At 42.9% G+C, this 72,089-nt stretch overlaps 1 protein-coding gene across 1 annotated transcript; it reads right to left on the reverse strand.

The window, feature by feature from the left end:
• Nucleotides 1–11,406: 11,406 nt before the first annotated feature.
• On the reverse strand, nt 11,407–51,294 carry DUSP10 (dual specificity phosphatase 10). Its single transcript, XM_068986309.1, has 4 exons — nt 51,216–51,294; nt 48,166–49,019; nt 16,049–16,420; nt 11,407–12,416 (listed from the first exon to the last, which is right to left on the reverse strand). Exons 2-4 carry the CDS (start codon nt 48,974–48,976, stop codon nt 12,151–12,153), a joined length of 1,449 nt encoding a protein of 482 aa, XP_068842410.1. The 5' UTR covers nt 48,977–49,019; nt 51,216–51,294; the 3' UTR covers nt 11,407–12,150.
• Nucleotides 51,295–72,089: the final 20,795 nt, after the last annotated feature.

The raw sequence follows: 72,089 nt of genomic DNA on the forward strand, positions 1-72,089 counted from the left end.
TGAAGAATACCTAATCAGATTTCTTTGTGAATATTAAATACAATTTTACTTTATATGTATGTTTATAAATACATATAAACATCAAGCAGGGCCTGAAGCCAATAGCTGCTCAATAAATTTTTCTTATAATTCTCATCTCTTCTGTTTACCTCTTTTGCCTTTGCCTCTACACTGCAGAGGCAGTTGGTTATATATATATATAAAAAAAAAATAGTGGATTGGATTTCATGGTCTGGAACTTGAGGGCAACTTGACTTCCAAATTACTGTGTCTCCCAGAGATCCTAGCACATACAGAGGGCTCCATGGATGGTTGGCAATGGAAAGGAGAGAGAAGGAGCAGAGGAAGGACAGAGATGAAGAAAGCAAGAATGGTCCACATACTACTTTATGAACCCTGTGGTTCATAAAGCTTTGGTTTTTCCAGTAGTCATGTATGGATGTGAGAGTTGGGCCATAAAGAAAGCTGAGCACTGAAGAATTGATGCTTTTGAACTGTGGTATTGGAGAAGACTCTTGAGAGTCCCTTGGAGTGCAAGGAGATCAAACCAGTCCATCCTAAAGGAAATCAGTCCTGAATATTCATTGGAAGGACTGGTGCTGAAGCTGAAGCTCCACTACCTTGACCTCCTGAGGTGAAGAACTAACTCCTTGGAAAAGACTGCGATGCTGGGAAAAATTGAAGGCAGGAGGAGAAAGGGACAACTGAGGATGAGACGGCTGGATGGCATCACCGACTCGATGGACATGAGTTTGAGTAAGCGTAAGTTGATGATGGACAGGGAGGCCTGGCATGCTACAGTTCATGGGGTCACAAAGAGTCGGACATGGCTGAGCAACTGAACTGAACTGTGCCCTGAAGAGTTATCTCTTTCTCCCCAAAGGAAAGGGCAAAATAACTTAGTTTTGTGGAATTAAGGTTTTGGTTTGTTTTTGTTTTTTTGTTTTCCCGTGAGACTTGTGCTTTTCTGACTAGGGTGTTTTTGCGTGTGTGTGCGTTATTTTATTTAATCCTCACAACATGCCCAAAGTCCCAGAGGCTGAAATCCCAGTCTGATTCCAGAGTCTTCTCTTTCCATGGCGTCATCCTGACCATAAGATATTGCTATTTCTCTAGCAAGAAAACAGAACTGTCAGAGAAAAGATCTGATTTCTTGTCCAAGATCAGTTACTAACTGTGTGATCTCAGATTGTTTACAGACTGTTGCCTGCTGGTCCTCAGTTTCCTCTTTTGTGTAATAGCAATAATGCTTGCCATTTCTCACTTCTGCAAGATTGCTGTAAGGGTCTCATAATATGAGCGTGTAAAGGAAAATAACCTTTGATAATTGTAAAGCCATAAACATGTGAAAACCTGTTAGTGACATTCATACAAAGTGTCTATAACTGATACCAGACCCTTCACTGAGTAAGGAAGAAAGGGTGGAACAAGGAGAACAGAACAGAGTCAGATATTCAGGCACAGAGTTAAAAGGGCATAAGAACCTGCCGGGGACACTTGAAGGTCTTTCTTTGCTACTTCATAGCTTTTGTGTCTGAACCAAGGCTGTCCCAACCTGATGTGATAATCTTTACTTTTCTGCATCCTGTCTTTGTGTATACCCAAGACTCCGGAATTCATAGACTATTTCTCACCCCCAAACACATGCATCCATCCCTGGGGAGAAGATCCTTCCCTCTCCAAATATGTACAAAACCACCATCCCCAGTGCTGGCTGTGGGCTGACTGAGCTCAGGGCTATTCTGGGGCAGCCAGTTTGCACGCTGATAGGAGAGGATTAATGAGACAGTCTGCTCATCCATTGCAATTAGAAACAACACTGGAACTATTCTGGGGCTATTTCTATGCAGGGAACTTGAACTGCTCATCAGCCCTCCTCACTCTGAGACCTGTGGGTAATTAGGGCTGTGTTAAATATAGGAGAATCAGCCCAGAGCAGCCCCATCTGTGCTGGCGCCTTGGGTGCTGAGGATGCACGGTGCCCTCAACGAGCACTCCAAGAGCACTAAAAGAAGGATTTAGCAGCAACCTGGAGGATTCTGGAGTTGCTTAACTAAAAATGCCCTGGCCTTTTAGCCACGCATGGGCTGTCAGAGACATTCAGGAGTGAAAAACCATGTCAGCCCCAGTAAAGCATCCTGACATTTATGGACCCTGAAGAGCCAAGCCCACAGGTTTCCCACCAGACCATTAAAAGGAGCAGTTCATCTTAGAACTGAGGGCGTGGAAGGAGTATTGCATAAGTCTATCAAACTTATATCTCACCACGAACAACCTGAGGGACAGGGGTGAGCAAAGATGCATCCTTGTTGTAACCACCTGACGCCAAACAGTTGTGTGGACACTGGGTCATTATGAAGTGATTTTCTGTCCTTGTGAAAAGGTACTCTTAAGTCAGGAACTAACAGCACTCTGGATTTGAAAACTCTTAGCAGCCATTAAGTAATTTTCCCATGAGATTGCCAAGGGGCTGAAAAAGAACAGGTATTATTACCTCCATTTCTAAGATTTTATGATCATCTTTATTTTCTAAAAGTTGAAGTATGGACAGTAAAATCAGGCCCAGCAGCAGGGCCCACAGTAGGTCCAGAGAGAGCCACCTTGACCTCCTGTGGCCAGTCATCAACGCGGGATGGTCCTCACCTCCTTTTTCATGCTCTTTTCTTTGTTCTGCTTAGCATCACTGATTCACATTACTCTGTCTCCTAGCTTGCTGATCCATTTTTCTGTATCATTTAGTCTACTTTTGATTCCTTCCAGTGTATTTTTATTTCAGATATTACATTCTTCATCTCCATTCTTTTTATTTTCTAATTCTCTGTTTAAAATGTTGAATTTCTTACTCTGTGCATCCATTTCACTCCCGAGACCTTTGATCATCTTTTCAGTCACTGCCCTGAACTCTTCCTCATATATAGATTGTCTGTTTCTACTTCACTTAGCTCTTCTTCTGGTATTTTAATTTGTTCCTTTGTCTGAAACATGTCCCTTCTAAAGACTGTGCTTTTCCATGGGTGGGTGGTGCTGGGTCTTGAGTCTTCTGGGTGGCTAGGCCATTAGACCTAAATTTCTTTTAACTATATAAAAGGAATTCTTAAGCATAGAATGTACCGTTTGATGTTCCAGGACATTCCAGTTGATATTTATGCTGAGGAGAAAACATATTTATCCCCTTCTATGAAAATAGTGGTAATGAAAAAAAAAAAAAAGTTGACTTAAGTGCTCACTTCCTCTTTTGAGCTTCAAGTTTGTTCAATCATGAAATGATTCAGAAGGAAATAATTATAATTTAAACACAACTTACAAAGATTATGTAATCATATATGTTTTTAGAGGGCTCAGTAATCTCATGATAAAGACTTCAACTTTATCCTGGCACCAAAGACAAGTGGCTTTTAGGGAATTTTCTTCAAGATAAAGGATAAGTTGTTACATCTAATCCTTCCTACTACTAAGGAAAGAGACACAGTGTCTAATAGGTTTTCTTGAATTTTACAGAACACATATATCCTCACTGGGCATGCTAATCCAATCTACCAAGTAACATGAAAGGTTATGAATTTAATTAGAAAGAAAGAAAAGAAAGGAAGTGAAGTCACTCAGTGGTGGCCAACTTTTAGTGGCCCCATGGACTGTAGCCTGCCAGGCTCCTCCATCCATGAGATTTTCCAGACAAGAATACTTGAGTGGGTTGCTATTTCCTTCTCCAGAGGATCTTCCTACCCATGGTTCGAACCTGGGTCTCCCACACTGCAGGCAGACTCTTTACCATCTGAGTCACCAGGCAGTAAGGTTCTTGATGTATTATGATTTACAGTAACAAATAAATATTTGGTCTTTGTTCCTGCTTTTGATATATAAAGCTCCTAAAACCCTTGGAATTTCCCATGGATGAGAGTGATACCAGTGAATTTTGTCATGCCAATGAGATAACTTTTGGAAAGCACCTAGGGATAGGGGCTAGGCGTTAGAGAAACCAACCATGTAATTAAATATTTGGAACTTTCAGCCCCACCCTACACCTCTGGAGACGGGAAAGAGGCCAGAGATTTAGTTCAATCACTAATGATTTAATCAATTGTGCCAACATAACAAAACTTCTAGAAAAACCCAGGATAGGATTTGATGAGTTTCTGGGTTAGTGAACACATGGAGATTTGGGAAGAATGGTGTGCTCTGAGAAGGCATGGAAGCTCTGTGCCCTTTTCCTATATTTTGCCCTATGTATTTCTTCTACTTGGCCATTCCTAATAAACTGGTAATCTAATAAGTCAAATGTTTCTCAGAGTCTTCTATGCCACGCTAGCAAATTAAATCCAGGGAGGGTGTCATTGGAACCCACAATCTTCAGGTGGTCATTCAGAAACACTGGTGATAACCTGGACTTGTGATAGATGTCTGGACTGGAAGGGTATATTCTTGTAGGAATAAATCCTTAACCTGTGGCACCTGGTGCTATCTCCAAAGAGACAGTGTCAGAATCTAGTTGAATTGTAGGACACCCAACTGGTTTCCAATAATAACTTGGTATGGTGGGGAAAAAACCCACACATTAGAACTGGGTGTAGAAACTGAGCTCCAGGATAAGAGAAGTATCAGCAATATTTCAAGGCTGTCCTGAAAGCTGCTCTTATATCTATACCCAGTACATCCCATGGTGCTAGAAGGGACTTTATTAGACAGGGATCGTTTATGAAGCCATTCACCTGATAGGTGAATCATAGAGCAGCCATTTAGGATTTTGGAACCAAACTCTGACAGCTTCTTCAGGAAAATGCTATTCTTTTTTCTGAGTAACAGTTTGAAATTGAAAGCTTAATCATATTATTTTATAACACAACCTGGATTGTTCATGAATAAACCTGTTATTGTCCCACTAAGTCTCTAAACTGGGTGGGAGTAACATTATTTGATTGTCAAGTAGAGCTGCACTATGTGAAATCAGATTCAAGCAAGTTAAATAAACAAGTGGTCTATTCCTGCTGCACCACTTCCTTGAACTCACAGTTACGGCTTCATGGAATGTTCTCTGTGACCAGTGGACTGAAAGAAAAATATCTGACCTTGATTGCAGCTTTGTATATCTCGATACCATCCTAAAATGAATGGCTACGTCACGACAGCCCTGCTCGGTGGGTAGCCAGGGCTGAGCGGTGAAGGAAAAATTTCCCAGTGGGCAGAACTTCTAGAAGTACACCTGGTTGTTCATTTTGCCTGGGAGATAGTCAGAGATATGGATCTATGTTGCTTCCCAAGAAGTAGCTAATGGTTTAGATGGCTTCTCGGGGACTTTAGGAAGACATATAATTGACAAACTGGAGATAGAAAAGTCTGGGGAATAAGTCAATGGACAGAACTCTCTGAATGGGCATAAGATGTACCATGTGAATGTTCAGAAAGCTCACGCTCAGCATAGAAAGATCTTAATAAGGGACAAGAAAATGTATTCTGTGAAATCTGTCAAGTCTGGTTCTCTGGTCACACCTGTCTTTAACCACTGGCTCATGCACAAAATAGCCACGATGGAAGAGATGGAGGTTATGCATGGGCTCAGTAACATGAATTTCCATTCACCATGGCGACTCTGGCTACAGCCAACACTGAGCACCCAACTCACCCAAAGCAGAGACAAATACCAAGCCCCTGAAACAGAACCATTTCTAGGGTAATCAGCCAGCTGTATGATATAGGTTAATTACATTGGAACTCTCCTATTACGGAAGGGGCAGTGTTTTGTTCTCACTCTACAGAAACACACTCCTCATATGGATTAGACTTCACTTGCAATACTTTTGCCAAAATTAGTATCTGTGGGCTTATAGAATTCTTATATCTTATTCACCAACATAGCATTCCACAATGCCTTGTTTCTGATGAAGGAACTTATTTTGCAGCACAGGAAGTGGGGTGACAGGCTCACACTCGTGGAATTTACTACTCTTACTATGTTATCCATCATTCTGAAGCAGTAAAATAGTACTTTTGACATTTCAGTTATGGAGCTAGATGGATGGAAAACTTTCCAGGGCTAGGGTAATGTCCTGCAAGATGCAGTCAATTTTCAAACATATATGTCAACAAATATATGTTGCTGTTTCTCCCTTATCCAAGATTCACAGGCCCGAAAAGAGCTGTAAATGAAAACATTTCCTCTCACTGTTACTCTTGGTGATCTGCTTGCAAAATGTCTGCTACCCACTCTTCACCTTTGTGCTCTACTGGCCTAGAAGTCTTAGTTTCCAAAGCACAGATGCACCTGCTAGGAGATCCAACAATGGCTCCGTTATACTGCAAGCTGATACTATCTGCTGACTAATTTGGGCTCCTCATGCTAAAGGAAAAAAACAGGCGAAGGATGGGGTTGCTGTATTTCTGGAATGGCTTGTGACGACCAAGGGGACGTTGGATTACCCTAGGACTATGGGAGTAGGGAGAACTAAGTCTAGGTGAAGGGCGCCTCTTACGCTCTCATGTCTTACCGCAAAAGGGCCCAACGCAGGCAGGACCACCAAAGGCTCAGATCCATCAAAAATGAAGATTTAGGTTATCCCACAGCCAAGGAACTGTGAGCAGGTGAGATGCTTGCTGAGGACAAAGGGTAAATGGAATGAGTAGTAAAAGAAGGAAGTTATAATCATCACCTGTGACTACATGATCACTTGTAGAAATTAGGACAGTAAGAGTTATAAACATTTCTTCAGCTCAGTTCAGTTCAGTCGCTCAGTCGTGTCCGACTCTTTGCAACCCCATGAATCGCAGCACGTCAGGCCTCCCTGTCCATCACCAACTCCCGCAGTTCACTCAGACTCACGTCCATCGAGTCAGTGATGCCATCCAGCCATCTCATCCTCGGTCGTCCCCTTCTCCTCCTGCCCCCAATCCCTCCCAGCATCAGAGTCTTTTCCAATGAGTCAACTCATCGCATGAGGTGGCTAAAGTACTGGAGTTTCTTACTTTGATATAAATATATTTGGTTTATATTAACCAATTCTTTTTTCTCCTGTAGCTATTGTACCATCTGATATTAAATGTGGTTAGTCTTTGTGTTAGTCTCCTTGGGCTGTCATAACAAAGTCCCCAAAACTGAGTAACTAAAAGCAATAGAAATGTATTACCTTATAGTCTGGAGGCTTGAAGTCCAAAATCAAGATGTTAGCAGGGTTGGTTCTTTTGGAGACTCTGAGAGTATGTTCCATGTCTCTCTCCTAGCTTCTGGTGATATCCAGTAATCTTCGGTGCTCCTTAACTCTTAGATGGATCACTCCAGTCTCCACCTCCCTAGTTATATGGCATTGGTTCCTCTGTGTGTGTCCAAATCACCCTTTTATAAGAGGGATTGGTCCAATTATACCAGTAATTGTATTAGCTCCCATCCTAATCCAATATGACCTTTTAAAACCTTGATTACATCTGCAATTATGCTATTTTCAAATAAGATCACATTTACAAGGTCTGAAATTAAAACTTCAAAAACATCTTTTTCACAAACACAATTCAATTTACAATATCCTTATATCTCAGTATTTAAATTACAGGATTTCAAAGAGAGCGTAGATGTCAAGTACAAGAGAAATGATTGCCCCCAAATGAATAAAGTAACACATGAGACTGTGCTCTCTCATTTGGAGAGAGGATTAGTATCTCTTCAACTGTGGGAGTGATAGCTGCATCTTCTTAGGTGGAAACATCACTTTCTAATGTCTTTCTTTGGAAGTTATATATATATATGGTTAAGAGAAGTGTAAATGGATAGCAAGTTGGCAAAGGATAGACTCTGGCGGTTTTGTGCAAGATCAACTTAGCTGAATATGAAATTGCATTTCCCAGAATTCCATTATCTAGTTCATGCTGGGATAAGGTTCACCTTAAAAGAAATCTGCATGAGATTGGAACACAGAAGTGAAGCAGCAGCCATTATACTATGAAGAGGGCACCAGTGACTATTGCAACCAGCGCACATTTTCACCGACCTGGAAACTCACCTTGGGTTAGGGCCATAACTGTGGCTGCAGCTCTTAAAGCTATTTCCAGATCTCCTCCTTTGCTTCATAAGTCCTGCGCCAGGTACATGGGCAGCAACATGGGAAAGGATACTTCTGGGTACTGGATACTAAGTCACCTACATCATGGAAGTTGGTAAAAGGCAAAGGTGGGCACTATTTTTTCCCACATAATTACAGTTCTTCCTTGTTCTCCTTTATTTTATGGCCATCTTTTCTCCCTGTTAGCTCTGTTGAGCCACAGAGACATGGATCATCATCATCAAACATACACTGCCATTGACTTCTTCACTATAGCACACAGTTGTCTAACCCTGTGTATCTTCCACCAAACACTGAAAGAGTCTGTCACAAAGGAGGAAATCAGGAACAATGGAAAGCACTGGCATTCCTAGTCTAGAGTCTCCATAAAGTCAGGAAATCTTCTACAGAAGATTGCTTGGGGAATAAAATCTAATGTGTTGTGGTTTATTTATAAGAGCCTACTCACAATCAGGGTGACACCCATATTTCTCGATTTCTATTCAGTTTTACCTGCCAAACCTCTCATCTTCCAGAAGATCTAGTTAGAGCAATTTACAAGCATTCTATCTTATTCAACTTCTGAAGTGGGATTTAGTTTTCCTAGTTCTATGTAGTCTTTTTGTTTGTTTTGCTATAAACTCCCATTTTCTCCTGTTCCTCCTATTTTATCACCTTTCAAAGGGTTGTCTTTTCTCATTTGCCATCAACATGTGGTTTGGCAGACATGTGCATTTCCTCTTTTATATCTTCCCTTGTACACGTCCTCCTTTTGTCAGCTTCCCCGCCACATGTCCTGCCTTATATGTCCTTTTCCAAAAGTTGCTAGCACAAGCTCTTCCATGAAATGTGAACTCTACATCTGGGTTAACATTCATTGATTGGAAACATATTAACTGGGGCAGGGAGTGCTTATAGAGGAGCTGAAGCTGCTATTCTATTTAATGTAAAGTAACGATGCCTGTTTTTTTTTTTTATTAGATATGTTACAGATTCATTCTATTGTTAAATTAATCCAGCATGAAACAATTCTTGCTAGACTCAGAGAATAATATGTGCATCAGTAATTAAGAGACCCTGCTTCTCAGGAAGACAACAGTGAATTCCCAGCTCAGTCCAAAGCTCTGAGACAACAAATGAGGCTCAGAACTTGTAACAGAGCAGAATCCTATGGGACCTTCCCAGGGCAAACTCCTCCCTCATATCCTTGGCTTAGATCCTTTTTGAAGTGCTTAGATGATAGTATTCATGCACATTTCCTGAGTTGTTTCACAGATGCTAAAACCACCATCAAAGAGAAGAAATTAACTGCTTGATGGTCATAAGCACACAGCCCCAGACCTACTGGCACCTAAGCAATGATAATGTTAAGCTCTATGACGCTGCACTATTACCTCACCATCAATCAATCAGAGAATTGCACAAGGTGATCACATACCTCGGGACTCCAGTTCCTTACCTTGTCCTTAAAAATGCTTTGCTGAAACCCACCTAGGAGTTTGGGTGTTTTAAGTACCAGCTGCCCTGACTCCTTCCCTGACACCTTGCAATAAACATTGCACTTTCCTTCACCACATCCTGGTGTCAACAGATTGCCTTTACTACTTGAGGGTGAGCAAACCAAAGTTTGACTCAGTAACAAAACCTGGGAAGTCTGGTTTCTAGTGCAATGGCTTGGTTAATCCATGTAAATTTCACGAAGTGGTTAACATTCCTCATGAAGAAACAGAGGCTAAGTGATTCAAAACAGATTAGTAAAATAAAGAAGAGTTTCTCAGAATTCTTGGTATGCTCACTGGCAGAATTCCTATCTGCCCTAGGACAATCTTGCTCTCAAAAGCATAAAGTTATAAAGTTCAAAAATCATAAATTATTTCCATATTTTGCTCAAGAAACTATAGCAATTCTCATTTTGTTAAAAAGAAAAAAAAGGGGGGGAATAAAACTCACACTACCAGAACTTTAATATTTGGACTTAGAATAAAGAAAAATAAATATATAGTAAATCATTATATATTTTAAATCCCTAATTACACATCAATCCCACTCCTTAAATACGTTCTAGCACCAAGAAAATTGTTAAGACTGAAGAGTAGAAAGCAGCATAAGAGAAATTTGCTTGTCACATTATTAATGCTTTGTAATAAACCAAACTAAGTCAAAACAACCTTCAGTTAAGTCTTGTTAAATTCAGTCTCTAATTTCTACTCAAACAAAAAGTTAAATCACTTCTAATAGAAAAGCTATTTTTAAAATGTCAAAAATATTTCGTTATAACACTGGTCGGCAAATGTTCACAAGGATATTATGTCCAAATGTACTCATATAGAATTGGAAATTTCAAAATCATTCTTTTTCACTCACTTTGGGCAAATTTTAATTTGCTGTGAATCCTCCCTATGGCCAACTCCCTGGAGGCTTCTATTTTTAAGAAAACAGAGAAAAGATTTGATTTGTGTTCTTCCCCTACCCACTCCCTACTCCTCTGTGGACTGGGAACCCATGGAATACCAACTATGTATTAACCAAGTGTGATGGGGAAGCTGTACTTATGAAGCTGACTTCAGTTTGCTGGCAGAAAGGTAGGAAACAGCAGTGTGTTGCAGTGCATACCAGGTCTTCCCTGGTGGCTCAGATGGTAAAGAATCTGCCTGCAGTGCTTCCTGATTAACGTTACCAAAGATGCCAAGTGGGTAAACGACAATGGAAGGGGGATATCAAGACCCCTACAATATCAACATTGTAGATATTGATCAAAGAGCCACTGGGGAGATCAGAGAATTCTAACCAATCAATCCGACAGTGACCTGGTCACCAAGGCTCAAAGGCTGGTGTAAAACCTCACACCTTTTTCAAGGAGATTACCTGAGGTTTCCCCTTTGTAAGAGGAATTACACTGGCAGGAGTGGATGGCAGGACTGTGACAATAGAGGGAACCATGACCTGGCCGACTAGAGCTTTTTCACTTCCTTGCTAATTCTCTCTGCTTCCCACTGAGGCCAGAGAATATTTCCTTTCCCTCATCTCTCTATCCCTGTATCAAAAACTTGTGTTTATTTTCAGTTACGTTACATGGACAGCTTACAAGAGGTAAAAGATGCTTGAACTTGAATTGAGGAAAAGAAGAGGAAAAAGACACATTTCCAAATGATTTTCATTTATATAATGAAAATAAAATTTTTACACAATCAACAGAAACACACCAAGTTTTTTTGTGAAAAATATTTTTAAATAAATTTTTGTCTTTTTTTTTTACATTCTGATATACATATGTAACAAGGTTTATGGCACTGTAACCAGAATCAAATCAAAGAGAAAAAAAAAAAAAAGGAAAAAGGTGGGAAAGAAAGTAACTGGTTTTGTTTAATTCCTTTCTATCTCCAAGCTGGCAACTTTGCACTATTTGTCTATTTTTCAGCTGCCAGCTCTAACTCATTTGCACACTCAAAACACCATATTATTGCACAAGAAGCCACTGAAGGCATATGGTCAGTTCCTTGCTATTTGAAAAAAAAATCTCTTAAACACAGAGAGGGAAGAAAAGTAATCCAGAGTATGAAACACACAAAATCAACAGTATCCTTTGTCTCTTTAAAGAATGTGAAGGGTTCTTAGACCACTTAAGCTGCCCTGGTCTTCTCTTTGCACCAGTAAGCACAGCAGGGCTTGGTTTGGTTGGGTTTTTGTTTTCTATAAGGACAGGTCAGGCAGATCCTAGGTCTTCATGATTCAATGTCTTTTCTACTTACTTTGGGTTCTTTTTAATTGGTTTAAAGTGTAGTATCTTCGGTCTATGAACCTGCACAGACTAGTTAATCGTAAACTCTACAAACAGCTTAAAAGGAAAAGGGGGAGAAACAGGTTTTATGATATTTTTATTGTTGGCTTAAAAAAATTACTTCTTTAGACTCCCTGCTTTGTCAGTTGGTAGGAAGTAAATCTCAACAGCATCAAAAGTTAAATTCTTCTCACACTGGTTAAAAATAAAGTTTTTAAGCAAGTTTGTTTCCATTCACAAACTTTACCCCCATCTAAAAAAAAAAAAAAGAAAAAAAGAAAAGAAAGAATCCATACTCCTTCCTCTTCATCTCCTAAAGGAGAACAGTCATCCTTTCCAGCCAGACTATGGTCACACAACTGTCTCCACACCCATCAGCTTTGGTGTAAGGATTCGCGGTGTCACACCATTGTTCAGGTCTTCCTCAAACTCCAGCAACTGCCCCATGAAGTTAAGGTTTGGGGAAATAATTGGTCGTTTGCCTTTGACAAATTTATAAGCATCAGTCATGGTCATCCGCGTGTGCTTCATCAAGTAAGCGATGACGATGGTGGCAGAGCGGGACACCCCCGCCTGGCAGTGGATGAGCAGCCCCTTCCCACACTGGTGAGCTTCCTCTGGAATGAGGGAGAAAAGCAGGAGGTGCAGGGAAGGGGAAAGAGAGGTGGAAGGAGAGAGGTTAACGTTTACCTAGACTTGATGCTGTCATATTTTGCAGAGAAAGATGACATTAAAATGGTTTGGAAACTAAGTATAATTTCCTATTTAATTGTGTCTGTTTATGTCACAACCTCCAGAAATGGCTAAAAGCAACATTAGCTTGAATAAAAAGCTTTATTTCTACATTTAGAGAGAAGACTAGGTGAAAGAGTCATTCACCATAATAGCGGACTTCCCAGGTGATGGTGGTCAACTGAGGAATGAGCCAAGACATAATCAGCCTAAATGGTAAACAAGTCACTGGTTAAGTAGACACTTCTGATTAAGGATGTTAATTCCCATTGTCACACTGTGTCATTCATCAAAACTATCGACTTAGCAGCAGCAGCAGCAGTGTTATTAACAACGTCTCTCCCACCTGTGATAGAGAAAAAGCACTCCTTTTTTTATATTGTAGAACTGCTCTGTACAGCAACTAGTATTAAATAGATAAGAGTTTCACTCTTAGGAAACGCTGAAGGAGTTTAAAGGAACAAAACTAGAAAGTTACTGTGTTCAGCATCTTACCCAAAAGCCCTATTGTTGCAAAACTAAAGACTCGCAGTATTCAGGCACAGGGTGTCACCTCTGTCCAAACTGCCCAATCCCCTCACATCCATACATGCTGTTCTAACATGGTAATGACACGGATGATGGAGGAATTCGAGTGCTGGCTCAGAATCCAGGGCAATCGAAAAAGATAACACTTTAAAGGTTTTCAGATATATTAAAAAACCAGGAGAACAGCTTGGGCACTGTCGGAATGGATTCTTAGTGACACGGCTAAACTATTGTATTGGCCAAAAAGTTCGTTCGGGTTCTTAGCGTATACAAGTACCCAAACGAACTTTTTGGCCAACCCAAAAAAAGTCATCCCAAAGAGAGTATCCCTGGAAAATATACCAATTAGAAGACTGGGAAAGGAGTATGTAAAGGAGAGCCACATTTTAACATAAACTACTTCTACTGGTTACCTACTCATAGATCAACAAAACAAACATTGTGCAAATTTTCAACTTAAAAACTCAGAGATTTGACTTACTTCTCATAGATAACAGTATTTTACAAAAGCACCTCCTGTTTTCAATTTCTTCTTAGTGCACACTATTTAACAGCCTCCACCCCCAGAGTGGGAAGCATGGGGGTAAAGAAGATGAGCCACAAAGGAACTTGCATGAATTCTGTAACTCCTCAGAGGCTCAATCCTGCTATCTGAATAATGGGAGTGATACTAACCAGGTACAGGGGAATAGAGGAATAAGATCAGCCGACGCAGGAATAACCGACTGTCATAATCAAATCCTAAACCTAGACTCTGCTTAGTTTACATCAGACTCTCCGTGAATGCTCTTATGTTTCCAAAATGGAGTGTGTTTTTCTTAAAGCGAGGCTGTAAGATTTCAGTTTACCCAATGATATAACAATGACAATTTTAAAATTGTGCCTGTGCAGAGTGTGATGTGGAACTGTTTCCAGGCTTTAATGCTATTTTTTGTTTGTTTGTTTGTTTTCTTTCTAAAAAACCAGGTGAGCCTGAATAATTTATAAGGAATGTGGGTGCTTTGAAATCCTCTTAGACCCTAAGCACATCTTATGCTACTCATTAAATAGAAAACAATTTCTAAACTTCCCCCAACTGGAACTAAGACAAAAAATTGTACTCATGATATCATATGTCAACCAGGAAGTTCCTCATCTACTTGGATGAAACTTTTCTCCCTTGGGGCTCAAGGTTTGATTCAGATATCATTAATAAAGAATGTAAGGTATCTTTCCATCCACAAGCATTATGCATTAGAACTACTGTAACATTTGACTTACAGAAAAATCCAAACAAATGTTCTGGCCAACTCAATAATAGAGCCTTGTAAACACCGCCCACGCTTCTGGCCCCAGTGTCTGGCCTTGGAGTCAAGAGCATTAGGCTCTGGTCCCTTCTCTAACACTAAAGTTCCTACAATCTAGGAGAGGTCACTTTACTTTTCTGAGTTTAGTGACCACTCAGAATTTCCTTCCAGATTGAACATTTTATAGCCCTGCAAAACCAGGCAAGATTAGCAAGAAAATGCCTGGGCCAGGTGACCAGAGCTGCCAACTCTACCGCACATCTTCAATGACTGATAAATCCAAATTTGAGGGTTTTTTTCCCTGACAAAGGAGCACTAACATGAGTGCATTCTTCCTGAGACAGAGGCCAGTAACAACCTGCTACAATATTTAGGAAAAGGACTGAGTCACTCTTTTGTAGTAAGAAAGACTGGAGTCACTTGAAAAAACCAATTGTTGAGTACCAGGTCCTCTCCAAGTGATCATTTAAGCCTTGCAACAGTCTGAGGCTTAGAAGCAGCAAAAGTTAAAGTTGAAGATTAGGGTTAGGCTGGTCGCTGCTTCCCTGTGGAGATTAAAGCCTGCTGCTGCTAGAATTTTCTCTCCTTGGGAACTACACGGGCTATACCATTTGATCTTTCCTACTTCAATGAGCCTGGATGAACTAAGAAAATCTAGTATCTCATAAGCACTCAACTTCACACCCTTTGGCTACACAACTATTAAGTATGGAGAGACAAAGCAAACGGAAGGGGAATACTACTCCCTACTCCTCCCACCACCTTGGCACTGATGTGATACATAAAGATGTTCACTATAGCACTGTGTTTATGAAAAATATCCTTCAGAAAAGATCCTTCAGCAAATGCTACCTTGACCACAAGCAGTGGCAATTAACTCAAGGTAAGGGAGACACGGGTGAGTTTAGAAGCCCGTGTCGTACTTACAATACACCCAGCACTCAGTACCTGCAGGGCATTGGTTCCTGCACCCCTCTACTCCTGGGGATAAAATCCATGGATGTTCAAGTCCCTTTATATAAAATGGCACAGTACAATCAGCCCTCCATATCCTGCAGAGGTGGAACCTGTGGATACGGTGCTGTGCTGTGCTGTGCTTAGTCGCTCAGTCATGTACAACTCTTTGCGACTCCATGGATTGTAGCCCGCCAGGCTCCTCTGCCCATGGGGATTCCCCAAGCAAGAATACTGGAGTAGGTTGCCATGCCCTCCTCCAGAGGATCTTCCCAACCCAGGTCTCCCTCACTGCAGGTGGACCCTTTGCTGTCTGAGACACCAGGGAAGCCCACCAGAGGGCAGGCTATATTTAACTTCCTACAAGATGCCAAGAAATCTCAGTAGACCATATACCCACACACCTGTTTTGGCCACCAACTTCTTCCTTTCTACCAATTCTTTTGAGATGTCATAGAACATCTCGATGCTGACCCCTGCCACTTTTTCATTGGGAACTGGAGACATGAGATGGTCTCACTGAATGGATTCCCAACCCAGCTGAATGGCTGTACTTTGATCACCATGGCTCCAGAACACTTGCTGGATTATGGCTTAGAAGAATACTCTGCACCAGGTAGGGGAGCCCAAAAACACTTCCGCGGAGCTTTTCTGCAACTCAGGCAGAAATCGTGGACCTGATATCAAAGCAAAAAAGCTGGAGGGAAAAGGAAGGCAGAAGATGAGACTTCCCCGCGGGAGATAGTTACCGATGAACTCAAAGGCCTCTTCAAAGTACTGCCGCAGGTTCTGCTTGTTGCTGTCGGTGGCCGGCAGCCGCTTGTAGTTGAACAAGCCTTTCTCATAGTGGTAGAGGGGCAGGTGGGTGGTGACGTTGATGACATAGCCGATGTTCAGCCGCTGCATCGTGTCCAGGTCCTGAGCGTCCTGCTCGTTGCCAAGGAACAGGAAGGGCAAGATGGGTGTCAGCTCCGCGTTCTCGATGTCGGGGGTGCTGGGGATGGACTGAGGTAGCATGCTCGAGGCCGCAGACGCGCCGCCCCCCACCTCCCGGCACTCTTGGAGCTGGAGGGAGTTATCACAGAGGTTTTCATGGTTCTGCTTAAAACTGCTAAGTCCACCTGGAACACAAACATAGGAAGTGAGAATGACTCCCTCCTCGAACTTCAGAGCCTGCGGAAGAATGAATGTGTGTAGGTGCTTATTGCATTTTTTAGAAAGAAAATCAAAATACAAACGAAAGTCCATTGGGAGACCCAGGACAAATTTCGGAGGCTGCATACAGTACTTTGAAATTGTGCCTTTTATACAAACTGGGGCATGTTCCCCTGGAAAGAGTTCCACGAAGCATCAGGTAATTTCATTAGCCGCACATTTGATCTGCCCCTAAGAGTCATATGCTCAGTGGCCTATATACAGCCTTGCACTTTAGGAGCCCAGGAAGGCACAGATGACTTCCTCGGGTGTAGAGTTTCTGCCAGTAACTAACTAGGTAGTGGAGGTGTGTGACTTGCGCCCTTTGTAAGCTCACCTCATCCAGAAGGCCAAGTTTGCTCCCAAACAAGAGAGTGGTTATAAGCAAGGACCTTAGAAGAACCCAGATTATCTTGGTTATAATCCCAGTTCCACCACTTCCTGGGTCTGTGATCTGGATAAGTTAATTTCTCTCTCAGCCTCAAATTCCCCATCTGTAAAATGAGGGTAATGGCATATACCTCTTAGTGTGATTAGGAATCTGGTATACAGGGATCTGGAGGAGGCAATGGCACCCCACTCCAGTACTCTTGCCTGGAAACTCCCATGGACGGAGAAGCCTGGCAGGCTGCAGTCCATGAGGGCGCTAAGAGTCGGACTCGACTGAGCAACTTTACTTTCACTTTCATGCATTGGAGAAGGAAATGGCAACCCACTCCAGTGTTCTTGCCTGGAGAATCCCAGGGAGGGCGGAGCCTGGCGTGCGCTGTCTATGGGGTCGCACAGAGTCGGACATGACTGAAGAGACTTAGCAGCAGCAGCAGCATATAGGGATCCATACAAAGTATGCAAACCTCCCCTTCATCAAATGCAGTATCATTTATGGGAATATATATCTTAAAGAAAACATCTGCCAAAGATATCCAGCTAGATGCATAAAGATGTTCACTACAGCAGTATCTGTTTTCTAGAAAGGCCAAGTAAAAAACAAAAACATTTTTGAAAAGAGAAAAGTTGTCAGTCAGTCACCCAAGTGCAATATTATGTAGCCATTCAAAGTTGTGAAAGGAATACGAAAATAAAGACTATGTTTCTATTTAATATTAAACGAAAAAGGCTGATTCAAAAATGTTCACCATCCGCAAGATCAAAAGCTAAAGAACCATGCGAAAAAGAACACTAGTTTAAATTAGGAAAAGAATGGCTTAAAATTTTTTCTTTAATATTTGTTAGATGTGTTTGTGGGTAAGCCCAAAGGATTTTTATGAAGGTCAAATTACACAATGTACATGTAAGGGCTATGAAATCAGAGTTGACAGTATTACCTACTTAGCGAGCCCTAATTCTTATCAATCAGATACACTCTGGCCTTGCCTTTGAACACAGGCAGAAGCTGGAGATCTCCTAGAAGCTGAAAGTCATCAGAACACAACATTTACCACTCGCCCTCTCCTCCAGACAGATGTCTTACTTCTCTCTTGATAGTTTGAGGAGATAAGAGAGGAAACATAAGTGTGAACAGGATATGGTTGTGTTAAAATAAATAAAGGAAGTCGAACTATTCGCCAGTTTCTAAATCTATGTCCTTCTCCATTTCGGGTCTCATCTCTGCCAACCACATCAGGAAGCTCCAGGCTGTGCCCCAGACCAAGTCTCAGCACTGTTCACAGCCAGTGCACACAAGTTGTAAAAACCTGGGAAATCATTATTTTCATTAAGATGCAGCCATGACTCAAAGATGATTTGAAAGGAGTAGTATCATGACCATCTGTGTCTAAACCTATTTGAAGAGAAAAAACAAGAGCTACAAATTCATTTTAATTAATTTCTAGAATTAAACTCTGCCTTTACATCTTCTTAGTTTGTTCTGCTATGAAATAATGATTAAAATAAAAAGTCTGTCTGGATCCAAAGGGATCATTTTTCAAGCAGATGGAAGAAATGGAGATTACCAGAAAAAACTTCATTAGTGAATAGACCTAAACAAGAATTTGAAATTACCGTCACCAACACAAGCTCCACGAGAGAGACCGTAGAGTTATTTAGAAGTCTGCTCAGCTTTGGCTCCATAAAATCCTAGTAAACAGTTCCACACCAGTTCTGTGATGGGAACCTAATTCACTTTTTTTTTTTTTTTTCCTTAAGCAAAAGACAGTTGTTACACTTTTCCATATAAGATGAGAGGACAGAACAACAAAACAAACTCAAAAGAAGCCTTTAGGGGGTAAGTGGTGGGGGAGACTTTTCTGTGTTCTTATTTAGGGTACTCAAGCTGTAATTTGTCTTAAAAGCAGCTAGTTTGGAAAAAAAAAAAAAAAAACTGCACGCCAGAAAACCACACACACAGAAAGAAAGCAGCATAGAGCTTTTTAAAATTCTGTCTCTACACCTCCTTCCCCAATGACATCAGCTGGAGACTCCCCACCTGCCCAGTTGCCATAGCAGTTACACAAAGACATACAATGACATCAGTTGGCATGATATCAGCTCTTTGAGTGCAAACAATACAAGAAGAACTACTTTGTTTAAGGCCTTTGGTGCAACTGTGTTCTGGGGAGCCAATGACGTAATGCTAACAGGTGGCATGAGCCTTCCATTTGCCTAATGGGGGGAAAAAGCCCATGGGGGAGGGGAAGAGAGGGAATTGGAGACAGACAGACACAAAATGCTCAGGATCCCAGGGGGTGTTCACATGCGAAATTATGTGTATGTTTAAGCCATGTGGGAACTCTGTTCATCGAATCTTTGGAGGCAGAGTAGATAGAAAAGGAAATATTCTAATTCACACATATTAACTAGACAAGGAAATGCTCATTGAGGGATATGAACAAACAGTCTGTTCAACTGCCAGTCTGCTGACCAGCGTCAGCATCGGTTCTCCCTAAGGGTCATGCACAGCCAGATACTGCAGTTAAAGAACTCTGAGGATGGTGCTTACAGCAAAATGAACCAGTAGAATCTTATAGTAGTGGCTTTGAGAGAGATGTCTGTAGGGAGGACTGTTTTCGTCCTTAGGGGTTTAGAAGTGAAGGGAAGGAGGAGGGCTCATGTGGTTCTCTCTTCCAACGACTTTCCCTCCACCCTACCTCACTACATCTCATAGAAGCTGAACAGACTGGTCACTTCATGAGGAGTTTTGATTATTTTGTATTTGTTAGGACAACATAGGAACATTACAAAATGACAACTAACAACTGAAGAGGAGGCAGTGTAGCATGGTAGTTAAGAGAAGGGTGAGAGACAGTCAAATACAGACCGCAACTGTGATTCTGTCTCATGAGAGTTTTAAGACCTGGTACAAATCTCTTTTCCTCATTAAGCCTCAGTTTACTGATCTGTGAAGTGGGCATAATATCACCTACCCAAAGAATTGTGGTATAGGATACCTATGTAAACATATGATCTGGCATTTGATAAATAATATCTCATTACTACAATGTCATCATTGCTGCTGCCCTCACCTTCAGCAGATCTGCTGACTCTGAAGTTTGTGAAAACCCTCAACGCAGTGCAGTGATTCTGAGGCCAGACTGCTCAGCCTGAATCCCAGCACTGCCAAACACTGGCAGTGAGACCTTGTATAAGGTCCTTACCTCTCAGCTTCTCCATTTCCCCACAGATGAAACAGGGCCACCTACGTTATTGACAGTCTTGAGAATTAAACTGATTTATAAGAATAAAGTATTTTGAAACAATATATAGCACTTTTTTCATTACTTTGGAAAACTACCATTTTAAAGAAAAAAAAAATTCTAAGACAAATACCATGTGATATCACTTATATGTGGAATATAAAATATGACACAAATGAATCAATTTATGAAACAGAAACAGAATTGTGGATAGAGAACAGACTGGCAGTTGCCAAGGGGGAGGAATTTGGGGGAGGGGTGGAGTGTGAGGTTGGGGTTAGCAGACGTAAACTTTTATATATGGAATGGATAAACACCAAAGTCCTACTGTATAGCACAGAGGACTATATTCAATATCCTATGATGAACCATAATGGAAAAGAAAATTTTTAAAAAGAATGTGTATATAGGTGTAACTGAATCACTTTGCTATACACCAGGAATTAATACAACATTGTAAATCAACTATACTTTCATTAAAAAAAAAAAAAACTAGATATCTCAAAAAAAAATTCTAAAGAAGCCAGAAAAGGAGGAAAAAGAAAGTACAAACTGAATGAATAAAAGAGCTTTAAGATATGAGGTTATAATCCAGAAAAAAAATCTGCTTAATATAAAGACTCTAAATGATAAATAAGCTAATGTTCCAGAGTTTTTATTTTAAAAGTTTATTGAAAAAGAACTAGGAACCAAGGTATCTGAGCAATTTTATAGTTTAAATAATATACTTTTATTATAACGAAAGCAACAGCATCCTATCTTTCCTAAACGATGAAATCTGATTTCATTTTCTTTGTCCTAGCTTTCCCAAGAAAAGTCTGCATGTCTCTGGATTCCTGGTTTTGCCAGAGGAGAATTGAGTGTTTTCAATAAAATCCCTTTTCTCCACTCCCTCCCCTTCTCTCTCCTGTGCCCCCAAGTCCCAGGGGCTGAGTGATCTCTATAGACACAAAACTGCTGGCAGTTATCAGTACAAATACTTCCAGGCAGGAGCAACAGAACTGGGGGCAAACATTTCAAACCTTATCTCAAAACCAGGTTCTCTGCCAAAATGAGTATGGTCAGCATGTGGATTCTGAATGGCAACAACAAAGAACACACAGCACCCCCGCAAAACATGTAAAAATGCAACTGGCGCGTTTCCTCCAGCAGAAGGTCAGTGAGGTGAGAGTACCACGGAAGCAGTGGATTCCAGCTGAAGTGGGAAACCTCTCTTTATAGATGCATTTCAGCTCCTGTAGCTGTTTTGGCTATCCCAGCCCTAGAAACACAAGAGCCCTCTGGAATGTGATTCAGAAGCAATGCTCTGGGTGGCAAATTAAAGAAACTGCATCCAAATGCAGAATCTATAAGCAAGACATTTCCATCTTTCAAAGATGACCAGCACTTTGACACACCAGCTTTTTGGCTGTACGCTAAGTTGAAAAGAGCATTTTCCAGAAATCTAATGAAAATGCTCGCATTGAAGGTCAGCAAATGGCATGAACATCCAAATAAAAGTGGAAGAGAGTGCAAGACGGGCTTTGCTACAAGCCTGCTGTGAGCATATTCATTGTCATTTTTTGTTGTCTAGATTTTCTTACTGGGTAACTAGTTTTTTAAAGTAAAGTGGTGCTTGATGATGGTGGTTAAGAACGTAGACTCTGGAGCCAGACTGCTTGTGCTGAGAATCGTGGTTTCCCTCCTAACTAGCTGTGTTACCTTGGGGAGTTATTTTAACACCTCTGCCCCTCAACTTCCACACCCATTATGTGGAGCTAACAGTAGTGTTTATGTCATAGAGCCCTTAATATGGATAAGATAATACATGAGTTATTAACACTATAAATGAGAAAGCGATTGTTAGAAAATGGGCCCTTATGGATACTATTTTGTGGGCTGTGGAAACTGGAGTCCATCTGAGCAGACTCTCAAGATCCTATTCTCACAAAGCCTGAATAAATTGGAGCTGACGTCAGGCTTCCAGATTTGAAAGTCTCAAAGACAGAAGATGAGGTGGGTGGGGAGGGGAGTGGGGGTAGAGGTGGGGGATTGTTTCATACTTTTCAGGGAAGAAAATCACCCACCTTAATAGGAGAGAGGAATATTAGAATATTATACGATACTAGGCATATAATCTAGATCCACAAAGATTACTTCTACCTCTTATTCTCTAAGAAATGGTCTTCATAAGTTATAGATGCAACAGGGGATTTTATAGTAGGAATGGTTTCAAGTTCAATACCAGAAGGTATCACCTAAACTGTTTTATAACCAGTTGTGTCCCCAGGGAATGAATATCCTTTCCTAAGGGAGGTGGCATTAAAGAGGGAGAATGAGTCAAAGCACGGTGTCACCAGGTGTAAGGTAAGAACAAAAGGGATAAAAGAAACGACTTTGTTACCAGGGGAAGAGAGAATCTTAGAAGGCTGAGTCCAGCAGTGTTGCTGGTGGAGACTGAGTCAGAGAAGAGTACCTCTGTGACCCTTAACATGCTGTCATTTCATTGCTTACATGTGAACTGTCCGATGTGTGAAAAAAGCATACGCAACAAGTTACCATACAGGTTAAAACTCTTAAAGAAAAGTTAGGATCTTGAATTCAAAGGAGCACATTTTTTTATTATTTGGGCAATATTTGTTTTCTGGGAAGATATATCTGTTCGTTTGTTAGTCCCTAGCCTCCATGATTTTTTACTGTCTGGTTTCTCTAATAGGAGATACAAGTTCTCCACAGATGTATTTTAAAAGCCAACTGTAGAAGGTAGTTTGTAATATATCAGGCATCAGGGAAAGAGTGCAGGAATAACCTGATTTAAATCCCTTTGTACGCAGGACTTAGCTACATGTTATAGGAAGATAGGTGATTTGTTGATATGTTTGATGCCAATAACTATAGGTAAGAGATCAATCTCTCAGTCATGGATGGGTGATCAATCTCTTTTTGGAAATAATTTAGGTAAGTTAAAAGATATGTATAAAAGGATCTCTCTGGTGTGTATTTTACCTAGTGACAAATCATACTTGGAAATTACTTTAAGAATGTCCCTCACAAAACTGTCTTTCCAAAATAAATATTACCCCTATCTTTACACCTAATAGTAATTTAACAAAGTTATATTTAGTGATGTTCTGAGAGGAAAAAAAAAAAACAGAAAAGTCTTCAAAATTTTCTGCCAGAATATTCTCAAATTTTGAGTTAATAATATGGTCCTTTCATTGAATTTTCTGCTGGACAAAAATCATAATTTAGACTATTAATGCTTACCTGAAATAGACTTTCCAGATTATTTGCCATCCTTTCTACTACAACAGTAGTAGATTATAAAATCTAGCACTCTGAATCAGCTAATACTTAGCTATAATATGTATCCAGAGCTAGAAACAATCATTTTTGCTCTTTCCTAATTTTATGTAAGAGGCAATGTGCTTTCAGCTAAATATTTGGTTCTACATACTTCTACAACTACTTCCAATTATTAACTTGTTTGGGGGCTCTGACTTCTTGTGTTTTATAATGTATCACTTCCTTCTTTGACAGATAGAATCTTTGTACTGCCCTCAATGAAAAGAACTTTTTTGTTGTTAATTCCTGCCTAAATATTTACCTCAAGAAAGCAAACAGAGTCAGAACGATCCAATGACTTAGGGTCTTTGATTTATAAAAACTGAAAATGAAGCTTTAATTGTATGCATTCCAAGAAACGCTGACACTGGCATGTTTCTGACAAGTTAAAAAGTTTCTCCTTCTAACCCTATCTATCACCCTACCCTCAGCTCAGAAGCTGTCCCTGCTTCCTCCACTCCGGCCATAATCAGCTTGTTCTCTGTATCTAATAAGTCTGTTTCGGTTTGGTTTTGTTTATTTGGTTTGTTAGGAGATAGACAAAAAGATGAAGGGGATGAAGAGGTACAAAATTCCAACGATCAAATATGTAAGTCATGGGGATGAAATTCACAGCACAGGGAATATCAATAATATTATAATAACTCTGTATGGTGACAGATGGAAACGAGGTTTAGCACAGCGATCATTTTGCAATGTATAAGAATATTGAATCACTATGGTATACACCTGAGACTAATGTGATATATGTCGATTATAATTCAACAAAACATCAAGTGAGCTAATTGTATAGTATTTAAATAATAGATCAATAAAGCTACTTTAAAAACAAATCAAAACAAAAGAAAAACAAAAAGCAACAAAACTGAAGTTGAACATGGAATGAATTTTGAGTTTGGGATCAGCAGATACAAACTATTTTGCATAGAACAGATAAATAACAAAGTCCTACTATATAGCACAGGGAAGTAAATTCAATACTCTGTGATAAACTATAATGGAAAAGAATATGAAAAAGACTCTGTGTCTAGGTATAACTGAATCACTTTGTTGTACAGCAGAAATGAACACAACATTGTAAATCAACTATATTTCAATAAAATGAATTTTTTTAAAAAAAGTCGCCTCACTACCCAGTTGGTGGAGAAGAAAGCTGGGGATTAAATTTCAGCCTGCTGAAGTAGCTCTCAACTGCACACACAAAAAAGCAGCTTCTTGTCACTACCCTTGAAGGGCGGCGCACTTGTGTTGCCCCCTTCTTAGCATTCGTACTTTAAGGCTTTAATGAGTAACTAGTGTTTAGGAGAGAGCAGTTTAATTTGTGTGTATTTGAAGAACACGGGCAGATTGTTTGAGAGCATACTTCGCTCTCCAAGTATGTAAATACAGCCTGTTTCTTTAAATCTGTTACCTCATTTATTTACATTAGAACAGAAAGCACTGCCAGAAGCAACAGCTGATGACAGTCATACAATTTTCCACAAAGACAACAATTAAACAGCTCTGTGTTCTTTTAATGAGCAGATGACTTTTCTGAGAGCAGGCTTCAAACTTAAGATCGCTGAGTTCCCACAGCCAGGAACCCCTCAGGTTTGGCAGAAGTCACTGTGACTTTAAGGAAAAACACCCTTTGGCCCCCGGTCCTGCCAGCCTGCCTGTGTTAGCTTCTCTTTCTCCCTCCCCACCCTCCCCCTGCCTGTCTCACAAAACACTTTGGAAAGAAAACAAAGGGAGCTTCTACCTGGAACATGTTTGATGCTTAAACGTCCAATGAATCCGCACGATATTTTTGAAACTTATTTTTAAAGAGTTGAAGTGAAGATGGGAAAAGTGGTCAAGCCCTGCTCCTGTCCACCACCCCCCACACACACACACACACCATGAGGCCCCTTAGTGTAGAGAACACCATCTTTACATCACCCTCCCCATTCTGCCTCCTAAAAGTTTCAGGAAGCACCATCTGGAAGGCAGAGAGATCAAGCCAGTTAATCCTAAAGGAAATCAACCCTGAATATTCATTGGAAGGACTGAAACTGAAGCTCCAATACTTTGGCCACCTGGGGGGAAGAGCAGACTCATTGGAAAAGACCCTGATGCTGGGAAAGTCTGAAGGTAAAAGGAGAAGAGGGCAGCAGAGGAAGAGATGGTTAGATAGCATCACCAATGGACATAAATCTGAGCAAACCCCAGGAGATCGTGAAGGACAGGGAAGTCTGGCGGGCTACAGTCCATGGGGCCGCAAAGAGTGGGACATCACTTAGGGACTGACAGACAGCAGCAGCAACCTGGAAGGCAGCAGGTAGGCATAATTGATTTTTCCAAGTCGCTTCTTCAGCCTGAGGGGCAAGAGAAGTTGTCCATGCTCTCTTAGGCCAAGCCTGGACTGGTCCAAGCTGACCTCTATGGGTATACTTGTACCCTTCTTCCCCCAGTCTGTCCAAAGTCCCACGTTATGGTCCTTATTTTCATTGGGAGTTCATCTGCCATGAGACTGAGCTTCACATCCACTCACAAAAATGCCAATAAAAGAAATCAATGCAAAAGTTTTTCTTTTCAAGACAGAGCTTTGGGATTCAATCAAGGGAACAGCTTTCTGCTACAAAGTGTGCCTATCAAACTACAGATTGAGTATATAGAGGCGCTGATAGCAAGACAGCCAAGTTCAAGCCTCCCGTTCCTGAAAACATGAAAGTTCGGATTTCCTTCTGGCCCATCCACATCTAAACTTTACCTATTTCATCCCAGGCCAACCAGTTCCTAGGGAGAAAGGCATATCTCAAACACACAGCTCAGGCCTATGGGTTTTAACAGATACACCTGATGAACACAACTTTTAAAATCTCTTTTAGGGACTTTCCTGACAGTCCAGTGGTTAAGACTCTGTTCTCCCAGTGCAAGGGGCCTAAGTTCAATCACTGGTTAGGGAACTAAGAGCCTGGAGACTTCAACTAAGACCCAGTGCACTCAAATATATAAATAAATATTTAGAAAATCTCTTTTATTTGAGAGCAAATCCTCCCAGACATTTTGAGATTTGAATGACAGGCTGATGATGCCCCTTCCCTCTCCCCTCCTCTCACCCTCCCCACCAGTCAGGGTCCGATAGGAGGAGATGGATGATCAACATATAAAACAGAAATAAAATGATAATGATTAATGATGATGAGGGCCATGAGGTGCCCTCCAGGTCTCCGGTGCTGTGAGAGGGAGCCGATTAGATCAGGTTTCAGGGCAGGCCTCTCTGGGGATAAAATGGAATTGACTGGTTTGGAAAACGGATGGAAGGGAGGGGACTCAGGAGAACAGTTGAGGCAGAGAGGACCGCAACAAGAGGCCAAGGCAGGACACTCATGAGGCCTCGATGACTCAAAGGCACAGAATGTGATGAAGCAGAACGAGGGAGCAAGAGTGACCAGAAGAGGCCCAGGAGTCTGCAGAGGGCCTCTGAGAGCCATTAAGCAATTGGGATGTTAATCTAAGTTCAGCAGGAAGCTCCTGAATGTTTAGAAGTCCATAATACGTGATCAATATGAGTTTGAAAGGCAAAGAGAGAGAAGAGTGAGAAAAAAGTTATTAATAATTTGGCAGATGGTACAGTTTATCTATATTCCAAACCTGGGCAAAATTTATACCCTTCCTTTTGCAGAATACACGTTTTGTACCCACTATGGACTGACTGTCTCCTCCTGTCCCCACCCAAATTCTCATGCTGAAGCCCTAATCCCTAATGTGATATTATTTGGAGATGGGACTTTTGAGAAATAATTAGGTTTAGATGAGCTTATGAGGTAGGGTCCTTATAAAGGGGGTTAGAACCTTATAAGAAGAGATACCAAATACCTTGGTCTGTCCCTCTGTGTGTGTCTCAGATTGAGGACACAGCAAGAAGGTGTCCACCTGCAAGCCAGGAAGACCTCACCAGAACCTGACCATCCTATATCCTGATCCCAGACTTCTAGACTCCAAAATTGTTGGAAAATAAATGTCTGTTCTTGAAGGCACCCAGTCTATGGTATTTTGTCATGGCAGCCCAAGCAGACAAACACAGCAATGCTTTTAATTCCCATATAGCTTACTTTTTGAAAATGTGAATTATAATGCTTACTTTTGAAGTACCACACCCATGGCTGTGGACTGCCTAAGAATCTGACTCCTGGGAGCCAGCTCAAGTAGGTACCATATCTCAAATTCAAGCCAGAAGTGGTCCAAGGTCAAGATGGGAAAGCTGCCTAAAGCATACCTGTGGAATCTTCCAGAACCTTCATGCCACAAGCCAGCTACAAGCAGAGGAGCCCATTTCGTCCCCAAAACACATGTCTCCTCATTAGTTATACTCTCCCTGTGGATCAGTGCTGACCCCTGTCCTTCCTGCAGCCTCTCTCTGGGTTGAAGAAAGGTTTAGCTGGAGACTTTCTGTGTATCAGGGAGGCCACTCGATACCATGTTAGGGCTTCTCCTCTGTTCACTAAAAAGCTCAATACCGGTTAATCCATCAGGAAGGATTAAAGAAGGCGGAAAAAAAAATCCATGAGATCATGCTGGAAGACTAGAGAGGGAAGAATGTTAACAGGAGAAGAGAGCTATAAAACACAAAGCCATGTTTTCCCCAAGAGCTCAAGCAGATACTCTCCATGCTTGTTTAGGTCTCTGAAGAGAGGGGAAAGCATTCTTTGCTTTGCAGCCCAGGAGTTTAACTAATGAAGCATTGCTAAACAAACAAACAGAGGAAAGCCCAGTAAAGTTACTCATTAAACAAGCCCACTGTACGAAAGGAAAACTGTTGCTTAATGATCCACCTCCCCTGAGGACCAGCATTTATCTTAGACCCCAAATTAAACACATCACAACTTCACGGCAAAAGTATGTTTCCCAGAGGGATTTAAGTAGAGTCCAATTAAATAAATCTCTAGAAATATCAAGAGCAGGCCTCAAGAGAGAACATATTTCTACTGTGAAACATTCCCATTGGAAATCATGTTCGTAAAAGGTCATCTACAAACATCCATGACAAGAGGAGGGGAAGAAAGGCAGGAAGCAAGACAGGGTCATGCAAGTGAAGGGTGGGTTCCATCCTTACTATCATGTAGGGAAGCACCGGGCAAAGAGTGCTGTGAGCTTCTCCGCTAGCTGTGGGTGACACTCCCATGTCCAAACAAACAGCTTTTACAAGGATGTGTTTTCATATGATCTGAGGGTCAAAGGGCTGTGGCTTAGGGAATTCAGGAAGTGGCAGGGGAAAGGATCAAGTGTCAACATCAAACCATGAGTCGTTTTACTGAACCAGTGTTTTCAGTTCACAAAAGGCATAGCAACAACTTCCTCAAGCCACTGAGCTGAATTCTATATTTGGCAAGAATACTAAGCAAGTCTGAGCATTAAGGATAAACTGCCAGAAAGAGCAGGCATGAGCTCTCTTGGCTCAAGGATTCACTGAGTCAGCTGTGGCCAGTGGTCCGAGCCCCACATGAGGGCTGAACTTGGAAAGATCAGCCTAGAGCCAGGTGAGAGGCCTTTGTATGCCGAGAGATACACGCGTTTGCACCAGGTCAAAAGCTGGTGTGTCTCCATGTCATGGATCACCTTCTGGGATGAAAGAGAAGAAAAAATAAACCAGGAAGCCAGTATCTCTGGCAGGGAGGACTGGGATCATATATTTTCAGTGTAGACTTGAGGTTCAGTAGAAGGTCGGCCAAGTCATGGTTGGTTCAACCTGGGATGGGTGGAAAGGAGAGGTGACTTGAGAGGCACCCCACATCTGGCACTGCCAGGTTGCCCAGCGCCCTCGTATGAAGCCAGGCCTAACATTGCTCAGGGCACAGAAGTCCTGACAGCAGGGACTTGGAACACTGCCCCCCTTTCGATGCCGCAGTCATACTGGGTGCTAGCTCTGTGACCCATCTTGCCACTTCTAGAAAACCAGGGGTTTGGATCATCTGTAAGTTTCTCCCCAAGATTTCAGCATTCTATAATTTCAGCACAGTGTGGTCAAACTGGACATCAATGAACAACCAACAGAGACATTATCATGGGATTTGTGAACCCTAGATGACCTGCTTCCCGCTTCAGGGCCTCTGCACGAGCTGTTCCCTCTTCCTGGAACTCCCTTCCCCTAGGTCCTCGTGTAGGTGATTCACACTTCAGATCAAACAGGATCCCATCAGAAAGGTCTTCCTTTTTTTTACAGCAACTCTCCCACAGATCTCTTTCACTATATTGTGAAGTTTTAAAGTTTCATAGTCTTCAATGATCGCTTATCTGAAATCACATGTTAATTTCTTCCCTTGTTTATTGTTATTATTAAAGTGTGGATCCCAACAAAGCTGAGCTGTTGTGCATCTTAGAGGAAACACAGCATCACTGCCCTGTGGCTCAGGCGGCCTCTGCACTTTCCAGCAGCATGATCTCAGCAAAGTTCCTTAGCCTCCTTGTACCCAAGCTTCCTCATTTGCAAAACTGGGCTAATAACAGTTCCAGCAGGCAACAATAGAGTCACTTCAAGGATTTAATGAACTAATACTGGGAGTTATTCATAGAAATTGGAAGTATGCACTGTTTAGCACCTAGAGCCATACCTGATTTTTTTTTATAGTAGATACTCATTGAATGTTTCTAGAGTTTAAAGAAGAGACACATTAGTTGTGATAGGAAATGTCACTGAGGGTGGAAGAGTAACTTGTTTGAAGTCAGTAGACCTGAATTCCAATCCCATCTCTGCCAATTACTAGCTGGGCGTCCTTATACTGTAACTTCTCTGAGTGTCAGTTACAGGTAAATAGCTATTCCTAACCTATATCTATCTCAGACTTCCCAGGTGGCACAGTGATAAAGAATCTGCCTGCAATGCAGGAGACATGAGCTTGATCCCTGGGTCAGGAAGATCCCCTGGAGAAGGAAATGGCAAACCACTTCAGCGTTCTTGCCTGAGAAATCCCATGGACAGAGGAGCCTGATGGGCTACACTCCATGGGACCATGAAGAGTCAGACAGGACTTAGTGACTAAACAGCAACAAAACTTACAGCTTCCTTGTAAAGAATAGAAACATTAACTATGAATGACAGAATTTCTTGACACATTGATTACAAACAATAAGCAGTGTGGTTACATATTTATTAAAAACATTTCTAGATTAAATGAGCTTTGGAATGAGAGGAGAAAGATCCAGTTCATTGTAAAGATGTACTATATGTTGCTCGGCATAATGCTAGGAATTTAAAAGATTAAAATGTTTTTAAGAATATATAGTCTCTGAAGATAAATCAAATGAGAGAAAGAAAGAGATGAAGGAAAAATCGAGGAAATGTAGCAAAAGGCCTGGCATAAGAAACATTTTAAGACTCCTCGAATACCCTGTGATAAACCACATTGGAAAAGAATATGAAAAAGAACGTGTGTCTGTCTAGATATAACTGACTCACTTTGCTATACAGCAGAAATCAACACAACATGGTAAATCAGCTATACTTGAATAAAAAATAAAAAAAAAAACCTGAAATGATGCCATCCCATTGAGACTTGTGTAGGACAGGTACAGGGCCGGCCAGGTGAGTTTACTGTGAGGACACAGAAATCCTGTCACTCTCCCAGACTGGGAAGGAGGGCTGGAAAGGTTCATGGGGAAGAGGTAGCCTGTAGGAGCTACAAACAGCCATGCCTGAGGATGACTGGGGTCAAAGACAAATCATTCCTGGTGGCCTTTAACCTTTTCTCCTCTCTCCATGCCTCCTCATTGGACGTTCTATATAAGCCATGAATGATTAGAAGAGCCATGAACAAGTAGAAGCTTACTTAGGAGGGAGCACTCAGCCTGCGGGATGTCAGGGAACAGGGCGAGAGACCCCACCCCCATCCCAAGTCTATTTACATACTCATTTATTAAGCATGAAATGTGAGCTGCGGGGGACAGTACTGAGATCTAGTTGGGCCCCCACCCAGCTAACTGGTTTGCCCAATGAGACAAGCTGAGTTAACAGACAGATGAGTCACACGGTATGAATTCACCAGCCCCAGGGCCATTTCTTCTGCCTCCTGTTGAAGGGACAGAGGCTGGATGTAAAATCAGCAATTCCAGGTTCCTCCCATCCCTCCCTCTCAACCTTGCACCTTTGAGCAAGTTACTTAACTCAGCAGCCATTTTAAAATATAATCATATCCTAAGAGCTTTTTCTTCCAACACAGGAGTTTCCTCTTCTCTAAAAAAGACTGTTCCAGCCCTGGTTCTCTCACAGGGGTCACATTACCGGTGTTCTTAAAAGAAAGAAACAAAGGCCTCAGAGACGCTGGTCGTCTGGAAGGTGAGGATCTCAGAGACACAGAGTGAGCAGAGAACGCCGTTTTCTGTGTCTTTTTGGTTCGTTCTCACAAACTCTTTCTAACCTTCCTAGAAAATGGAAGATTAGCTCCCACAGTTGCTGAGAGTGGCAGTTACCTAACTCTCTGCAACCTCAAAGCTGAACAGTTCTGAAGAGCAAGCCTGGCATAGTGGTAGTATGCAGAGTGCCCAGAGCTGGCCCAAGTAGGTAGAAATCAAGTCACTGTGGGCATTTCAAGAGACTTCTTTTCCAATTCTAGAAGAGTCTTTGTTTCATTCCTTGTTTTCATTGGTAAAGGAATCTCCCCTTGCAGTAACTACACAGCTTAAGTTTGTCTTTTCTTAGAAATGAGACTTCTAGGGCAGCCCCAAGATGCCCTTGTAGGAGTCCACTTTCTAGGAGCTGGTGACCTAAGAGGGCCTTCAGGAAGAGAGCCAGGCCTCAGCGGTAACAGAAGGGTGACCGTTAGCAGGACCACAGGGAAGACAGTGTCTATTTTAAGAAGGAAGGCGAAACCAAACTGAAAAAGAAAAAGAAAACACATGGAATGATGGTTTAAAAATCCAAACCAAAGCCCCCAAAGAAAAGATCTGAACACAGCATTTAGGAGATGTCAATAGGACACGTATGACAAAAGTGTGATTCAAAACACTGCTGCTGCTGAGTCACTCATTTGTGTCCAGCTCTTTTGCGATCCCCACGGACTTTAGCCCACCAGGCTCCTCTGTCCATGGGATTCTCTAGGCAAGAATACTGGCAACCCATTTCCTTCTCCAGGGGATCTTCCCGACCCAGGGATCAAATCCAAGTCTCCTGCATTGGCAGGTGGATTCTTTACTACTGAGCCTGGGAAGCCCCAGACATTGCAAACTACTTAAAAAAAAAAAAAAAACAACTACAAAACACTCCTACCTATGTTATCACCCTACAACAGTTTCCAGTAAGGAACTTAATCCCAACACCAATATTTAAAAATCTCTGGTATCAAAGTGATAGGTAATGTATATGTCATCACCCTTTACATGGTATTGTTGGACATGAAGAAGCAGAGGGACCCCAAGAGTTGCAGGCTGGAAGGTTGCTGGGCATGGTGGTGTCAGAGGCTACCCTGTCTCAGGGCCAAGTCTCGTGGTCAACAGCAGTTGCCGGAAGGCTGAGTCATTTCACAAACCTAGAGCATAACTGGCCACTGTCACCTGAGATGTGGGGTTAGAGAAACAAGCAAGTTAAGCTACAGTACTCTGTTTTCCTGGACACTGTACCCCTAAAACAGACATCTCGATGGAAAGCAGTCTATTCTTATAAAACCACAGTGTAACTCCCCCTAACAACACAGAGTCGATACAGACTCCACAAGTTAAGGGCATGGAACCCAACAAGACTGTCCCTTACTTCTGACACCAGCCACAAGCCCAGGGGTTCCCAGGCCACCCGCACTTCTGACCAATCAGCTTAAAATTCTTGGCTTCCCACACCACTCCCCCCTCAGGTCGGATAATTCACGAAATGGCTCACAGAATGCAGGAAAGAGCTTGATGGTTTTATTACAAAGGATACATATCAGGACCAGCCAAGTGAAGAGATACCCAGAGAAAGAGCTGAGAGGGTCCAGAACAAGGACATTCAGTGTCCCATGGACTCATCAGCCTTCCACTGTGTTCATGAATCAGAAAGCTGAATGCAGCTCTGGAGTTGAGTTTTCATTAGGGATTCACTACTAGGCCCCACTGAGTGAGCCAGTCACATGACTGAACTCAATCTCCAGCCCCCACTTCTTCCTGGATAGAGCTCAAACTACATACAGAACCCCTACCCTATAATCACATTGCTTTACACTGGCTTTGCAGTAAGAATTTGACTTTCTGCTGTGTGACTTTGGCAATTCACCCAACCTCTTTGAGCCTCGGTTTTCTCATCTAAAAAGTAGAGATAATAATACTGTTATCACTACATAGAGATCAGCACTATTCCATAGAAGTATGATACCAGTTACTACATAACAAACCTTTTTTCTCATAGCTGTATTTTTAAAAAGGAAAAAGAAATCGGTACAATTAACATTAATTGTATATTTTACTTAGCTCAACGTGTCCAGAATAGTATCATTCCAATGTATAATCTACAGTAAAACAATGGTCAATGCAATATCTTAAATGCTTTTTATGCAAAGTCTTTGAAACCCAGCATGTATCTTACACACACAGCACACCTCAGTTTGGACTCACCTCATTTCAAGTCCCATGTGGCTCATGGCTATCATATTGAGCCACCGCTGCAGCTGAGATGACTATTGCTATCTTCATTAAATGAGTTAATGCTGAGTGTCCATTTTGCAAATGTTAACTAAACTCTATGTGTGCACATACACACACACACAGTGACCAAGGACTACACCCTAAGGTGGTCTAAGCCCTGTGTCAGGCAACTCCCATGCAACATCAAATATCCTCCATCTTCTCTGGAAAAGAAAAACTTTAACTTGGAGGAGAGAGGCTGTTGGGTGAATCATCTACCGTGTGTCCTTTAATTCCCAAACTCCATCTCCCCAGCCCACATTCGCCCTTGGCAAAATCAAGTATCCGTGGACAATAGCTTTTGATGAGAAAAGCAGCCCTGAAAGCAGCCAGATGGGGAGTCTCAAACTCTGAATAGCTGGGAGGTGGGGAGGAAGAAAATTACGGGGGCGGGGGGCTGTGGTTCAGGAAGTCACTGAGTAGCCCCTCTGCTCCCCTCAGGCCATCTCCCAGAGTCGCCGCTTAGACCTCAGCAAGTGTACTTGCCAATCACCGCACTCTTCAGTCCCTAGAAAATGCTCTGCGTTGTAAATGCAGAAGAATGTCATGAGTAGGAGATTGATTTCAAGGCGATTATTTAGGCAGCTTTGTAGCATCTGATTTCTCAGGACCCAAAACATAATCAAAGGTTTTCTTTGCTTTTTTTTTTTAAGATGTAGATATTAATAAGAAAAGGGCTTCCTAGGTGGTACTAATGGTAAAGAATTCACCTGCCTATGAAGGAGATGCAAGAGACACAGTTTTGATCCCTGGGTCTGGAAGGTCCCCTGGAATAGGAAATGGCAACCCACTTCAGAATTCATGCCTGGAGAATCCTATGGGCAGAGGAATCTGGTGGGCTACAGTCCACGGGGCCACAAAGAGTTGGCCACCACTGAGTGACTGAGGACATACCACATTATTAAGAAAGCCCTGTCTTTGAATAGTGGTACCCCACATTCAGCCTCTCCCAACCTTTATAACAACGCTCCCCATCACCCTGGCATTCATCCAATTCAGTCAGTTCTCACTGGAGTGGGACAGAAGTTCCAAGCCACCCTTAAGTTAGGAATGAAGAGATTCACCTAATAAGGGCAGACAAATGCATTTTTACATAATATGCAAGATTAATTATAATAAACTCAATCCAATTCACATACTTTATCAAGAAAGACAAGCTAATTATCTGTCAGAGAATTAGCTCCTATTTAAAGGGCATTTTACCTTAATTTGGCAAACGAACTAATGGGAATTGTCTTTCCATCCTGATGTATTTCTTTAACTGCTTAAGCACTCAAAAGACTTCCAAGCTGCACTAAAACCCCAGGGTTTTAAAAAATAGGAGAAAGAGGCAGGGCCACAAACACTTAATAGCTTCTCACAAAATCTAACTCTTTCTGTTGTTATTTGCAAGGATATTCCTTTCAAAATGTCTTATCAATAGCATCAAACTGCTATCTGATTCAGTGACTCAGATTTCTGAAAGGGAGCTGGTGTTGGTCCTGCCAGATCATTCACGTCCACAATAGTTTCTGGTTTTTAATAGTATTGACTGGCTGCCTCTATACTCCCTTACTCTGCCCACCAACGCAGAAATTGGAGATTTACAGTACATGCCTTAGGGCACCTATGTGGCACACACAGAATTTGTGCAAAGACCTCGTGATGAAAGATAAAGACTTCCCTACAAACCAATAACTTTAACAGGCAGTTGGAGCTTATTTTTGAAGAGACATACAGTAATGAAAAAATGAAGGAGGATTAAAGGGAAAAAAGAAACTCAAGGTGACTGGCCTGGAGCTTCCATTCCTAAATGGAAAAGTGGAGAAACTCCCAAACAGGGGGTTCCCTTCAGAGATTTCTCTTATAATATCAAAAATCGGGGAATAATCTTAACTTCATGAGTATGCAAACGAATTAAGTAAAAAGTGATACAACTATCAAATAAGACATGTTATAACATTCAAAGAGAACCTGTGATGACTATACAGGAAGTAAAAGCATATGCAATATAAAGTGAAAATGAATTTCAGTTTCTGTATGAAAAACTCTGCAAAATATGCACATATATGGGTAAGGAATGCAGAGAATATGTAAAAGTGAAACTAGGCCAGTCCGGGGGATTAGCGTGTCATCTAATTTTTCTTTCTAAAATTTTCTTAATAGTCCAAGAGTGGGTATATAATTGAGTCTTTGCTAAGACTTAATTTTATAAGATTTCCTTACATAGAAATAGTATATAATTTTCCAGAGTAGCACTGATTCAGAAAAAAGTCCTGATGTAGTTACCTATCCACCCCACTAGAAAGGCTGGGTTTTTCCAAACCTTTAAACATAAAAAAAATTTGCCAAGCATCAAAGTGTCATTTCTACTTACATTCACCAGTGGCAATGTCAATTCATTTGACTGAATGTATTACTTATATATCCCTTGGAGATGAGATTTTATTACAGATATATGGTATTATAATTATGATACATTGGTAACAAATGTTAGCAACTAACTATGTGTCCGGCATTGTTCATATATATATATTATCTAATTTAACCTCAAAGAATGCCATGAGAAAATTGTCATTCCCCTCTCTAGTTTATGGAAAAGAAAACTGAGGCACACCAAATTTATTTCACTCAACTTCACGCTGCTAATAAGTGGCAAAGTTGAGATTCAAACTCAGCAGGCTGACTCTAGAATCTGTGCTGTTAACTTACTATTAATATATTCCTTCTGCTAGAAAAGATGCAAATTTCTAATAGGAAGGCTGAATACAAATGCAAATCAGCTAATCAATTCACTGAAAAGTCACTTAATCAGCTCCTTACAAAGGGGAAGGGAAGGAAAACAGGAAGCAACCTGGCCAAACACGTGAACCCACAAAATTTGCTTATTTAGTAACAACTCAAATGCAAACCAAAGCATTATACTCCCACTGGGATTTAAAGGTAAACTACTAAACTGAGAGTTAGGAAATATGGATTCTATGCCAGTGCTGCTACCAACTACGTTCTCTTGGGTAAGTAATTAGTTTCCATAGCTGTAAAATGGGACAGTGTAAAAAAATGTTCAGTAATTCTGCCTGAATGGATACTACTTCAAGAACATGGTTCCCAGGGGTCCACTCTGCTATCCTTCAAGGATGTTATTTATGCTTTTTCTGGAGTCTGTCCCTGTCACACTTTCAGGCTACCTGAGCTGTATTTAAGCTTAGATTATAGAACAGAAGAAGAAAGATAAAGAAAGAAGAGGAAAACAATAAATAGTAAATAGTTTGATAAGATTCTTATTCACTAGTCTCAGAGAATTCACTTCCCAGAGGTAATGATAACAACAAGAAATTCTTTACGCCCTTGAGGGGGGAAAAGAACAAAGTTAATATTATTATCCATATTAATAGAACAGATAATGAATATAAAACATAAATAATCAAATACTGTCGGGTCTTAGGGTCTTTGGGATATCGTCATATATACCTATCAAACATGCTTTCTTACTCACTATACTTGTCTTCCTTCTTCCTTATCTACTCCCAACTCTAGAAAGTGAGTACATTCATACGGATGAAAGAAGGAAGCCTCATCCTCAGATCCACAGGCTACTAGAAGAATGCACTCTAAACTTCTCTGTGTTGAAAATACACAGAGCAGAAGCTTCAGAACGCTGTGCCCAGCAGTCTCCACCACGTACAGCTGAGTGACCTTGGACAAGTGTCTGGACCTCTCTGAGTCTCAGTCACTCATATGTAGAGTGCAGCCTTATCACGAGAAACAGTGCTTCCATGTCAGAGTCCACTAGATAGCAAACATTTCATAAATGCTACAAATAATCATTGCAGTTTTCAAATATTTCTTTCATTGATTGGTTGCTCTAGTTAGAAACCTCTGCCGTGACCAAAATTTGAAGTTTCCCAAAGCTGGGATATAATTCAGGATGAGGTCACTGAGCAGCCAGCTCCTCTCTGAGGACATAGTCAGCCACTCTGAGCACTGGAATTTTCAGTTGAGGAAATACAAGAAAATGTGGGGGGAGGCGCAGATATTGTAACCAAGGACACTTCATAGATAAAGCACAGTTAAAGGGACCCTAAGGAATGAGAGCTATAGCTCGCTTGTAAATAAACATGTGGCCAGCCTGGAAAGAACTGAGCCTTTGAAATCCTTAAAACTGGGTTTCAGTTCTCATTCTGAAACTCACTGGTTAATAATAGGGGCAGAGGAGGGTACTGAATCTCCTCCTCTGATTCTCCCTCCGTAAAACTAGGAATCTAAAACCTCTCTCAGGAAGCTGTGCTGGGAACTAAGATGCTGATGTGATAGCCCGATGCCCAGCACATAGAAAGCTTTCGATTGCTTTCCCCACCCACCCACCAAACTATCTGGAAAATAATTTTCTAATTTCAGAGATGATAGGATGGTCAGTTATATGTGATTAAATAGTGTTCTCCTGTCAGAGTAAAATATCACTCCATGAGAATCATCAGACCATTCTTATAGATCTTACCATAAAAATATGTTTTTTAATAAGAAATACAAGGCCCAAGAAGATGTCCTGGATCCCTTCAAGGAAGCCCCTTTGAGAAGACTGTCTTATCTTATTATTTTAAGAGGGACACAGACATGTCAGAACTAATGACATTAATTCACGGCCTTGGAAACTGGAACCCAGGACTCCAGTCGAGGAGCCTGAGGATCCGGTCTCTGACTCTGACAGCATCCCCTACCCTCACAGCATTCTCTTTCCTCTGCACCCCTGCGCCTCCTTCCTTTCCTCCCAATCTGCTTTTTCTTTCCTGTCTGCCAGGAGCAACAGCTGGTAATATTTAGCCCAGTGGTAGCAAACCCCAGGGCCACAGTTAAAAAGAATGTGGGATTATTTCTCCCATAGCATAAGCGCCGAGTACTCAAGAACTGGACAGTAATGTTCTGCCTAAAGTGGTGACCGCCTCCTTAGCCAGGGACACAAAGTAAGCTCACATGAGCTCACATCATAAGGGGAAAAGCTTACACTCCTCAAAGGGAGGACGGCCTGACAGTGCCCCCTGCATCGGGTGGCTCCGTCTATTTACTTAATTGAGAATTGGGCAACAGATGCCTGACGGGAGTCCACTGGGAAGTAGAAAGGCCAAACCACACCCTTTCTTGAAGAACGCTGAGAGAGTTTAGCTTGATTTCGATGTCTGTGAAATACCAGTCTTGGGGAGGGGTGGTAAAAGAAAGATAAGTAGATTTCTATCACAAATAAAACATCATGGCAATATGGATAATTTAATGAATCCGGAAAACTTTTATTCCTGTTAGTGACCTAGAGGCAGAGCATGGGGTGGCAGACTTCATCGTATATGAAAATACCAGGCTGCACAGCTCGTTTCTGTATCCAAAAGCATAGGCTCAAGCTTGTTTTCCATTTAAGTTACATAAAATATGGGTCTTGTTGGGGTGCGGACAGGAAAAAATATATATATACATATATATAATGTATTTATAAATATACTTATATTTACATAAATATAGATATATTTCCCAACTTTAAGTAATAATAGATTCTACAGATTTAAGCTGAAAAAAAAAGATGCTGAGACTTTCCTCCTCACTTATGCATAAAAGCATCTAGAATCAAGGACTTCATAATTAGAAAAGATACTACATCAACATGAATATAAAATGTATATTGAAATACTCGACAATAAAATTCAGACTGTGGTTCACACTCACACTTTTATCTTCCCTCCCATTTTTCTAATTAGTAAGGTTACATGGATCTGTAGCCACAGAAAATCTGTGCAAGAGGGACCCACACAGTTTAGGGGAAATAGCACAGGCTTCAAAACAATAAATGCTTGTGTTTTTATCGAAGCCCTGTCCCTTAGAGTGGGCTTCCCTGATAGCTCAGTTGGTCCCTTAGAGTAGTTTTTCATTGTACTTGGAAACTCTTTTTCTTTTTTTTTTTTCCTAAGCAGGCCAAAACCTTGTCTCTGAAATACCATTTACAATGTTTGTTTGCTTTGCATGCCCTCTTTTCATAGAGAGCTTGCAGGAAAAAATAAACACAGGTCTTATTCCTATCAGAAACATGTCCCAAATTAGTGAGGTTCAAATGACACAGTTCCACTCAAGTGCACAGAGGAAGCCTGTCAGCCCTGAGCTTCTTGAGACAGAGTATGTGCATTTCCTTTTTTGATAAAAACAAACAAACAAAAAATAATAATAATAATTTTTTTTTGGATCAAGACTTTGGAAAGAAATTGTGTTGGCCCAAGGAGATATGCTTAGAAAAGGCCAGACTCTATCTTGAAAGGGAAAAATAAAGGATAAAAAAGCCAAAAGTCACACAAACATGGATTTCCCAGGAGAATGATATTTCCTCCAAATAAACTGTTCCCTAAACAATATTTTGCTGCAGAAGAGAATGAAGAATCCACACAGGTACATGAGCTGCAAGGTGCAATGGATTTGGAATATTAGCCTGGTCCACACACGCTCTCATTCTAACATTCAAATTATCCTAGTTATGATGGCAGATGCCTTAGCCTAAAGACCAGTGCTGAGCACGTAGAAGGCATTCAATGATATCTGATGAACAATCACTTTGCTGTATAGCAGTAATTAATGCAACACTGTCTTGTAAATCAACTATACTTCATTGAAAAAAAAAAAAGAAAAATTTTAAAAGGGAATGAATCTCCCATACCCACAAGGGTTTAATATCCATGGAAACCAACCAATACGTAAGTCCTTAGACATCTAGGTACAGGGGTGTATTTTGATAATTGTTTTGTAGCTCTTCCTGCAACCATTAAATTCCCTATAAGATGGGATCAAATAATCATTAATATTGTTCCATATTTCTAGGACCCAGGTAAATATCAGGACCATGAGCTTGCTGGTTTCAAAATATCTTAGACTTAAGTCCTTATACTTTCGGACTGAAATCCCAAAATGCAAGAACAAAGGTAGCAATACTCAAAATGATTGATTGTGTCACTGTTCATTTGCTAAGTTATGTCCAAATCTGTGACCCCATGGACTGCAGTGCACCAGGCTTCCCCGTCCTTCACTATCTTCCTGAGTTTGCTCAAACTCATGTCCACTGAGTCAGTGATGCCATCCAACCATCTCATTCTTGATTAAACATATTATTTTAGGGACTTCTCTGGCAGTGCAGTGGTTAAGACTTTGCCTTCCAATGCAGGGTACCTGGGTTTGACTTCTGGTGCAGGAGCTAAGACCCCACAGGCCTTGAGTCCAAAAAAACAAAACATAGAAAATGAACTTATGGTTGCCAAGGGGAAGGGATAATTAAGTACTTTAGGAAGGTCATGTACACATTGCTGTATTTAAAATGAATAATTAACACAGACCTATTGTACAGCACGTGGAACTCTGCTCAATGTTATGTGCCAGCCTGGATGGGAGGGGAGTTTGGAGGAGAATGATACATGTATATGTATGGCTGAGTCCCTTCACTGTTCACCTGAAACTACTACAACATTGTTAATTGGCTAAATTGGCTAGACCCCAATACAAAATAAAAAATTAAAGTTTTGGGGAAAAAAAATACATAGTGAACTTAATAAACAAGATGGATGGGTTAAAAAAATTAGAAGCAATATTGTAACAAATTCAATAAAGATTTTAAAACAGATATATCTTTAAAATTATGTATGTATTATTTTATACAGACACACACACACACAATCAACCTATCGACCTGGAAAGACCTGTTTTTGCACTAAGGCTCTGAAATTAATCATGCATGTGACCTTGGACGAGCAATAAACCTCTCTAGGCACCAATTCCGCAACTGCATAATAAGACGATGAGATCGATGGTGTCCCAGTTCACTGCGTGTTTGAATCACCTGGGAGCTTTTAAAAGTCTTGATACTTCAGCTGGACCCCAGACCAATTTAATCAGAATCACTGGGGGTGGGAACAGAGCATCCCAGGCTTTAAGTTGCCTCAGATGATTTCAAGGTGCAGCCTGCAGTGAAGGTTCCTGGACTAGTGACCTCTAAGCCTCCTTCCTCTTCTATAACCTGGGATTCTCGAGTTCAGAAGAGGTGAGATGACTTCTCCTCGGCTTCTCCTGGGATGAGAACTGCTGCCCCTCTTGTGTCCTGTAGCTGCTTGAACCAAATTGCTTCGGAACTGCAAACCAACACATTACTATGCCCAAACTAGCGCTCCCCAGAGATGCTGGGCCAGGCATAGTCTGGTCGGTGCTAACACTAGAATAAAGGAAGCAGGGCCAGCTCCTGGTCAGAGGTTAATGCCAGCTCCTGAGAGCAGGAACACCACAAGGCTATGACTAGAGAATGTTTCGGTTCCTATAATTTTGCCAAATCTCCCTTCCTCTACCCTGCTTTTTCTCATCTAAAAGGAGTTTCTTGAACTTGTCCTTGACAAGCCAGATGATTAACTTAACTGATCTGAATGGGTGAGAACAGTGGTTCCTACTTAAGATGCTCTCTAGGGCTGTGCTTGGAGAAGGCGATGGCACCCACTCCAGTTCTCTTGCCTGGAAAATCCCATGGACGGAGGAGCCTGGTGGGCTGCAGTCCATGGGGTCGCTGGGAGTCGGACACGACTGAGCGACTTCACTTTCACTTTTCACTTTCATGCATTGGAGAAGGAAATGGCAACCCACTCCAGTGTTCTTGCCTGGAGAATCCCAGGGACGGGGGAGTCTGGTAGGCTGCCGTCTATGGGGTCGCACAGAGTTGGACACGACTGAAGCGACTTAGCAGCAGCAGCAGCTAGGGCTGTGCTTAGAAAGGGCACATCCCTTCTTCCCATCCCGCTGCTCCCTCACCCAGTCTCATGGATGACATTCTGAAAGGGCGTGGGGGTAGTGGGGCAGAGCCCAGGTGCCTAATTTACTGACAGCTATCTATGTGCTAGACACTCTATTTACATCGTCTTTCATCCTTGATGTTGGAATTATCCCTGTTTTACAGTGAAGAGAAACGGGCTTGGGGTGGTAACCTGAGTTGCCTAAGGACACCTCCAGTTGGTCAGTGGCAAAGTCCCGATTGGAGCTCAGGTGAAAGTGAGCTAAACTCTGCTGAACACACAGTGAATAACTTTTCACTTACATTTTAATTAGGAAGCAGCACAGTATATCCAAAAGCTTAAGGAAGATACAGGCAACTCGGAACCAGCTCGCGGGAAGGTTAAAGACTCACTGGAAGAAATGAGCAGGCCTTTCCATGAATTCCCTCCTTTTCCCTGGCCTTTCATCTCATCAAAACGCAAAGCTTCGAGAACTTTTCAAAATGAAGCATACTCCCCACTCCTTCCACCTCCCCTTTTATAGTCAGACTCCAATCCTTATTCCAAAAATAAATCAGCATGATGAGAGGCCAGAAAAAGCAAAGCTTAATAGTTTTATACTTTCATTATTTAGTTAAGGGACATTCGTTGGACCGATTTATCATCACATTTTTACAAATTCCCCACTGAATAAATAATTCTAGGATATGCCGAAATTACTCTGGCCTTCTGACCCAACATGTCTTTGTAATTACTTGGCACTCCAACTGTATGCTACTTAAATTAGGTAACAGTCATCAAGTTATTTTTAGGCCATAGCAACACACACACACACACACACACACACACACACACACACACACACGGCTGTACCTAACTTGTTATTTGCACTCCTTTGGAAGAGAGGCCAAAACTGCAGTTTTACTGACACCATCATTTCTGTTCAACCAACAGTAATACTACTGGGCTACACGGAGGGAGAGTTCACTCTGTATGAGGAACTGTGCCAGACACTTTGTACACATTAATTCATTTACTACCTAAACTACCACCAGGAGAGTGCTGCTGTTACATCCTTTTTGGAAATAAGGAAAATAAGGAAGTAAGGGAAGTAGCCATTGGCCAAGGGCACATAGCTAGCAAGGTATGAGCCAAGACGCTCGGACAGGCTGGCCCCCTGCTCCTGCCTGAATCTCTCCCCCATTTGCTACACGGCTAAGATTCAGTATGTCTGGATGTTAAACAGAAGCTCGGAATCACAGCACTAAACCTGTGAAAATAGATTATGCCTTTGTTTCACATATCTTAAAAAAAAATCCTAACATCCCTGACAGACAAGAGGAAGACTTTTGTTTCTCCCACAAAACAATGCAGAAGAGAAAACATATTTCCTCAGAGTCTCTGATGTCGAAGCACAGCCCTTCACTTTGTCATCAGACTCAGTACTGCCTACAAGTATTGACTTCAGAGCCCTTTGTGACTATGGGAGGATGTACCATCTTTGTTGCTCACTTCAGGAGTTTTGATGGAAAGTTCTCTAGCATAAAAAGTTACCTCTCTCTGTGATCAGATTTTTGCTACTGAATCAGCTTCCTGAAGTGGTACTCACTCATCCCCTGCCAGCCCTGCCCCCAATAAATACCACTGACTCAGAGGCAGACCTGTCAGTCACTCTTTGTTTCATGACAGCACAGAGCAAGTACAGGTATGGGACCCGACAGACTCCTGTGGAAGAGGACACTATAGATCCCTTCCAGTCTGGGGGAGTGGGTGGGTGTTGGTGGGGTAGGGGGCGCTGCCCTGTAGATTCAACAGTAGCCAGTTAGTCAAAATGGAATTCCAAGCTTGAAAAAGTCAACAACAGGGACATGACACCAATATTTAGGAGTCAAAATGTTGTTTGTACAGTACTGTAAAATATCCCCATCTTTCTTAATTTGAAAGCATTAAGTTTAAACATGAAACATACTGAAATATAGTCAAACATTATCTATATTCTAATATATTTCAACAACCAATAAAGGGAGAGAAAAGCAGAGAGGGAAAACATTAACAATTGTTTAATCTGGGTACTAGGTATATGGTGATCATGATACTCTTTTCTAGGTTTCTCTGTATTTGAAAGCTTTTATAATAAAAGTTTTAAAGACACAGATTGTCTTTAAAGAGGAGGTGATAATAGACTATCCATTCCTACATAGGTAAATGACAAATGACTTCCCTGAACCCAGCCTTGCTGAAAAGAAAGGGAACCTTACAAACATCATAGGAAAGGTGGTAGCTCTCATTATGGAAAACCCAGAATCGTCTAGCCTCCTTATTCAGCTGGGTGCAAAATCACATTAAAAATCAACTTTGTGTAAAACAGATTATAATTCTTTCAAAGCCTTTGCAAGTCTCTACACATGTATCCATTTGACCATGGTTTACCAGGTGGAGTAGAAGCACAGATCTGATGCCATTTCTTCTTTGGAGGATGAGAATAAAATACAAATTCAGACAAAGGTCCCAATGGGGAGGGGAATGTAAATTAGAACAGTCCCTTAATTCCAGGGGCTTCTGCGCCTCTGATCCGTTTCTTCCCAACCTGACACAGCATTACTAAAACAGTGTCTGAGCAGCCGCTCTACTTGACAGGCAGCACCAAACATGGAGAGCATGGCAGTGAAACAGGGGGACGTAAAACTTGGACAGGGAGGGCAGCAACCAGTGTTTACAAACAGAAACCAGAGAGTCAGATGGGTCAGCCATAAATTAACCCGGGATTGTACTGAAATCTCTGAAAATAAACTCCCGAAGCCTTAGAAGCATCTACCCCATATGCTAACCAACCCCCACGCCTACCCCCACCACATCTTCCTGCGAAAACCACTCCTTCCAAAATGGTACCGCTACTACTCTTGCTAAAATAAAATCTTACATCACCAAGGGTGGAGATTACTAAAATAAACCTCAGCAGAAAAGCCAGATCAGAATGGTCTGATAGACCCACTCAAGAACCTAGGCGAAGTTTGCTGGCCATGCTTTCTCAGAGGTATCCACCCCATTTTCACCTCAGTGGTGTTAGGGTATTAACTTTTGGTTTACCCAGATGAAAGGGCAGCTAGAGGGGCATTCTAATATTGATCTCTTTCCCTTCTGTACCATCATGGTCCCAATTTTAGGCCATCCCCCCCCCCCAAAGAGACCAAAATCACAATGACAAAAATAATAAAGTACATTACAGACCCTTCTGCTCCCAAACTACATATCTTCAACAAAATCCCCAGATATTTGAAGAAAGAGCTCAAACTACAAATAATACAACCTCTACCACCAGGCAACTTCCAGATCGACCGCCTCTGCGTCTCACCAACCCGAAAATGATGAGCCCTGTTGGCGGTGGTGGCGGCAGGCGCCCAGCGGTGACATCAGCAGCATGCCTGGCCCCGCCCCATTAAGGCAACCTTACTGACACCGAGGAACAAGCCCAGGCTGCCTGGGCTCTCAGCTGCATCCACAGGAAATGGGGAGAGGAACCCCATCAGCAACACGTAGGAGATTCATTTCCCAGCAACTGACAAGCCACCCGTGTACACAATAATGCCCACTCCAAAGTAGAAAGTAGAATCTACAGCTCCTCCTTAACACTCTCAATGTTTAAGTCCAAGGTCATCTTCATGTGGATTATTTGATGCCTGTTCTCAGACCATTTGGACACAAAAGGCCTGCCTTTCCTCATCGGCATCTACTCTACATGAGCAAGAGACCACCCTGAAGATCACTCCATTGGTTCTCCACTTCTTGGCTCCCCAATACAAACAAATGAGAAGTTTGTAGAGGGTATTTTCTCTTCTGAAAAAGATGAGACAAGCCAGAATCACAGAGACAGAATGCTAGCTGGGTAAACCTACTGGGAATCACTCAAAGTCAGCCAAACAAGAATACAAAACGACAAAATACAAGGATACACAGAGGAAATATGAGCATATCAACAACCACAAGAAAACCCATCAAAAACAACATAAAATGCCTGGGTGCGGCTGGAACACTCTGGATGTAACTTCCATGATGTTCTCCTTCCCCTAAGAGCCCACCAGCCCTTCCTTAAGGGAAGCTGTACCTTTGTGCTAGTTGAGCCCAATAAGAGTAGGGTCGAGGCCAGTGAGGGTGGGCAGGGGAGATGAGGTCCAAGAAATTCAGAACTAGATTTCTAAGAACATTCCTCAACAAAAGGCAGAATGCGCCACTGGGAAGACAAGAAGAATGTCAGAACTAGCCCACAAAGGAAAACCAGCTACCTTGCTCATTCAAATGGCCTGTTGCAATTTAAATATGCAAGGTGTTCAAAGGAACCCAGCAATGCCTTTAGTCTACACAGTGCAGGAGACTGGCTGGCAATGTGGCCCAGACTGTGTGCCTTGACTCAACACTCAAGGAAAGAGAAGAAAGAAGAAGACTGTCTCTCACTGCCACCATCACCACCACCACCATAAAGATGAAGTAAGGTGTACAGTGTCCCAAAGAATGGCATCCAAGGGCAAAGAGACACATCTGGGAGGGACAGGGGATGCGAACTCCCTCTAGGTTAGGCAACGCTGTGCAGAAAGAGCCCAGAGATGGGTGGGCAATTAATTCCTCCTGCCAGGGCTCAATGACACTGACATCCAGTTATTCACGCTCAGTGTCCTGGGGCAAGTGACCCACCACCCCATCTTGGAAGGAGCTATGATGTCAACGGATGTCAGGTGACAGCAGAAGAAACAGTGTGTTGGAGGGTATTTCATAAAATGACTCTTGGAGTCCCTTGGAGTTTGGGCAAAGGAATGGATGTTTGGGGTGAACTCTCAGAGGGGCCCTAAAATAAGGATCTCTGACCCTTTTTGAAGGTTACTTTCAGAGAGGTGAGAAAGAGGAAGAATTTCCCACAGAAAGAACTGGTACCTGGAGGTTTACTTGCAGTTCACCACAGTTGCAGTTTTCTCTGTTCCATCAGCTTTGGTTAAGTCTGAGAGACAAGAACTTTCCAGCTAGTTTGAATGGAACAGAGTTACCAGAGCAGGCATGACTGCAGATGCCATGTGGTGTCATAGAGCCCCTTTTTAGAAAGATGAGAAAACCATCTCCGAGAGGGGGAAATGACTTGTACAATGCAAATGAGAAGGTGAATTAAAGACCAGAGCCCAAGTCTTCTGGCTTTCAGTTCAAGGTTGCTGGGTTTCTCTCCCAACCCCAAAATAATTAAGAGAGGGCATGGAAGGGAAGACAAGAAGAAGAAAGGCAAGTCTGGTCTTTTGCAGCCAGTGGAAGGAGGAAGCTGGTACTTCTCAGAGAAAACCCAGGGTGACCCCAGGGCTGTGCTTGGGGAGGGGGCGGGGGCATTACCTTTCAACACCAGAGGTTCTTTGCCTTCTCTCTTCAGAGACTCGAGGACTATGTGGAGTGGCTGGGAGGGTACCACTCGGCTCGGCTCATTGGTATTCTCATCGTAAACTATAATTTCTTTGGAAAAGATCCTCTTGAAAGAGTCCTTGCCTTCCCTACAGGAAATCAAGTCTAAGACAGTGATCTTGCCCTGCTGCAGTCTCCGCCGGCTGATCTTATCGGCGCAGTTAATGTGGACAGCTCCTTGGATGTGACTCTTGTTGTACTCCATGAAGGGCCGGCAGTCAATGATGACAGGGCCCTGGCTTGGCAGGTGACTCTTGCTGCATTTGGTCATCTTCTTGGCCAAGTCATTGGGGTAGATTATTTTGATGCTGGCTAGCTGTTTGGGGGTCCCTGCCACGGGGCTGCCCACCCCACCTGATGGACTTAGAGAGCCTGCATTCTCATTGTTGTTGACCATCTGGCTGGCAGGACAGGTGGTGGAGCTTCCGATGGCAGTGGTGGCGGGGCCAGCGGCAATGGCCTGGGTTGGGGCCTGATTGTCCTTGTCGTAGGTTGCCACAGTGCAGCAGCTGGCACTGCTGCACCCACAATTCAGGGAGCGGGCAGAGCCGCTGGATGAGGGCATATACGTCAGATTCGCAGCCTTTAGGGACACAACGGTGGTGGCGATGACAGGAGGGTGGCTGGTACTGCCAGGGGCGGTAGAGCCAAGGTAGCTAGAGTCTAAACAAAGGTTGAGATCCTGAGGTCGAACGGGCCTAGACAGTGCCACCACTACCCTGTCGTCTAAAGGAGACGGAGGCATGAGGAGGCTGAAAACTGGCAATTCAAGAAGAACTCAAGACAGTCTGTAAAGAAGGGGAGGGGGGGAAAGAAAGAATAAAGTCATGTGACACAAAAAGCAGTCGAATCCAATCCCTAGGAAAGGACTTTGCATCCCTCTTAGCGAAGTTGTCCTAAGTGCCCAATATCCTGTCACTCAAAGCTTGAGACTCACCAATATGGATTCAAAGAGGATGCACACCTGAGGACCATCCCCCTCCCCACCCCCTGTCCTTGCTGAGCCTAAGGTTAGATGTAGTCTATGCAAATGTTGATGAACAACCTTTCATGGACCCACATCCAAGTTCAGCCTTAGAAAAAGTACAAGCACAAAGGATCAGAAAAGCTCAAGATGGAAGGGAAGGTTCTTAAGAGGCATCTCTTCTGGGCCTCATCTCCAGGGCAGAAATATACTGCAATCATCTGAGAAGGACCCATACGTCCACCCTTGCATACTTTCCATGTAATTCCTTCAGCCACTGCAAAGGCAAAGGAATGACCAAGAGTGCTGGCAAGGCTCATGGGAATATACAGCAGCTAAATATACATCAGGGGCAGATGTCAACTTTCTGCATATCAGAATGAAAGTAGCCCTCTAAGTGAATCTCTTTAATTTTGAGCTATTCTTACTTTTCTTTCTCCCAAGCCCTTTGAAAAGCACAACAAAGTCATATTAAAACCTCCCTTGTTTCCTATTGCCCTCTTATTTATAAAGTAATCTGGATTTCCTCTTTCATTACATACTGGTCCCCTAAAATGAAGGCTCAAGCTAGGGAAGCAGGTCTGAAAACCCTGACCCTGACAGATCCATCCCTCAGATGTCTCCCTTGCCGCACCACCCACTCCACTCCTGCCTTTAAGAAAAGGACCACTTCAACTCTCCATTCTCCTCCTTTTCCTACAGCAACATCCTAGAGCTTCTCTCAGCGGAAGGCAGCCACTATGCATACTCTTTTGATCTCACACAGACACAGACGTGCCCCCTCTTCAAGAGGATGGATTCATAAAGAAGACTTCCCAGTGAGAACTAAAGAGTCGCCCACAGGGGTCTATGTCCTGTCTCATGAGAGGGTACCTGCAAAGGGACAGATCCTTCCTCCCTATGGGCATAGAGGCACTCCATTCCCGGGCCCTGCTGGCTCCTCTCCTACTAGACACACACACAGAGGAGACACCAAACGCCATGCAAGAGGAGCTCATCTAAACCAACTTTAAGAGATGTCTGGAAAAATGTCATCCAACATCCCTCTACACAGGACTGTCACCATTCTCAGACACAGAGCCAAAATGTCACAGGCAGAATACACACACACACACACACACACACACACGGGCACGCACCTATCACATCCACAGATCCCCACTGGACTCAGCTTTCTCTCACCACCTTTGGATGGGCAAGAAGAATCCAACCCCTGTTCTCCCTCCCTTTCTCCTTTCTTCCCTCCCTCCCCCGCCCCTTCCTCCCTTGCGTAGTATTTTTTGAAGAGCGAGTACTATTCCAGAAGCTATAACTGTTTCCCAGCTGGACCCAGCGGTGAAAAGTCTTTGCTCTTGTGTTACCTGGTAGGGTACGTCCCAGGATCAACAGTCCATTTCCCTTGAGAGAGACGCAGAAGCGTGCTCACGGAGACATAAGCTGGGACCCCCACTTCCACACAGAGTGCGCGGCGCGCACACACGCTCTCTCTCTCTCTCACACACACACATACACACACGCACGGAGTGTATAAAGAGACCTGCATCCCTGCAGCAGAGGGTCGGGCATATATATTGCCCGTGAAACCATCCAGACAGCTTAGGAAACCTCCCCGAAAAACACTGAGCTATCCCCCTCCCTCTCTAGTCGCCCTTCCACCTCTAGTTAGCGGCTGGAAAGAAAATTAAGTGGTCAGAGAATGCTGCTTCCCCACTTCGGGGCACTTAACATCCTCCTTCGCAACACAGCGCACTAACAAGTCCCTGGCCTTTAAAACTGCCGCAAAGCATCCCAACAAACCTCATTTTTTCCTTCGCCCCCAATCCAAGTAGACTGCAGAGAGAGTAAACGCACAGGGCGGCGTGAGCCAACAGCGGGAACACTTTAACCTCACCTGCTGTGGCTCCTCCGTAAACATCGCAACACACACAGGCGCACACACACACCACATACATACTCACTCACACTCACACCGCCTCAAACCCCTGGACTCTCAGGAGTAGCCACGGTGACTTCCACTTACTTCATAAATAAGTGTAACCCACCACCATCTGGCGCTCCGCTTCAGCAAGGGATTCGCACATTCAGCCCTCATTCACTAGGCTTCATTGATCTCCAGCAGCAACATAGTTACTTTCTCTTTTGCTACACTGTAAATGTAAGGTTCTGAGGGGGCGGGCCGGCTGCCGACCGACGGCGTGTTGAACCAATAAGAATCCGGAGAAACCTGACCGCTACTTCGCTGCAGCCCGCGGCCAATGGGCACCTAGAGGGGGCGGAGCCGGGGCGTGGCCATGGCTCTTTAAGGAGGGTTTATCCGACGCCGCTTTGGGTCCACTGTGTTATAATACGGACGGTGATGTCATTGGCAACCAATCAAAAACTTAAAAGGGCCAACTGGGGCCCGCGCGGAGCAGCTGCTCTCTATTTACATGTAAACCGAACCCGCAGGATGCAGTTAACCCTTTCCGGGGCTGAATTGTCAATGGGCTGTGTTTGCCGCTCCGCCTAAAACTAGCTCTGCGAACTTGGCGGGATCCCTGTACATCGCCTCACCAAGGGACAGACCACGCTGTTTATTTTCCCTTCTTACTCTGGCTGGCTGATCAACCGTGTTAGAATAACTTTCTAAAGGCAAGAGGCAACGAGAATAATCACTATCCCCAGCTGGAAAAACGGGTTCCCTGAGTCCCTCGAGGTGACCTGATAAACCGAAGATTCACGGACGTCGCCCAGCTACCCGAGCAGGGGGATGAATGTAAGCGCGCGGCCAGGGACATCGCTTCTTCTACAGTCTGAGCCCGGGGCCACGCGCTGGAGGCCTGGGCTCCAGCGGGACTGGCAAGTCTGCCGTCCATCCAACGGCAGTGAGGCCCGCCAGCCTCGCCGCGGCCCGAGTCCTCGGGGCCGCCCCGCTTGCTCCGCGCCGCCAGAAAGCATCGACCGCCCGCCCGCAGATGTCGCTGCCCCTCCGGCTGCCCTACTGCTGCCCGGCGCGGCTGTGGCGCGGCGCCCGGTGGCTCGCCTACTTCAGCGCCTCAGTCACGCCCCCGCTTCCCTCGCCTGCCTCCCGGGGCTCCACCCGTAGCTCGAAGGCAGTGATGCGGAGGACTGCTCGGAGGCGGCAGTCTGGTTCCCAGTCAGAAGCTACAGAGGGCGCGTCCCCGAGGGGCTGCACAGGCGTCACCCCATAGCCCGCGCGCCCGCCCCGGCACCCGGGCAAGGCCTCCTGCCCGCTAGCGCCCCCTCTTCCACCCAGCGAGCAAGGTCCCCGCGCCGCGCTCCGCAGAGCTGCGCGCTACCGGCCCGAGGCCCGCCTTCCCCTCGCCCCTCCTCAGTTGCCCGCCACCGTGTAGGGTCCCTGGGAGCCGAGGACTCAACAGCCCGGAGCTTCTGGAACAGCAGCGGCTGGAGGAAAGGAGCTGGAGCTGAGAAGAAATAACCAGCTTGAGTGGAGCCGACGGAGAACTGGAGGCGGCGCCGCCCCTCTAGGTTCTCCTGTATTTCGTCGCCGGAGGGGTCGCGGTCAGAGGTGACCATCTGAGCAAAACGGGGTTTGGAGGCGGGTGTGTTGCCAGCTGGCCTGTTTATCGTCAGGAAAAATCAGAGAAACTGCTGGAAAGTCTTGGGGTCGGAAAAGAGAAATAAACTGCAGAGAGTTTGCATCAAGGAACCCTAAAGAAATAGAGGTTTTTTCTTTTTCCTCCGTCTCCTGTCTGAGAGAGGCAGGGGTGAAAGAGTGAAATAATTATAGTGGAATAATATGTTATGAGCACTATAGACTATTTGGCTATGAATGTTTCTCTTACCACATTGAAGGTGTCTGGAGATATACTTGAGGTTGCAAGCCTGATAGGCAAGCTAAGTGACCTGGGACATATTCACATCATTGCCTTAAGTACAGACCTGAAATTTGAAGATGCCAAACCTTGGCCTGCTGGCCAGCTATGTTCAGTGAGCTGAGAGATCCCATATATACATTTGCACACAGTCTAGGCTTCACAGAGGTGTTTCAAACTGAAGTGAATGCATGTAGTCATCTTAAACAGGAAAGGATTTTTGTAGCCCCCCTCTCCACTCACACACCAACACACATACACATTACCCTTTAATGATAACCAGTGACTGGCTTGGGGACACCATTTGGTCCTTACATATTTGGGGATCAGCAGATTCTGGCCAAGAAAGATGGGTTCTGGATAATTTCCACAGAAATCAGAAAACTTCCCAGAGGATCTAACCCTGGATCTATTTGCAGCTTTAATAACTTGCCTTTTCCTAACTGTAGATAATTATTGAAAAAAATATTGACTAATCCAGGGTTGGAGGATTCTGACTATAAGTCCTGATTCTGACTCTCATCTCTTATACTGTTCATCCAGAGACACTATGTTTATTTATATGTCTGTAAAATAGCAAAACTCCAGCTCAAAAGAAAAAGGAAAAAGTTCTAGTGTAAAGCAGTTTGGGGGTGGGAAGTGGGGAGGTAGGAGGAGGGGGGAAGGTGAGGGGGGAGAGGTTCTCTGCAGATCAAGGGCATTTAGTAAAAAAGTATTGTCTTTGCTTCAGGAAATGCTGTGCCTCTAGTTAAAAGTACTCACCATCTATAAGCTATGAATCCATTGCTGACACCTCAGTATCTAAGTCCAAACAAAGCAGGAATTTATGCAATTGAGGAATACTTCTTAACAGCCTTTCTACAAGGCCCAGAGGGGAAAGTAACTTCAAAAGGAAATGCAGTTCATTTAATGAGATGATTATTTTATTATAGTTTCAAACTAGTGGATTATTATAATTTAGTTGACTAAGACTCTAAGCCAATTCTACTGCAAAATTGAGAAAGATGGCAAAATTCCTCATCAGTTATCAAGCGTAAAACTTGGAATAAACATGTCATTAACATATACAAAGATGTAGTTTTTTTAAATTAAGCATCTCTAAGTGTATAGTTTATATTCAAATCATATCGGTAGAAAAAAAAAACAGATTATTTTGTACAAAAAAAGAGTTGATTTTGTTCCATTTTTTGAGTCATAAGTGAGGAAATAGTATCTGAAGTACTACCCTTAAATTAGTAATACCAGCCAACCAATGGCTGTGAACCTGATCTGTATACAAATATCTGGCAAAGCCTTAATGTTCAATTTTAGTCCCAAACAAATAGTGAAGCATCTTCACTGCATTTGAGTGTTCTAACATGATTTTACCGAGCTGTATCTTTGTTCTGACAAACATTGTGAAAAAAATATGAGTTCCTTCAGTGCATAGCACTGTGTTAAAGCAAAAAGGTGAAGCTAACTTAAGCCAGCATATAAGACATAATATGGATAATATTGAAAGATGTATTAAGGACTTCCCTGGTGATCCAGTGGTCAAGACTGCACACTTTCACTGCAGGGAACACAAGTTTTATCCCTGGTGGGGAACTAGGGTCACAAATGCTGTGCAGCTTGACCAAAAGAAAAAAAGGATGTATTAATTAAATGACTGCTTTTATGTGCATACAAATGGTTAAGTATGTGGGATGATGGCAGAAGGTTGGTACTGGTGAGAGCTAGGTTCTCAAAATACTCAAGTTTGAAGTGGATTCCTGAAGATACTAGAATTAAGGCAGAGAAAGGCTTAGAGGACATTTAGAAAGAAGAAATTGCAGGATAAAGGTGACGTTAAATCAATAAGCAGGGGAGGATGAGCAGTGGGATAGAAAAGTGAGGTGATGAGCAGAAGCCATTGAGACCAGCCTGTTGAAATATCCTGTGACACTTCTGGGCCTTGAGGAAGGCTAAGAAGAAGGATCCCCTGAAAGAGCGGGCCACCGCAGGGCTTGGGGGGGGTGACAGAAACAGAGGGCCCATCTACACTTTTCACTGCCTCTGAGTTTTGAACACAGGAGGCCTGCAGATCTTTCCCATTAAAATCACGGGTAAAATGCAGTCTGGGGCTTCCCAGAGGGCTCGGTGGTAAAGAACCCACCTGACAATGCAGGAGACCCGGGTTTGATCACTGGGTTGGGAAGATCCCCTGGAGAAGGAAATGGCAACCCACTCAAGTATTCTTGCCTGGGAAATCCCACGGACAGAGGAGCCTAGCGGGCTACAGTCTGTGGAGTCCCAAAAGAGTCAGACACGACTTAGCAACTAAAACAAGTAAGTGCGCTTGGGACTCAGGAAAATGTTCTGAGGCACTGAAGTTTCTTTATCTGCATGTACTAGTGTGATAGCCACTTGCTGCATGTGACTGTTGAACACTTGACAAATCTGATTGGAGATGTGCTCTAAGTTTACACTGGATTTTGAAAACTTCATATAAAAAATGTAAAGTATCTCTGTTACTTTTATGTCCATTACATATTTCAATGTTCAATTGTTTATAGTTTGAATATATGAGTTAAATAAAATATGCTAATAAAATTCATTTTACCTATTTTTTTTCTTAGAATATGACTATTAGAAGATGTTCAATGACTTATGCCATTTACACATTTCTATTGGACAGTATTCTTCTAGAACCTGAAATGGCTCCTTTGATTTGAGGTCACTTTGGTGCCAAAGGCTCCAGAGTCACAGAGCTGGTCTAACATTGACCTGGAGGGGACTTGAGAGCTTATCTCAGTGGTTTTCAAACTGTGTTAGAATGAGCCAGAGGGAGGAGGGATGTGACGCAAGTGGGGGTGACTAAATCCAAGGCAGCAGAGAGCCGGTGGAGCTCTAAGACCACCGCCCACCCCCGCCCCGACTGCTCCACTCTTAAGATGTGTCTACATATACTACTCCTGAAACTCCAAAGTAAGATTTCACTGGAAGGAAACAGCAGATTCTGGCTATTTTATTTGCTCTTTCTTTCTTTCTTTTTTAATCCTGGTCCATTGTTTTACCTGCAAACCAATCTGAGGCCCAGAGAATGCAGAGGGCAGGGCCCAACAGCAGGCTTGACATCAGCCCTCATGTCAAAGTCCAGCCTGGCAGTAGAGGAGGTAACTGACCTGTTGGCTTGGGAATTAAGAAGCTCTCAATCCCATGGACAGAGGAGTCAGGCAGGCCACCATCCATGGGGTCGCAAAAGAGTCAGGCAAGACTTACCAACTAACCAACAGCTGTCTCAAGTGCAGTGAGAAAAATGCCCTTTCTGTAGTTACTCCTCCCCCACGTTCCACACCATCTGTGGGCTCACACATGCCTCCTGTTCTTTGTCAAGAGGGTTCTGACTAGGCCCAAGTGTGTGGATCTTGACACCAACTTATTTCCTTGTGAAAATAACAAACACTAACTCATTGGCCCTAGGTCTCTGGCAATGCCTTGCTCTGCAGTGGATGGCTTATTATTATTATGTGTTGCTACATCAAAAACTTAACATTTTCCCCTTTGCCAAACTGAGCAATCATTTTCTCATTAAGAAATGCTGTCAGGCCCAAAGGCCTTCAGCCCCAGGAGGCTATGTCAGGCTGTGTTGTTCATAGTTCATATTGTGGGAAGCAAAGATAAGAGATAAACACACAACTTTAGCGTTCTTAAACCCCCTTAGGACTTGTTGCAGGTCTAACATGAAGGAATTAATCTAACCTTCTCAGCATAGCCTAGTGGATTAAGACAGTACCACTTCTGGATACTACAGTTCCCTTTAGGTGACTGAGTGTGTCTTGAGTTTTACGTCTTTCACAATTAAACATTGATTAAATTGATTCTAAGGGAAAAAAAATAATAGCGGGTAGCATTTTTTAGTGTTTTGTTTTGTGCCAAGCACTGTCGAAAGAGATTCACAGGCCTGAACTCATTTCAATCTTCATATCCGAATGGATGCTGTAAGTAGGTACTTTTATTAGCCTTACTTGAAAGATGAAGAAACAGAAATACAGGCGGATTAAGTAATCTGCCCCAAGTCACACAGCTGGAAAACAGCAGAGGCAACATTTGAACCCAGACAATCCGGCCCCAGAGCATCTGCTTTTAACAATTCTGTGTCATTTAATTCACGGTCTCTATGATTTTATAAACTTCTATCATATCCCCCTCAGCCTCCAGACTGCCAGGCAGTTTTTAATTACCTCTTTGGAAGAATTCACTGTTTTTTCCTCCACTTTCTCCCAAACTTCCCAGAGTCCACTGTGTCTTGGTGTGGTCTCTCTCACCACTGCATCCTGCATGCTTGGGATCTATTAAACTTCTACTTCATTTCCAGAGTCCTCTCAGATAGTGCTGTAAACTTGTCAGTGTTAGGGTTTCACTGCAGGCTCGACTGGTAGATTCAAGGAAGGGCCAATGACTTCTCTTTTGCCAACCGCGTCTTGTTGCTGCCCCATCCCTAACATAGGACGGGAGCTAGCACAGGGTGAGTGCAGAAGCTCCGTTGAGTAAATGAATGACTGAGTCAGCAAATGAATGAGTGAATGAATAGCACTTTTCTTATCTGTGCCATGAATTCTTGGGCTTTTCAGCTGCATACCCGGGTTCATCTGACACTTTTCTAGTTCCTCATTTTGCCCTCTCCCTGGTAGCTGAAACTTGAGGGACCTCTCAAGTCCCTAATTTCAATCCTCTCCTGCATGATTCATGCAGAAGTTAATCAAGCATCTGTCTGTGGGGATCCCTGTTGTTTACACATCGTTCTTGTTTGTTTGTTACCGTATTATCCCATTTACAGTTTAGATCCAATTTCTTTTCCACTAGCACCTATGGAAATATTAGCTTTCTCATTATATTCCACACAATAGTTGTATTTTTGCATTTGCCAGCACTATTGATGTTATGTTCATCTTCCACACTTAGGAAAATATCCCTCATTATTTTCACTGTTTCAACAGAATGAAGGTATCTTCATTTTCCATTTTAACATCTTCCATTTTAGAGTATTCGAGGCATTTGTTCCCTTGTGTTCAGCTTCCCAACAGAGGGCTTTGTTGTTGTTTAGTCACTAAGTCGTGTCCAACTCTTTTGTGACCTCATGGACTATACCCCCAAGCTCTTCTGTCCATGGGATTTCCCAGGCAAGAATCCTGGAGTAGGTTGCCATTTCCTCCTCCAGGGGATGTTTCCAACCCAGGGGTCAAACCTCTGTCTCCTGCATTGAGAGGTGGATTCTTCACCACTGGGCCACCAGGGAAGCCCAACAGAGGGCTTTGCCAGTGTTTATTGTCCGACATGAGACCGAGGTCAATAAACAGCTTTTTTCAGAAAGAGGCATTTCATCAAGACCCATGCCTGGAAACTTCATTTTTCACATTCCTGGGAGTTGGGTGATGTGCCTTGAAAGGAGATTCTCCTCTCTATTCTGGGCAAGATGGCGAGCAGCACTCCGAGAAGCCCTGTTTCCATTGTTCTGTGAAGGAGGCCTGTGGCCCACTAGACTTCCTACCCAGGCAGAATGTTCAGCAAGGTCCCCTGATTTACCTGATTGATAAAGCAACCACTGTAAAATTGCACTCTTGGCTTGCAAGGGCCAGGAACGTACAAATGTGGTAGATGAGTCCTTTTATGGGTGAATTTAAGTATTCTCTATATGCTGAGTACTAGGCCTAGAGTACCACCCCTAGCACATAGTAGGTGTTCAAATGAATTCAAGTCAGGTCAGATCAAATCACTTCAAGGTGTTAAACAGGTAAGAGAAAAGTCTCTATTGGAATTGATGACATTTTTAGTTCAAGTTGAAATTTTTAAGATGGAGGAATGGATGCCATAAACTTTCAGCTCACAAAAATTCAGAATTTTAAAAGAGAGAGATTGGATCAAAGAGTGGCCAAATGGAGTGCTGGAGCTGTTTCATTCAACTACTGATGCATGGACCAACCTGTGACATAGCGGGTATGGATGAACCAACAACTGTCTCCCCTCTCTTTCCGGTCAGGTCAGTTCAGTTCTCAGTCATGTCCGACTCCATGGGACCCCATAGACTGCAGCACACCAGGCTTCCTTGTCCATCACCAAATCCTGGAGCTTGCTCAAACTCATGTCCATTGAGTCAGTGATGCCATCCAACCATCTCATTCTTTGTCGTCCCCTTCTCCTCTCGCCTTCAATATTTCCCAGCATCAGGGTCTTTTCCAATGAGTCCGTTCTTCACATCAGGTGGCCAAAGTATTGGAGCTTCAGCATCAGCCCTTCCAACGAATACTCAGGACTGATTTTCTTTAGGATTGACTGGTTTGGTCATCTTGCAGTCCAAGGGACTCTCAGGAGTCTTCTCCAACACCACAGTTCAAAAGCATCAACTCTTAGGCACTCAGCTTTCTTCATGGTCCAACTCTTACATCCATACATGACTATTGGAAGAACCATAGCTTTGACTATAGGGACCTTAGTCAGCAAAGTAATGTCTCTGCTTTTTTTTCTCCCCCATTCTCAGGAACTAGGAAAGCTACTGCTACTTGATAAACTTCTCATTTGAACTGTAAATTGCATTACTGACAGCAACCAGTCCAACGAACCGTTTTCCCTGTATTATGCAAAGAACAGAAATGACAACAAAATTCTGATTCCCTTGTCAATGCACAATCCCAGTCCTCATATATTATGTGAGTTCTCCAAAGTAAAAACTAGAAAAGCTAGAGACTTCGACACTCTCCAAGATGACCCAGAATATTTTACCAATTGCTGTTTCTAGCCTATATAGAATTTGTTACTGCTTTCCCTAAAGTTCCAATTTTTTCTTTCCCACTTCCTATCTTCCAATTGTTAAGATTGCTTTTGGGAGGAATAAGGGAGAAATCAAAAGAAGGAAGAAAAGAAGAACAAAGGAAGACTGAGAGGACTGGAAATTTTTGTTGTTTTCTTTTGCTTTTTTTTTACATTAGATATTAAATTTTTTATTGACACATATTTAGTTTACAAAGCTGTGTTAGTTCAAGTGCATGGAAAGTGATATATAATATGCATTATTTTGTATTCTTTTCCATTATAAGTTATTAAAAGATATTGAGTGTAGGTCCCTATGCTATACAGTAGATCCTGTTGTTTACCGGTTTTATAGATAGTGGTGTACACATATTAATCCCAAATTCCTAATATATCTCCCTGGCCCTGCTATCCCCTTTCGTAACCAGAAGTTTGTTTTCTAGGTCCATGAGTCTACTTCTAGTTTGTAAACAAATTCTTTTGTATCTTGTTTTAGATTCCACATATAAGTGAAATCATATGATATTTGTTTTCTTTGTCTGACTTCACTTAATATGATAATCTCTAAGTCCATCCATGTTGCTGCAAGTGACATTATTTTTTATGGCCAAGTAATATATATATATATATATATATATATATATATATATAGGAGAAGGCGATGACTCCCCACTCCAGTACTCTTGCCTAGAAAATCCCATGGATGGAGGAGCCTGGTAGGCTGCAGTCTATGGGGTTGCTAAAAGTCGGACACAACTGAGCAACTTCATTTTTACTTTTCACTTTCATGCACTGGAGAAGGAAATGGCAACCCACTCCAGTGTTCTTGCCTGGAGAATCCCAGGGATAGGGGAGCCTGGTGGGCTGCCGTCTGTGGGGTTGCACAGAGTTGGATATGACTGAAGTGACTTAGCAGCAGCATTATATATATATACCTTCTTTATCCATTCATCCAGTAATGTACATTTAGGTTGCTTCAGTGTCTAGGCTATTGTAAATAGGTACTGTTATGAACATTGGGGTTCATGTATCTTTTCAAATAAGAGTTTTTTTCTGGATATACTCTGAGGAGTGGGGTTTTGTTTTGTTTATAAATTATTTCTTTGTACTTTTGATTATGAGGCTGGGAAAGGTACATTTAGGCAGAGAGGGGCAAGGGCTAGTCAAGCAGAAGAAATGTTGCCAATTCCAAACATTTTTGTTTTCATGAGATAAACAGACTAGAACAGAATTTGGCCACAGAAAGGAGTTGTTGAAATCTTTGCAGCCAAAAATGAGGTAGCACTGAAGCTCAGTCTGGCTGTCCCCAGCAGATGCTGGGCCCACACTCATGGGGTGGGAGGGAAGCAGTCACGCTGCTGGTCTTGCTGCATCTCTGTGAGGGGCAACTCTGACCCAGACAAAAGCTGATTGTTTTTATGCCAGACAAGGGGGCATCAAGTATGAGAGAATCTGGTGGCAGCCTTTGGGGAAGCTTAGTGAGTTCAAATGCATGCCCAATCCAGTCGCTCGGGCTTTTCCAACTCTTTGCGACTCCATGGACTGCAGCACGCCGGGCTTCCCTGTCCATCACCAGCTCCCAGAGCTTGCTCAAACTCATGTCCATCAAGTCAATGATGCCATCCAACCATCTCATCCTCTGTCGGCCCCTTCTCCTCCCGCCTTCTGTCTTTCTCAGCATCAGGGTCTTTTCCAACGAGTCAGTTCTTTGCATCAGGTGGCCAAAGTACTGGAGCTTCAGCTTCAGTATCAGTCCTTCCAATGAATATTTAGGACTGATTTCCTTTAGGATTGACTGGATCTCCTTGCAGTCCAAAGGACTCTCAAGAGTCTTCACACCACAGTTCAAAAGCATCAACTCTTCGGCACTCAGCTTTCTTCATGATCCAACTCTCACATCCATGCATGACTACTGGAAAAACCATGGCTTTGACTAGACCAACCTTTGTCAGCAAAGTAATATCTCTGCTTTTTAACATTCTGTCTAGGTTTGTCATAGCCTTTCTTCCAAGGAGCAAGCATCTTTTAATTTCATGACTGCAGTCACCATCTGCAGTGATTTTGGAGCCCAAGAAAAGAAAGTCTCTCACTGTTTCCATTGTTTCCCCATCTATTTTCCATGAAGTAATGGGCCCGGATGCCTTAGTTTTCTGAATGTTGAGTTTTAATACATGCCCAGAGACACTATACTCAAACCTTGGAGAACACCAAAGATGAGTTTCTCTGATCCCATAGTATGAGGAACAGATTATGCCTGCTTCTCTCATGATGATGCAGAGCTTTTCCCTTGTGTTTTTGAGCTGCTGTGATCTCCATCTGTGATGGTTAATTTCAAGTGTCAACGTGACTTGGCCATAGTGCCCAGATAGATGATCAAACAGTATTCTGGCTATTTCTGTGAAGGTCTTTCATTGGGTGGGACCAATGTTTAAATCAGTGAATTCTGAGTCAAGCAGATTGCCTTCCATAATATGGGTGGGCCTCATCCAACCAGTTAAAGATCTCAATAGAACCAAGACTAATCTCCCCCTCTGCCTACAAAAGAAAGAATTCTGCCAGCAGATGGCCTTTGGACTTAACATACAACATTGGTTCATCTTAGGTATCCAGAGTGACAGCTCATTCTGCAGATTTTGGACTTGCCAGCCTCTATGACCAGAAAAGTGCTTTCCTTAAAACAACAGCCCCCCTTCCCTGCTTCACACACACAAACATACATCCTAGTGGTTCTGCTTCTATGAAAACCCTGACTAATACACTGGTACAACCTTCTTCGTTTTTGGAGACAGAGCAGGGCAAGACCTGGGAAATAAGCATTCTACTGAGTATTAACACAGCTCCATTCCTTTCCTGCATTACAGAAGACACACTAAATTGAGTGTACCTCATCTTTGAATGCCTTCATTTCCAAGAGTGTAAAACTACTCTGAAACGGTAATGACTACACAGTAAATAAATCTAGGATAGAAAAAAAAAATTGAAAATCTAAGCTATGATTATTAATGAAGGAAAACAAATCCCCCTGCCCCCCTCCCCCCACTATAATTTATTAGGAGAAAGCAGAAAAAAGCAGTAAGGCTTCTAGTTTTAGAAATCTAAAGCAATCTAGAGATTGGAAATACAAAAATAAACCTGAGATAAGTTTCTAAGCCTCTGATTTGTGTCCATTTAGCCTGAAGGAAGAAAGATGAATATTTTTGCTTTCCCCCACAAATGCATATTTAATCTTTATCTAAACATCCTGAATTTTGAGCCCATCAGGAGCTTCCACAGTCAATGAAGATTGCTTTCCCAGTGTTCTATCATGTATTAAGAAAGCTGTTTTAAATCCCAGAATTAATGGTGACATCTTGTTGCAGTTATTTATTCCTTGTTTTGCTTTCCCAAGTTAATCGACCTACAGTGGAATTATTACAAGATCTCAGCATAAGGGCCTAAGGAGTGGATTTGGCAAAATGAAGAGGTCACAGTTCACAAAACCGCATGGGACATAAAAATGTACTGTATTTTTGCAGCTGCCTAATGTTTTTGGTTTTCCTGGCTCTTTATCAGGAATGTGTGAAGCGCTTGACTGTGAATATCTGGCTCTCTGCTTCATCCCCCTTGGCTTCTAGCAGACTGGAAGCTCCTGCCTGCTCTCGAGACCAAAGCTTCTCCAGCTTCAAGTACACACAGATTCCCCAGGGTATCTTGTTAAACTGCTGATTCTGACTCATGGGGTCAGGGGCGAGACTGGAGGCTCTGCATTCCCTCACACTTTCCAGAAACTTTGATGTAGCTGGTCCACAGACCATGCTTTATATCTAGACCCACACTGTCTAATACGATAGCCACTAGCCACACATGGCTATTTGAGCACTTGCACTGTGGCTAGAATGAATAAATGCCTATTGTCCTTATAAAATGCATGCTTAGACTTTGAAGATTCAATAGGAAAAATAGACAAAATACCTCATGAATAATTTCATCTTAAGAACATCTTGAAATAACATTTTAGAAATACAGGATTAAACAAAACATACTATTAAGCTACTTCCACCTGTTCCTTGTTACATTTTTTAAATGGAGTTACTAGATAATTTTAAGTTACATCTATTGTTTGCACATGTGGCTAGCATGACATTTCCGTTGGATAATGCTGTTCCAGATCAACAGAGCTGGCCCTAGAGGTATCTGTAAGGGAGTGAGTTTCCGATTCCTCTGATCACTTTTTGTCAGACACTGAATTCATCTCCTTAACTCCTTAGAACTTTTTCCTGTAGTGTTGTCTCTCACCCCCTGCACACCCATTCTAAAGTCAATCCCAACACTGCTTGGCCATCTTGGGTCCTGTCTCTTAGATTGTATACTCTCTAGCAAGGCAAAGCCAAAAATGACACAGAAACCCTCCCCCAAATTCATAAATGGGACTCTCTTTTGTGTTCCCCGAAAGTCTGTGATACATACACATACATACATGTCTGTGACACATAGCATTCATAAAAGACCGCGTCTCTTGACAAAAAGGGCATGGGCTTTGGAATCAAGAGACCCTGGAGTGTAACTGATTGATTTATTACTTAACTTATAGTCTACCCTGTGCCTCTCTTTTAGATGCTGCTGCTGCTGCTGCTAAGTTGCTTCAGTCGTGTCCAACTCTGTGCGACCCCATAGACGGCAGCCCACCAGGCTCCCCTGTCCCTGGGATTCTCTAGGCAAGAATACTGCAGTGGGTTGCCATTTCCTTCTCCAATGCGTGAAAGTGAAAAGTGAAAGTGAAACTGCTCAGTCGTGTCCGACTACTAGTGGATACTACTGCTAGGGATTCATGAATGAACAGAGTTAGCATATTCTCTGTCCTAAAGAGTTTACAGTTTAGAAGAGAAAATAGACATTGTCAGAAAGTACATGAAGAAGCAGATTACAAAATACCATCCTAAGTTCTCTCTTTTTTTTTCTTCTGTGACTATTCATTTCCCTTTCTGAGCCTCAGTTTAATTTTTGGAATAGGAATAATAACAATGCTTTCTGAGGTTCTGTAAGGATTATAAACAATGACTATATTTGTATAGCTAGCATAATATCTGGCACAGAATAAGTGTTCAATGAACAGTTGTTAACCAGCTAAATAAAGATGAGCAAGGCTGATCATATTTATTTGTTTGCTTATTTGTATGCTGCCTGTTTCTATGTTAAGTAAAACAGCTCTGGTAAAGCATCGTCTCTATCTGAGGTCTATGAGGGTGTTCCTGGAGAGATAAGCGTTTGAATCATCACAGTGAAGAAGACACCCTCACCAATGTGCATGTTGCTCAGTCACAACTTTCTGGGACCCCCATGGATTGCAGCATGCCAGGCTTCCTTGTCCTTCACTATCTCCTGGAGTCTGCTCAAACTCATGTCCATAGAGTTGATGATGCTATCCAATCATCTCATCCTCTGTCACCCCTTCTCCTCCTGCCCTCAATCTTCCTGAGGATCAGGGTCTATTCCAATGAGTCAGCTCTTCACATCAGGTGCCCAAAGTACTGGAGTGTCAGCATCAGTCCTTCCAATGAATATTCAGGATTTATTTCCTTTAGAATTAACTGGGCTTGATCTCCTTTCTGTTTAAGGGACTCTCAAAAGTCTTCTCCAACACCACAGATCAAAAGCATCAATTCTTCAGCATTCATCTTTCTTTATGGTCCAATTCTCACATCCATACCTGACTACTGGAAAAACCATAGCTTTGACTATACGGACCTTGGTCAACAAAGTGATGTCTCTGCTTTTTAATAGGTTTGTCATAGCTTCTTCCAAGGAACAAGCGTCTTTTAACTTTATGGCTGCAGTCATGGTCCACGGTGATTCTGGAGCCCAAGAAAATAAAGTCTGTCATTTTTTTCCCCATCTGTTTGCCATGAAGCTTTTAAAGACTAAGATCATGGCATCCAGCCCCATCACTTCATAGCAAATAGATGGGGATCAAAAAGGTGCATGGGCATGAGCCAATCCCTGGACAGCCCAAACAGGACAAAAAGGTAAAAGAGGGAAAATTCCCTCCCTCTTTCCTACCCTTGGACATAGGAGTTCCTGGTTCTCTGGCCTTTAGACTCTGGGACTTATGCCTTAGAACTTTACCCTTGAACCAGGAGTTGCACCCTCAGCTCCCCTGGTCTATAGGCCTTTGGACTCGGACTGAATTACTGGTTGTCCTGGTTTTTCAGTTTGCAGACTGGGGCGGTGGTGGCGGTGGGGATGGCTTTGGCACCTTCATGACTATATGAGCCAACTCAAATAACAAATCTCCCCTTATATGCTTCTATACACATCTTATTGGTTCTGTTTTTCTGTGGAACCCTAACACTGTCTCATTCCACTAAGTGTTTGCAGTAGCTGGTTAGGTCATTGTCACATTACAGATGGTAGAGTAACTTTGGCTCCCGATGTCATTCAAACTTATTGAGTACATTTCCCAAAACCATTCTTTGCACATAAGAACTAGTCAATAAATAGCCATTGAAATCAAACTACTCCTGAAATAGACACTGCAAGTGTCCTCATACAAAGCTCCTCATTTGCAGAAAAAAACAGTAGCCAGAGTGGAAGCAACTTACCCAGTAATACACTTTCAATAGTAGTTCTAGAAAAGAATATGCTAGTCCTTGATGTATGGCAGAAACCAATAAATATTACAAAGCAATTATCCTCTAATTAAAAATAATTTAAAAAAAAAGAATACACTGATTCTATTTGCTAGGCACTTGTGGGAAAAGAAAGAATTTGTGGAAAAGCAGTCAGAGGAATGAGGGAAGATCAGGAGAAAGAGGAGCTTAGAAAGGAATTTCAAAAAAAGAGGATAACAGTGTGTCTGACGCTGTAGGGAATTTTAGTAGGTTGAGGTCAGAGAAGACACTTGGGCATGACAACTAGGAGCGAGTGGCAGAGACATAGGGAAGAAGAAGCCAGGTGACAGTGGAGGTGACAGTGTCAAGGACTCCACCTTCAAGAAGTGCTGTGATTAAGGAAATGGATGAGATAAAAGGCTAGATGGAGGAAGCAGAAGTACCAGGGAACTCTGTTTCAGAAAGCAGGGGTTGGATGTTTTGGCGGCTGAGCTGAGGTGCTGCTTGAAGGTACAAGAGAGGAAGAGAGCAGTTGTCAGCAAGAAGCCCTGGAGGCAGGACGATAGAGGAATGGGCCAGCAGGATGGGGACAATCGTTATCCTGGGGATCCTTTCCTCCAGAAATGAAAAGGAAATGTGAGTAAACTTTCCATTAAGCATTGAGGGCAGAGAAGAACTGTTTAAGAAGCGAAGTAGGAAGCAGGACAAAGAAGGGGGTGAGGAGGGGATGATACACTGGCATTTTACCTGTGTGTCCAGCCCAGACTTTTCTGACCCAGGCTTTTCAAAGTGTGGTCCATGGACCAGCGTAGGACCACAGGCTGCTTGTTGTTGGTCTCAATTCAGAGAAGCAGCTTATGTCAGATGCAAAAAAAAATTACTAAGCACGCTATTCCGTGCAGCTGAAATTTTTCCGTCTTTGAAAGTAGCAGAGTATTCATTGACTTTCTGGCTGGGTTCCCTTGCTCATCTTGGTGTACAGAGCAGAGAGTTTTGGGTAACATCTCCTACTGACAGTTCAGCCTTAATATCCCATAGACCTCTCACCATCACCTCACCTCCTAAACCAACTTTTGCTCCTTGACTGTCTTCTGCAGGGAGCTGGTACCTCCATTTACGAGGTCTCCAAGACAGAAACATGGGGGAGGGCAGTTTATCCTAGAACTCCAGCACCCTCCTTGATCAGTCATTCACCAGACTCCTCAATACTCTTAGCTCTCAGATCCACCCTCTTCTCTCCAATCTCAGGATTGCCATCTAGTCCAGACTACCAAGACTGGGCTTGGATATTACCACAAACCTTGGGCAAGCCACCCCTCAACACTGCTACCCCAATGAGCTGTCCACACCCAAATCTAAACACCTCACTTCCTGGGCTAATCCATCAACGGTCCCTCCTCATCTACAGAAACACCCTGGAATGGTCCTAGACCCCGCCTGCCAAGCTGGGCATTTTGAACTACTGGCGTCTGCCCTTTATCTGACCTCTGAGTATTCAAGCACACTGCTCCCTTCAAGTGTGATTTTTGGTTCTGGGTCTTGTCACCGCAATGCTGTACCCTAGAAATAGAATCTTTGCCACACCAACACCCAGCGCAGTGTCTGGGAAAGCGTAGGCTCCCAGAGCTTGTTTGTTGAATGAATAAATGAAGTCAAGGCAGAAAGGGACAACGTTGTTGGCCTCATACTGAGCGAAGGTGATGAAAGTCGGGTCATGAAATGCCGCGTGGCCGTGGTCAAAGTGGGCTCTGAGCCTGGACTCCACAGAACTTTGGCCACAGAAATGGCAGGGTAGGAAAGCAGGAAGTCACATGAACCATGGCTAACATGCTTCCACTGGCGGTGACTTCTCTGTCTGCATCTGACCCATTCGCCACAGCTCTCCTGCATCACAACAGCAGCACCCGTGGCTGAGACCACCTTGCAAAATGGGAGTCCTACCACCCGCACGCTTTGTGTCTTCTCTTCGTGTCTGTCTGTCTCTGGTTCCTCTCTCTTCCAACCCAAATATCACTACACTCCCAAGCCCTGCCCCGCCCCCAGCAATTCCACTACTATTTTGGCCTCTGCCCTTGACTTTGACCCTATTTACTTAGGATGTCATTTTTCACATTCCTTTAAGATGTGATGGCAGAATCTGGCCCCAGATTCCAACATAAGCAATAGATGCTAAGACAGATCCAATTCTAACATTCTACCCTAGTCTTTAGGACCCCACTTGTTACTATTGTCACTTTACGCCAAAGAATGTCAGGTAGGACAGGGAAGGGAGTTTGGGGGTGGGGTGGGGGTGGAGGAAAATGAGCACAACCATTTGGAGCCAAATAATAGATTTTGGCTGGAAACTCCCGTCTTGATTTGCCTCGAGGGCCACAGTTATATTTGGCTGGCCCCTGATTGACATAATTATTATTGCCAGAAAGTAATTTTAGAAAGAACTTAAAAGGAGGACATGGGTGATTAAAGTTCTAATAATAACATTTCTAAAAAGTCTGGGTTAATGAATCTAACACTCAGGTAAAAGAAAAGAGGCTTCAGGTGTTCAGGGATTAGTGCCTGGAACTGAGTTTGGAAAAAAATATTCTGTGGGGAAGTCAAGTAGGGCAGAGACAGATCACATGCCCCTAAGAAATCTTGGGGAAATAGAGAGAGAGAGAGAGAGAGAGAGAGGGAGAGATGTAGTTCTTTTTTTCTTTTTTTTCAACGAGGAACGCTCCTCTAAAATTTTTGCAAGTAGAGTTATACAAGGTAGATAAAAAGCATCAAAGCAGCTTGGTTCATTCACTGAGCATCTCTTACATGTAAGATACTGTACTAGTTCTTTGGAAGATTCCCATGGGTTAGAGCAGGGCTGATCTAAGGGCAGGCTTAGTCACTCTGGCTGTTTATAACCAACATCTGCTTTGATTAGGCCAGGGTCCAACCTGATTGGCTGACACCCTGCCAGTTGTTCAATATTTGCATGTCACCCTCGGATATAAGGCAAATGTTCTGTCCTAAAATAAATTACAGTTTAGAGGATGAGATGGGCCCACAAATAATAGTGCAATGCTATGTCGTAAGAATTGAATTTCACATTGTCCTTTACAAAGTGTTTTCACTTTCTCTCTCTATCACATCTGAACTTAACAACAGTTCCATGGTGGGCGTTCCTAGTCTCATGTTGCAGATAAGAGAGCATAAAGTTCAAGAGGCAGTGATGTTTTCACATTTCATAGAGCAAGAATCCTCTTCTGATTGGACTCCGTCTAAATTTCCCACAATGCCCATTGCCTTGCAAACCATTGTTTATTTCATGAATTGATTCTTGACTTCTAAATACAGATTTTCATACCTGAGTAACTGATGGAGATCAATCTTGTAGCTCTGTCATTCTGATAGAAAGTTATAAAAAGCCTCATTCTGAGAAAGGAGCCATCAGGAAGCTGAGATGAACTACATAGGGGAAGCAAGGCATCTCCTTCATGCCCTCTGCTAGGTAGTTCTGTGTAAAGCAGACACATGCAGATCAAAACAAAAAAAGCAAGGACAAGGAGAGAGTGGACTGCAGAGAGAATGAAAACAAAGACGCAAAGGAACAAACAGAAGCTTTAAAGGTGAAGAGTACTCGGTCATCCGGAGTCAGAACTTTATTCCTAAACCAGCCACAGCCTGTCAGGTAACACAGAATAACAGTGCGGGTTCTTCACACTAGCCCTGAGGAAAATAGGTTAAACCTAGTGAAAGTAGTGTTGATAGCTGCAGAAATATACTTGGGATTTATCTGGGAATTCACTCGTGCAAAGCACCTCATTCTCCCAAGAGCCGCCTACACATGCAACTACTCTTAAAGACCCTCTAGTCTTGATCTACATGATCACAACTTGTCCCTTAGGCCACAGAGAGGAAAACAAAATCTCTCCCGAGTGAGTGATGCCCACAGTCGGTATCATCATCTGTGCAATCCTCCTGATACAGAAGGATGCCTAGATCCAGGCTCTCAGAGCTGGGACCCTCTGGCTGACGTGTGTCTTTTGTTCTTCTGTACTTGGTAGGCATCTTAGCCCCACTCCATTCATGCAAATCCCCTAGTGATTTTCTTCATGGAACCTTGCAGAAATGCTACGTCAGGATGGGAAGGGAACTTAGGAATTGTTAAACGCACTCTCTCTTTTACTAGGAAAGAAGCCTGGGGTTTACAAAGGTGAAATGATTTGTTCAAGGTCACAAGAGAGGGTAGTTACACAATTAATATTAGAGACTCTAATTTTTGGTCCTTGCCATAGGCATTTGTTCATTTAAATGTTTGGAATAGCTTTACTATCACACGCCTTACAAAACTAGTAATTTCAACTGGTATCATAGCATCAGTCACAGAAATTAGGCCACCTTATTAGTACCTGCTCACTGGGACATCCTGACCTGTCTGAGGCGAATTTTGGAAAAGTTGATCATAAATACAATTTTGATTATTTAGATTCCATTTTGCACATCATGAGAGTTTAGTGTGTATTTGAAAGTGTTTCAGAGTAAACTCTTTCTGTGAAGCAAAGAAGTTTGCAACAATAAATATTTGTTGCCTGATTCTTTTTTTTTTTTTCATAAAAAATAAAAATTTCATGGAAATTGCCAGTCTTGAATTCCCCTGGGCCAGAACTAAAGTCCTCCCTCCAGCTCTCAACTCCAGGACCCCTGGGACAGAGTCCCTGGCCCTTTGGCCAGGTTGCCCCACTAGCTGGGAGGCCCAAAGAAAAGGGATCATTGACCTTGACCGGGGGCACAACCCCAGATAGTCATAAGCTAAAGAAGCTGCACCATCCCAGTCAAAGCTTGTCATGAGCCCAGTTCAATAGAAGAAACACGTTTCCTCTGTCCGCAGCAAATTCTTTGCAGAACTTGTAGGAGTTTCCAGCACCCCCTGCAGCCTCCCACCAGACCCCCATCCTGGGTGATTCATTCTTCTGACAGCTCTAACTGTGTGTGTCTTCAGGCCTGGCACACTCTTCTCACTGTCATCATCCAGTGAATTTTGGTGGCGTCAATTAAATCTCCGCAGAGCAGAGGCATTGATCAATTCTGTTCACCCATGAACACCCAGTCCCGAGACTTGGGCTGGGGACACAGGAGGTGCACCACAAGTATTTGATGACTAAATAGATGAATTGATTTTCCAAAAGGGAGTTGTTGGCCCTGACTCGCTTCTGTCATAGCATAGCACCTTCATAGGTGCCCCTCCTGCCTGAGGCTGCTTTCCTGTTGCCCTGACACCTAAGATGGCCTGGCTTTCATATATTTTTCCTGGATCTACTTCCTGTGTTCCGTACCAGCCCCTGAGACCATCTGGCAGGTTTCTTTGGAGGGTTTTCTTTTTCCTGTTGCGAGCCATCCACTCAGGCCCATCCTAACAGATGAGGGCACTCTCTTCATCCCTTATCTCGGGGAGAACACCTCCATCCAATGCTGAGTCCAAATGCCACTTCCACCGTGGATGGCAGGTCCCCTAGCCCCATTCCGCCCTCCAGGGAACAGAGGAGCTGCCCTCTCTATGAGCAGGTACAGCTTGGTTTCCCATGACCCCTGTTACCTTGAACACGCATCCATCCTTGTGCAAAGGTCATCCAGAGGTTACAGGTTTTATCACCATCACTTGGAGGCAGGATGGCATAACAGTTAAGAATATGGTGTTGGTAATTGAGCAACACGAGGTCAAGTCTGGCAAATTCTACT

This window comes from Capricornis sumatraensis, chromosome 14 (genome assembly GCF_032405125.1).
Source record: "Capricornis sumatraensis isolate serow.1 chromosome 14, serow.2, whole genome shotgun sequence".
Classification (NCBI taxonomy): Eukaryota; Metazoa; Chordata; class Mammalia; order Artiodactyla; family Bovidae; genus Capricornis; species Capricornis sumatraensis.

What these genes read in the sequence shown, in the direction of transcription:
- DUSP10 (XM_068986309.1), bottom strand. Translation starts at nt 48,976, where the DNA reads ATGCCTCCGTCTCCTTTAGACGACAGGGTAGTGGTGGCACTGTCTAGG. An exon ending in AGAACCTCTGGTGTTGAAAG is followed by an intron (nt 16,421 to 48,165) that starts GTAATGCCCCCG and finishes TTTGTGTTCCAG; the next exon opens with GTGGACTTAGCAGTTTTAAG. An exon ending in AGAGGCCTTTGAGTTCATCG is followed by an intron (nt 12,417 to 16,048) that starts GTAACTATCTCC and finishes CCCTCATTCCAG; the next exon opens with AGGAAGCTCACCAGTGTGGG.